Genomic DNA, 71,640 nt, shown 5'->3' with positions numbered 1-71,640 from the left:
AGGTCTTGCTCACATCGGCTACCAAGAGCGTGATCACACAATGCCCCCGTGCACAAAGCGAGGTCCATACAGAAATGGATCGTCAAGATCGGTGTTTGAAGAACTTGACTGGCCTGCATAGAGCCCTGACCTCAACCCCATCAAGCACCTTTGGGATGAATTGGAACCAGTGAAGGCTGGTGAGTTGAAAAATTGAGGAGGATGGCAGACTGATGGTATAGGCGCGGAACGCACAGAGATGACTAAGTGTATTTCAAAACTCGTCAAAGACTAATTATTTTAACCTAAAGCATTTAATAAATACATTTATAGTATAATATTATGAGGAATAGGAATGAGAGGGCTACTTACACAGTGTTGGAAAGGGATCACAGCAGTGATTGAATGAGAGTATGAGGTGTGAATTGAGGTGTTCAGAGACTTGACCACTGCAGGACAGGATTTGACTGGGAAGACAAAAAACTATAACACACCACACTACACAGTTAGACAAAAGAGCTAAGAATGAGTTAGTCCAAGCAAGAAGTAAAATCATTGATATGTAATAATGTGATTGTGTTTGTGTATGTGATTGACTCGACATACAGTAATGAGAAAAATTTGATAGGAGTACTCACAGTACTTGCAGGGGAAACATGCAATGTGCCAGTGGATGAGCGGGCACATGAGATGAGGCTTCAGTTCATGTCAGGAGAAAGTTGACAATGGTAGTGAAGTGGATTAGTCATCACCTCTTAATTAGGGAACAGGAGGAGACTTAGCTATAAAAAAATAAAAACAGATACATTTTTATTTGTATTTAAAAAAATGTATTTCACCTTTATTTAACCAGGTAGGCTAGTTGAGAACAAGTTCTCATTTACAACTGCGACCTGGCCAAAATAAAGCAAAGCAGTGCGACACAAACAACAACACAGAGTTACACATGGAATAAACAAACATACAGTCAATAATACAATAGAGAAAGTCTGAGGTAGTTGGATGGGCTATTTACAGATTGGCTATGTACAGGTGCAGTGATCTGTGAGCTGATCTGACAGCTGGTGCTTACAGATAGTGAGGGAGATATGAGTCTCCAGCTTCAGTGATTTTTGCAGTTCGTTCCAGTCATTGGCAGCAGAGAACTGGAAGGAAAGGCGGCCAAAGGAAGAATTGGCTTTGGGGGTGATCAGTGAAATATACATGCTGGAGCGCTTGCTGCGGGTGGGTGCTGCTATGGTGACCAGTGAGCTGAGATAAGGTGGGGCTTTACCTAGCAACGACTGATAGATGACCTGGAGCTAGTGGGTTTGGCGACGAATATGAAGCGAGGGCCAGCCAACGAGAGCATACAGGTCGCAGTGGTGGGTAGTATATGGGGCTTTGGTGACAAAACGGATGGCACTGTGATAGACTGCATCCAATTTACAGAGTAGAGTGTTGGAGGCTATTTTGTAAATGACATCACCGAAGTCAAGGATCGGTAGGATAGTCAGCTTTGCTAGGGTATGTTTGGCAGCATGAGTGAAGGATGCTTTGTTGCGAAATAGGAAGCCGATTCTAGATTTAATTTTGGATTGGAGATGCTTTATGAGAGCCTGGAAGGAGAGTTTACAGTCTAAACAGACACCTAGGTATTTGTAGTTGTCCACATATTCTAAGTCAGAACCGTCCAGAGTAGTGATGCTGGACAGGTGGGTAGGTGTGGGCAGCAATCGGTTGAAGAGCATGCATTTAGTTTTGCTTGCATTTAAGAGCAGTTGGAGGCCACGGAAGGAGAGTTGTATGGCATTGAAGCTCATCTGGAGGTTAGTTAACACAGTGTCCAAAGAAGGGCCAGGAGTATACAGAATGGTGTCGTCTGCGTAGAGGTGGATCAGAGAATCACCAGCAGCAAGAGCGACATCATTGATGAAAACAGAGAAGAGAGTCGGCCTGAGGATTGAACCCTGTGGCACCCCCATAGAGAATGCCAGAGGTCCGGACAACAGGTCCTCTGATTTGACACACTGAACTCTGTCTGAGAAGTAGTTGGTGAACCAGGCAAGGCAGTCATTTAACCAAGGCTGTTGACTCTGCCGATAAGAATGTGGTGATTGACAGAGTCGAAAGCCTTGGCCAGGTCAATGAATACAGCTGCACAGTATTGTCTCTTATCGATGTCGGTTATGATATTGTTTAGGACCTTGAGCATGGCTGAGGTGCACCCATGACCAGCTCGGAAACCAGATTGCATAGCAGAGAAGGTACGGTGGGATTCAAAATTTGTCGGTGATCTGTTTGTTAACTTGGCTTTCGAAGACCTTAGAAAGGCAGGGTAGGATAGAAATAGGTCTGTAGCAGTTTGGGTCTAGAGTGTCTCCCCCTTTGAAGAGGGGGATGACTGTGGCATCTTTCCAATCTTTGGGGATCTCAGACGATACGAAAGAGAGGTTGAACAAGCTAGTAATAGGGGTTGCAACAATTTCGGTGGATAATTTTAGAAAGAGAGGGTCCAGATTGTCTAGCCCTGCTGATTTGTAGGGGTCCAGATTTTGCAGCTCTTTCAGAACATCAGCTATCTGGATTTGGGTGAAGGAGAAATGGGGAGACTTGGGCAAGTTGCATTGAGGGGTGCAGGACTGTTGACCGGGGTAGGGGTAGCCAGGTGGAAAGCATGGCCAGCTGTAGAAAAATGCTTATTGAAAGTCTCAATTATCGCGGATTTATCAGTGGTGACAGTGTTTCCTAGCCTCAGTGCAGTGGGCAGTTGGGAGGAGGTGCTCTTATTCTCCATGGACTTTACAGTGTCCCAGAACTTTTGGGATTTAGTGCTACAGGATGCAAATTTCTGTTTGAAAAAGCTAACCTTTGCTTTCCTAACTGCCTGTGTATATTGGTTCCTAACTTCCCTGAAAAGTTGTATATCGTGGGGGCTATTCGATGCTAATGCAGTACACCACAGGATGTTTTTGTGCTGGTCAAGGGCAGTCAGGTCTGGAGTGAACCAAGGGCTATATCTGTTCCTGGTTCTACATTTTTTGAATGGGGCATGCTTATTTAAGATGGTCAGGAAAGCACTGTTAAATAATAACCAGGCATCCTCTACTGACGGAATGAGGTACCCTGGCCAGGTCGATTAGAAAGGCCTGCTCGCTGAAGTGTTTTAGGGACCGTTTGACAGTGATGAAGGGTGGTTGTTTGACTGCAGACCAATTACGGACGCAGGCAGTGATCGCTGAGATCCTGGTTGAAGACAGCAGAGGTGTATTTGGAGGGCAGGTTGGTCAGGATGATATCTATGAGGGTGCCCGAGTTTACGGATTTGGGGTTGTACCTGGTGGGTTCATTGATAATTTGTGTGAGATTGAGAGCATCAAGTTTAGATTGTAGAATGGCCGGGGTGTTAAGCATGTCCCAGTTTAGGTCACCTAACAGCACGAGCTCTGAAGATAGATGGGGGGCAATCAATTCACATTTGGTGTCCAGGGTACAGCTGGGGGCAGAAGGTGGTCTATAGCAAGTGGCAACGGTAAGAGACTTGTTTCTGGAGAGGTGGATTTTTAAAAGTAGAAGCTCAAATTGTTTGGGCACAGACCTGGATAGTAAGACAGAACTCTGCAGGCTCTCTCTGCAGTAGATTGCAACTCTGCCCCCTTTGGCAGTTCTATCTTGTCGGAAAATGTTATAGTTAGGGATGGAAATTTCAGGGTTTTTGGTGGTCTTCCTAAGCCAGGATTCAGACACGGCTAGGACATCCGGGTTGGCAGAGTGTGCTAGGGCAGTGAATAAAACAAACTTAGGGAGGAGGCTTTTAATGTTAACATACATGAAACCAAGGCTTTTACGCTTTCAGAAGTCATCAAATGAGAGCGCCTGGGGAATGGGAGTGGAGCTCTGCAGGGCCTGGATTAACCCCCACATCACCAGAGGAACAGAGGAGGAGTAGGATAAGGGTACGGAAAAAGGCTAAAAGAACTGGTCGTCTAATACGTTCAGAACAGAGAGTAAAATGAGCAGATTTCTGGGCACGGTAGAATAGATTCAAGGCATAATGTAGAGACAAATGTATGGTAGGATGTGAATACAGTGGTGGTAAACCTGTGCATAGAGTGACGATGAAAGAGATATTGTCTCTAAAAATATAATTTAAACCAGGTGATGTCACCGTAAGTGTGGGAGGTGGAAATAAAGTGTTAACTAAGGTGTATTGAGCAGGGCTAGAGGCTCTACAGTGAAATAAGGCAATAATTACTTACCAAAACAGCAATTGACAAGGCATATTGACGTTAGGGAGAGGCATGCGTAGCCGATTGATCATAGGAGTCCAGTGAGTGGCTTCAGACAGCTAGCGGGCCGGGGCTAGCAAGCTAGTAGAAGGGCCTTAGAGGGACATCGTGACGGAAGAAAGTCTGTTGTGGCTCCCTCGTGCTGTTACGTTGGCAGACGGATCAGCAGGGCTCCGTGTGGTAAACCAGGCCAATTGGAAAAATAGGTATAGTGGCCAAAGAATTTGTCCGATGGGCCTCTTAAGCTAACAGTCTGATGTGCTCTAGACAGCTAGCGGGCTGTGGCTAGCAGGCTAGCGGATGGGTATTCAGGGGACATCGTGACTGAGGAGCCAGTTGAAAAACCCCCTCGGGCGGATTACGTCGGTATTCCAGTCGTGATGGGTCGGCGGGTTCCAGGCCAATTGGCAAAATAGGTATTGTAGCCCAAGGAGTGGCTGATGGACCTCTTCGGCTAGCCGGGAGATGGGCCTAGCAAGGCTAGCTCCAGGCTAATTGGTTCTTGCTTCAGGACAGAGACTTTAGCCAGGAGCGGCCACTCAGATAGCAGCTAGCTAGCTGTGATGATCCAGGTGAAAAAGGTTCAGAACTTGCGGTAGGAATCCGGAGATATGGAGAAAAATAAGTTCGATTTGCTCTGGTTTGAGTCACGCTGTGCAGACTGGTGAGAGTTGTCCGGGCTAAAGGTAGCTGATGACCGCTAGCAGTGGCTAGCTGACTACTAGCTAGTAGCCAGTTAGCTGGCTAGCTTCTGTTGTGGGTTCCGGTTCAGAGGACGAATCAGCAGGGCTCCGTGTGGTAGACCAGGCCAAATGGCAAAATAGGTATAGTGGCCAAAGAATTTGTCCGATGGACCTCTTAAGCTAACAGCCCGATGTGCTCTAGACAGCTAGCAGGCCACATCTAGCAGGGTAGCGGGTGGGCATTCAGGGGACATCGCGACGGAGAAGCCAGTTGAAAAACCCCATCGGGCGGATTACGTCGGTAGTCCAGTCGTGATGGGTCGGCGGGGGTCCAGGCCAATTGGCAAAATAGGTATTGTAGCCCAAGGAGTGGCTGATGGACCTCTTCGGCTAGCCAGGAGATGGGCCTAGCAGATGGGCCTAGCAATGGCTAACTGACTACTAGCAAGTAGCTTTTGATAGGGGTTCCGGTTCTTAAGTATAAAAATAGCAGATCCGTACCACATTGGGTGAGGCGGGTTGCAGGAGAGTATATTCAGTCCGCAGATGGAAAGTGATATTAAAATATATACGAAATATATACAGAAAAAAAACCAAGTAAAAACGATATTTACACGGGACAGGACGGGACAAGACAAAACACACGTCCGACTGCTATGCCATCTTGGAATCGAATTCTATTATAGCTGCGCCATCGTAGGTTTGGACAACGAATTTCTCTATGAAATTAAACTCAGACATCTCAAAATTCATAAAGTCTAACAGACTACACATCTCACCCACTTGACACATCAAAGTAGCCCAAGAAACGTTCCTGAATAAAGTCCTGATCATCCACATACCTGACGATAACTGACAACTGCAAGCAGACTGGTGGCACCATAGGTCCCAGAGTGGTGGGGCAATTTTTACCCCCTGGGGCCTGGAGTTTTTCCTTATATGTTTACCTAACTAGGAAAACTCTGATCCATATAAGATATGACAATGATTAATCAGTTGTAAAAATGTTTTATATGGGCTTTGTGGGACCTGTTTTACCTAATCAGGTCACATGGTTTTAAAAACTCCTGAAAATAACTCCTGGCCCTGGGGGGGACCCTGTCAAACTGCAGCTACCTTATATTTGTTCATATATATTATATTTAGACTAGATTAGGAGGGGGATTTCCTCTACCCAGACACATAGACAACAACTGATAGACAATTGAACTCACAGGGTTGAGCTTGCTCTATGCATGTTCGCATTATACAGGCCTATGCAACTGTAGGCCTTACAATACATTTACTCACATCTGCCACCAGTATTATGTTGATTGATCAATTCCAGTTAATCATTTTGGATTAAACACATATAGGCAGCCTAGCCAGCCCAATGTTGAATATAAACCTAATTTGATCACATTCACATTTTCTCCTGACACCCACAAATGGACTATAAATACATAACGGTACCAATTAGTTTACCCTGACCAGATGGACAGGGCACATAGGCTGTATGCAGCTGCTCTTATTAGTAGCCTACAGTTGATCAGGCTGAAAAATAGTCTCGTTTTCATCCCAGCATGTCACACTTCTAATGTTTAGGTGTAGCCTATGCTGCTGCAATACTTACACTACCGGTCAAAAATTTTAGAGCACCTACTCATTCAAGGGTTTTTCTTTATTTTTTACTATTTTCTACATTGTAGAATAATAGTGAAGACATCAAAACTATGAAATAACACATATGGAATCATGTAGTAACCAAAAAAGTGTTAAACAAATCAAAATATATTTTATATTTGTCACGTCCTCACCAGCAGATGGAGCTAGTGTTTTAGTTTTGGGGTCAGGACGTGGCATGTTTGTGTTGGGAATGTCTGTGTTGTTGATTGGGACTTCCAATTGAAGGCAGGTGTGTTGAGTTGCCTTTGATTGGAAGTCCTATATAGGTGTGTGTGTTTTTCTTTGGGGTTGTGGGTGGTTGTTTTTGCACTGCGTTTCTAGCCTGCAGAACTGTAGCTGTTGTCACCTTTATTGTATTGTTAAGTGGATGCTTTACTCCTTATTTGTAATTAAAGATGAGTATTCACATACCTGCTGCGCCTTGGTCCATTTATGAAGACAGCCGTTACAGAACCACCCACCAAACCAGGACCAAGCAGCAGAAGAGGAGGAAGCCACAGGAGAAGAAAAGGGAGGAATGGACATGGGAGGACGTCCTGGACGGTAAGGGAGCCTACACCTGGGAAGAGATCCTGGCCGGAAGGGATCGCCTCCCATGGGAACAGGTGGAGGCACTCAGGAGAGTGGAGGCAGCTGGACAGAGGAACCAACGGGAAAGTTATGCTGGAACACGGTTGGCTAGGAAACCCGAGAGGCACCCCCAATACATTTTTTGGGGGGGGCACACGGGTAGCATGGCCAGGCCAGGGAAGAGCCGTAAGCCAGCTACCCGTGACTACAGGGAGGTGCGTATGAGGTGGAGGGCGCCATGTTATGCTGAGGTACTCAACATCTCGCCTATACGGACGCACAGCCCAGTTCGCCCAGTACCAGCGCCCCGCAGGTGCCAGGGCAAGGTGAGCATCGAGCCGGAAGGGGTGATGCCAACCCTGCACTCAAGACCGCCAGTGCGCCCTTTCGGTCCGGTGTTTCCCGCTAGACGCACTAGCATGGAGGTGCGTGTCTCCAGGCTGGCACGTCCAATACCAGCCCCACCCATCAGGAGTCTAGTGTGTCAGCCCAGCATCGCCAGTCAACAGTCACCAGAGCTGCCCGCCAGTCAACAGTCACCAGAGCTGCCCGCCAGTCAACAGTCACCAGAGCTGCCCGCCAGTCAACAGTCGCCAGAGCTGCCCGCCAGTCAACAGTCGCCAGAGCTGCCCGCCAGTCAACAGTCGCCAGAGCTGCCCGCCAGTCAACAGTCGCCAGAGCTGCCCGCCAGTCAACAGTCGCCAGAGCTGCCCGCCAGTCAACAGTCGCCAGAGCCGCCCGCCAGTCAGGAGCCGCCAGAGCCGCCCGCCAGTCAGAAGCCGCCAGAGCCGCCCGCTAGTCAGAAGCCGCCAGAGCCGCCCGCTATTCAGAAGCCGCCAGAGCCGCCCGCTAGTCAGAAGCCGCCAGAGCCGCCCGCTAGTCAGAAGCTGCCAGAGTGGCCCGACTGCCCGGAACTGCCAGAGTGGCCCGACTGCCCGGAACTGCCAGAGTGGCCCGACTGCCCGGAACTGCCAGAGTGGCCCGACTGCCCGGAACTGCCAGAGTGGCCCGACTGCCCGGTTCTGCCAGAGTGGCCCGACTGCCCTCCGGCCCAGCCCAAGTGGCCCTCCTGCCCTCCGGTCCAGCCCGAGTGGCCCTCCTGCCCTCCGGTCCAGCCCGAGTGGCCCTCCTGCCCTCCGGCCCAGCCCGAGTGGCCCTCCTGCCCTCCGGCCCAACCCGAGTGGCCCTCCTGCCCTCCGGCCCAGCCCGAGTGGCCCTCCTGCCCTCCGGCCCAGCCCGAGTGGCCCTCCTGCCCTCCTGCCCAGCCCGAGTGGCCCTCCTGCCCTCCGGTCCAGCCCGAGTGGCCCTCCTGCCCTCCGGCCCAGCCCGAGGGGCCCGTCTGCCCGGCGCAGCTATCGGCGCCATCAAAGTGGGCGACGCCGAAGGTGGAGCGAGGTCCACGGCCTGCACCTGAGCCACCTCCAGGATAGGTGGGTTGGGGAGGGAGGGTGTAGCACAGTGCCGTCGGTGACGGCAGCCACCCTCCCTTCCCTCCCTTATTGTTTAGGGGTTATTGTTTATGGGTTTTTTGTTGGTGTTTTTCTGTTGGTAGGTGCATTCCGGGGTCTGCACCTTGAGGGGGGGGGGGGTACTGTCACGTCCTGACCAGCAGATGGAGCTAGTGTTTTAGTTTTGGGGTCAGGACGTGGCATGTTTGTGTTGGGAATGTCTGTGTTGTTGATTGGGACTTCCAATTGAAGGCAGGTGTGTTGAGTTGCCTTTGATTGGAAGTCCTATATAGGTGTGTGTGTTTTTCTTTGGGGTTGTGGGTGGTTGTTTTTGCACTGCGTTTCTAGCCTGCAGAACTGTAGCTGTTGTCACCTTTATTGTATTGTTAAGTGGATGCTTTACTCCTTATTTGTAATTAAAGATGAGTATTCACATACCTGCTGCGCCTTGGTCCATTTATGAAGACAGCCGTTACAATATTTGAGATTCTTCAAATAGCCACCCTTTGCCTTGATGACAGCTTTGCACACTCTTGGCCCTTGGTCTTCAGGGCTGAGCCCCTGGTTATGACCTCCTCTAAGAATAATTAATGCTAAGGGTAGCAGTGCAAGGCCTTTTAAGCTGAATATTTGGATTATTAGCATATGAACAATTTGCAATTCGATTGCTGGACAATTGAAGCCATCCATCCAACCCATTTATTCATTCTGGCAGTTCAAAGAGGATAGTTTCAAGGTAATCGATTGGGCCAAGTTATAGCTCATTAGCAGCATACTTGCATTAATTCGCTTAAAATAGCCTATACAGTTCTTGTACAATTTATGCAAGCCTACTGTACTGTTTGTCTGTTTGGACTGTCTGCTTGTCTTGGTGAGAATCTTAAGTTAATAAAATACTAAAATAGTCTTATTTAGTTTGCCTGCCTAGTATTATACACAAGTGTCCTCCCCAGCCAGGGTAGGGCAGCACTTTTTTTCAATGTTATAGTCATGTAAATCTCTCAAGCATATATTTTTATTGAAAATGGGAACAATGGGAGAGATGGACAAACACTGATTACAAAACAAAATGGACTACATTCTCATTCATATTATCAAGACATGAGGTGAATATCAAAATAGTTTTAAAAGATGCCCTTGCTTTTAAGTTGAACCTATATTTACTATAACAGCCTATGGAGTCAACTCAAAATATAGTATTCTGTTCTTTTGAAATAGCCTACATTTTCCGTGTCATTATGAGACCAAATGAAACGACATGGCCAAATGGATTTGGGGATGTTTTCCTATATTGAATGGACTTATTAGGCTGTTAAAATGTAGGAGGAAAGGCAGACATTTTATATAAACATTGGATTCCTGTGGCTCGAATTTCATAATCATTTTCGTTTTCAGATGTTTTCCTTTGGTAAGCCTACCCGTGTGTCTATACTCACTAGGAAAGCCTGCCAATACCAAATCTGATAATTGTGACTTGAATCAATTGTAATGATGTGAATAATAATAATGATGATGATGGTGAGAACCCAGTATAGCCTAACCTAACCCTTTAATCATTGGCTATTGTTACCTTGTGTCTCTAAAATCACTATGTTTCCAATTCTATAGTCATGTGAGTCTTTATTTAATTGAAACGTCCAAATGTTGGACCTTTAAGTAATATTTTTGTTCTCGCATGGATTGTTCTATTTTCATGGCTGATCAAAAGTTGGTATGCTATAGCCTATAGACAATATTCTGCCCATATGAACACATTTATTTAGTCCATATAAAGAACAACTATTTATTATTTAATGAAAAGCAGCAAACAGACACAACATTGTTTCACATTCTTTAATAAAAGACGCAAACAGAAACAGGCAATAGGCTTTTCAGCTGGCTTCAGTTTCCCCACAAAATAGCCCATTGGCAAGGAAAATGGACTTCTCCTCGCGCACTCAACATCATGGAGGTCTATGCACGGTGTAGAAACCTCCACAAAAAGTTTTGGATCTACAAAATGACACATGGCTCCACCAGCTCTTTAAGGATTTGGGTCTGCTCTTCGTCCATTACTCATCCGTAATACAGTTTGTCTGTCTTGTCCTCAGACAGAAAACTGAAGCATGCCACCTTAGCATTCCCACTGTGAACTTTGCACCAGATAGAATGAGATTTATGAGGACGTTCTCTCTTTCAACCAGACAAGCACATTTCCATCAAATAACTAGACTTGGGATTTAAGCTGACGCTCCTTGCTATCTAAGTTTCTTGGGATGTCCAACTCTGACATTACCCCATTGAAGTTAACATTTAAAATGGTTAAGGTAAGGGTTATGGTTAGCTCTCAAACTCAAGGCGGCATTGTGCCTTCTCCCTACAATTTTCAGCAATTAGCTTTGCCCATGACTGGCTCATGTGAACTACAATACCGACGCTGTGTTTTAACATTTAGAAACGTCAATAACCATCGCTTGCGATACATCTTTTGAAACATATGGCTCATCATTCATCAGCAAGAAATAATCTTTTGAATAAAAAAATATACATTTCCTGTAGCAGTTTGCACGGATCCATACAGCTATGGATGCCTCCATCTGACAGAACTACACTTGTGATAGACTTCCCGAGTTACGCTTACACACAGGCGTTCTAAGCACCCAAGATAGCTAATTAGCACTGTTTTCCGTAAACAAGCGCTGCAACGTGGAGATATGGCCATGTGGGAACACTAACACTATCAAGATGTGTATCAATTTAACCATTTGTTTTTTGAAAATTATTTCTCGCTGAAATTAAAGACAAGGTCCTTAATGCTTCCAAAACCGTACCGCATCCGACGCGGGTTAATGTTCAGATTGTGCGTCGGGGCTCTTAACAAAACGTCCCCGTAGAGAAGACGCCTTCATCCAATGACTTATGTATAATGTAATGGAACTGTTCATGCAAGAAACAAGTCAACATAACTGACAACAATGCCACAGGAATATAGGCTACATACAGCTTTGCTCACCCAGATAAGGCAGGTGGGATGCACAGAACCGTGACAAACAGCACTTGTTTTGTTATCTCTTGTGTATATTGTTTATTTTGGGGCGCGGAAGTCTTTGTCTAAACTACAACTCAAAATTGCATGAAGTTAACATGCAGTAACGTTCTGAAGCTAGCTATCTGCTATAACGTTACAACTGGGAAAGTACTATCTAGAAAAAGTCAAGAACTTAAGGGTAGGTACTAGCTAGGTAGCTAGTTTGCTTTGGCTTGATTAGCTAGCGATGCATCCTTGGACGCAAACAGTCTGGGTAGCCATTTGATTAGATGTTCAGAAGTCTTATGGCTTGGGGGTAGAAGCTGTTTAGAAGCCTCTTGGACCTAGACTTGGCGCTCCGTTACTGCTTGCCGTACGGTAGCAGAGAGAGCCGTCTATGACTAGGGTGGCTGGAGTCTTTGATTATTTTTAGGGCCTTCCTCTGGTATAGAGGTCCTGGATGGCAGGAAGCTTGGCCCCGGTGATGTAATGTGCGGTACGCACTACCCTCTGTAGTGCCTTGCGGTCGAGGGCCCGAGCAGTTACCATACCAGCCAGTGATGCAACCCGTTAGGATGCTCTTGATGGTGCAGCTGTAAAACGAGGATCTGAGGACCCATGCCAAATCTTTTCAGTCTCCAGAGGGGGAATAGATTTTATCATGCCCTCTTCACGACTGTCTTCATTTAATATGATATGTTATGTTTCATATGGTTTGTATTCATTCGTGGTTGTCCATCACCAATTTCGTATGATACGTTACGAATTACAATTAGTATTATATGTTTCAAATGTTAAAAGGTACAACATGTTACGAAATTGGAAAACATGATATGTTACTAATTCTAGGTAGGTGGCTAACATTAACTAGCTTGCTAACGTTAGCTAGGCTAGGAGTTATGGTTAAGTTTAGGAGTTCATCTTTTTTTTAAAGGGTTAAGGTTAGGGTTGGCTAAAAGGGTTAAGGCTAGGGGAAGGGTTAGCTAAAGGGGTTAATGTTAGGGAATGGGTTAGCTAACATGCTAAGCAGTTGTAAAGTAGCTAAAAGCAGTAAGTAGTTGAAAAGTTGCTAATTAGCTAACATTGTCCATAGTGAGTCAAACTCGCAACCTTTGGGTTGCTAGATGTTCGCATTATACGCCCACCCCTCCACCCCGACCAACCACCCTACTTTCGCTTTTGCCTTAAGTAACCATCTGTCTTATGTAACCATACCAAACATAACATATCATACTGTTGGTACAGCTTTATGTAGGCCCTAACAGTTTGTGGGCACCGTTTGTCACCGTTATAGTGCAATTAATGTTTTGTTTAGTGTTGTGTTGTGCAGTGGCTTTGCTGGCATGCATCCCACTTTATTTCTTTTTTGTTGCCCCACCAACATTAACATGCTGAAATCGCCACTGGTGTCACAAATTTACATTTACTATGTTATGTCGAGTATATGAGATCAGGCTGCAATTTCACATCCTTTTCAGATAACTTCTTTCCCCCCCAATAGAAAAACGAGAGGTTTCACTCTCACCAAAATCTGTCCAAAATTATCCCAATGCATTTCTATGGGCTTATTTTGGACCCCAGCTTGTTGCCTTCCCACCTTTAGGACAACAACTCCCATTGTTAGAGCTGAGACATGAGCATCTCATCATTATATACATATCTCTGGGTGATCTTACAGTCTACTTCCTTTTGAGCTGGGATGTAGAGGTTTCACATAGCGCTCATCTCATTAGTGTTGTTGAACATATCATTGAGGATGTTGTCCTTGTCTATAGGCAGAATAAACACAGTCATTTCATACAAGTTATAAAAAAGGACCTACAATAATTCATCACTATGTGTAGTATCCCTTATTTAGTGTATGAATTAAAAGAACATATTTGATGTGCACTCACCTCCTCAGATGTGAACTCACATCCTTATACAAACACTAATCACGATGGCAAGTATAACCACCATGGCTGAAATGACGACGGCTGCAACATGCAGGGGCCAATCACGATTCCCCATACCGAAGCCTGATATATTGAAATATATTTAAAATACATATATGTAATATATGTACTAATATTTGAAAGAACTATATCATGTACTACTCATATACAGTCCCTTCCGAAAGTATTCACACCCCTTGACTTTTTACACATTTTGTTGTGTTACAGTGTGAGTTTAAAATTGATTAAATTGATCTACACACAATACCCCATAATGTAAAAGTGGAATTATGTTTTTAGAAAGGTTCCCTGTGGCTCAGTTGGTAGAGCATGGTGTGTGCAATGCCAGGGTTGTGGGTTCGATTCCCACGGGGGGCCAGTACAAAAAAAATGCATGAAATGTATGTATTCACTACTGTAAGTTGCTCTGGATAAGAGTGTCTGCTAAATGACTAAAATGTAAAATGTTTACAAGCTAATAAAAAAATGAAGAGCTGAAATGTCTAAGTATTCAACCCTTTTGTTATGGCAAGCATAAAATAAATCTGAAGTAAAAATGTGCTTAACAAGTCACAATAAGTTGCATGGATTCACTCTGTGTGTAATAATAGTGTTTAACATGATTTTTAAATGACTACCCCATCTCGGTACCGCACACATACAATTATCTGTAAGGTCCCTCTGTTATAGCAGTGAATTTCAAGCACAGATTCAATCACAAAACCCAGGGAGGTTTTCCAACTTAGTTGCCGACGAGGAAAGAAACCTCTTGATTTTCACCATGAGGCCAATTGTGATTTTAAAACAGTTACAGAGTTTAATGGCTGTGATAGGAGATAACTGAGGATGGATCAACAACATTGTAGTTACTCCACAATAACATAAATGACAGAGTGAAATAATAAAAAATATTCCAAAACATGCATCCTGTTTGCAATAAGGCACTAAAGTAATACTGAAAAACAAATGTGGCAAAGAAATGAACTTTTTGCCCTGAATAAAAAGCTAAGTACCACTCTTAATATTTTCAAGCATGGTTGTGATTAAATGTTATGTTATAGGTATGCTTGTCATCGGCAAGGACTAGGGAGTTTTTAAAGATGAATTACCTGAAACACAGAATACAGTGCATTCGGAAAGTATTCAGACCTCTTGACTTTTTCCACATTTTGTTACGTTCATCAATCTCCACACAATACCCCATAATGACAAAGCGAAAACAGGTTTTTAGAAATGTTTGCATATCTATTTAAAATAAAAAACAGATACCTTATTTGCATACAGTACCAGTCAAAAGTTTGGACACACCTACTCATTCAAGGGTTTTCTTTATTTGTACTATGAAATAACATATGGAATCATGTAGTAAGCAAAAAAGTGTTAAACAAATCAAAAAATATTTTAGATTCTTCAAAGTAGCCATCATTTGCCTTGATGACAGCTTTGCACACTCTTGGCATTCTCTCAACCAGCTTCACCTGGTATGCTTTTCCAACAGCCTTGAAGGAGTTCCCACATATGCTGAGCACTTGTTGGCTGCTTTTCCTTCACTCTGCGGTCCAACTCATCCCAAACGATCTCAATTGGTTTGAGGTTGGGTGATTGTGGAGGCCAGGTCATCTAATACAGTCCCATTAAGCGCAAACCAGATGGGATGGCTTATCACCTCAGAACGCTGTGGTAGCCATGCTGGTTAAGTGTGCCTTGAATTCTAAATAAATCACTGACAGTGTCACCAGCAAAGCACCATCACATCTCCTCCTCCATGTTTCACGTTGGGAACCACACATGCGAAGATCATCCGTTCACGTACTCTGCGTCTCACAAAGACACAGCGGTTGGAACCAAAAATCAGATATTTGGACTCATCAGACCAAAGGGCAGATTTCCACTGGTCTAAAGTCCATTGCTTGTGTTTCTTGGCCCAAGCAAGTCTCTTCTTATTATTGGTGTCCTTTAGTAGTGGTTTCGTTGCAGCAATTCGACCATGAAGGCCTGATTCATGCAGTCTCCTATGAACCGTTGATGTTGAGACGTCTGTTACTTGAACTCTGTGAAACATTTATTTGGGCTGCAATTTCTGAGTCTGGTAATTCTAATGAACTTATCCTCTGCAGCAGAGGTAACTGGAGCATTGTTAGAAATACCCATACTAACATACTGTGTACTACATACTTCATGAGTATATACTACATACTATTAGTGCTGCTGTGCTGCTTTAATTACTCTTTTTTTGCCAACGTTTACTGACACCGGCCATATTCAACGGGGGTTGAGTGCTCGGAAATGCATTATTCTGTGCTCTGGTACACTCAGACGAGAATTCTCTGAAATCCGAGTAGATAGCCAGAGCGAATTTACAAAAGCACCTGAATGTCCATTGAGAACGCACAACAACTATACCATTTAGCTAAGCTAAGAATGACGGGAATAATCAAGTCAATAAACGTTGGGTAGTTAGATAGCCTATAGTTAATATACTGGCAAGTTTGATGTATAAATAGCCGCCTAACGTTAGGTAGCTAGCTAACATAAGAGTACATACTGCTGTAATGATATGCTATGTGGTTCGTAAGGACAGCGTAGTTAACAAATTGTCAGCCAATATAACGTGTAAGGTAACTTATTTGAAAAGTCATTACTTTATTACATTGCTCAACATTTTCTTAATATTTGTCATAAATAGTTAAAGCAATTCATTTGTATCTGCTCTCGTTGTACTTCGGCTGCATATTTTCCGCCATTTTCTTAAATCTGAAAACGATGCGAAGCCACGCTCATTTCCTGAAGAATTGTATTATGGGCCCTAAAGTATGGAAATAGTGTCCTCTGCGTGTATACTTCATATTTTGGCAAATTTAGTATGACATCCAGGAACTTTTGGCATACTATACTATGACCATTAAGCATACTACAGTTGAAGTGGGAAGTTTACATACACTTAGGTTGGAGTCATTAAAACTTGTTTTTCAACCACTCCACAAATTTCTTGTTAACAAACTATGGTTTTGTCAAGTTTGATAGGACATCTACTTTGTGCATGACACAAGTCATTTTTCCAACAATTGTTTACAGACAGATTATTTCACTTATAATTCACTGTATCACAATTCCAGTGGGTCAGAAGTTTACATACACTAAGTTGACTGTGCCTTTAAACAGCTTGGGAAATTCCAGAAAATGGTGTCATGGATTTAGAAGCTTCTGATAGGCTAATTGACATCATTTGAGTCAATTGGAGGTGTGCCTGTGGATGTATTTCAAGGCCTACCTTCAAACTCAGTGCCTCTTTGCTTGACATCATGGGAAAATCAAAAGAAATCAGCCTAGACCTCCACAAGTCTGGTTCATCCTTGTGAGCAATTTCCAAACACCTGAAGGTACCACGTTCATCTGTACAAACAATAGTACGCAAGTATAAACACCATGGGACCACGCAGCCATCATACCACTCAGGAAGGAGACGCGTTCTGTCTCCTAGAGATGAACGTACTTTGGTGCGAAAAGTGCAAATCAATCCCAGAACAACAGCAAAGGACCTTGTGAAGATGCCGCAGGAAACAGGTACAAAGTATCAATTTCCACAGTAAAATGAGTCCTATATCGACATAACTTGAAAGGCCTCTCAGCAAGGAAGAGGCCACTGGTCCACAACCACCATAAAAAAGCCAGACTACGGTTTGCAACTGCACATGGGGACAAAGATCGTACTTTTTGGAGAAATGTCCTCTGGTCTGATGAAACAAAAATAGAACTGTTTGGCCATAATGACCATCGTTATGTTTGGAGGAAAAAGGGGGAGGCTTGCAAGCCGAAGAACACCATCCCAACCGTGAAGCACAGGGGTGGCAGCATCATGTTGTGGGGGTGCTTTGCTGCACTTCACAAAATAGATGGCATCATGAGGTAGAAAAATTATGTGGATATATTGAAACAACAAGATATCAGTCAGGAAGTTAAAGCTTGGTCGCAAATGGGTCTTCCAAATGGACAATGATCCCAAGCATACTTTCAAAGTTGTGGCAAAATGGCTTAAGACAACAAAGTCAAGGTATTGGAGTGGCCATCACAAAGCCCTGACCTCAATCATATATAACATTTCTGGGCAGAACTGAAAAAGTGTGTGCGAGCAAGGAGGCATACAAACCTGTCTCAGTTACACAAGCTCTGTCAGGAGGAATGGGCCAAAATTCACCCAACTTATTGTGGGAAGCTTGTGGAAGGCTACCCGAAACGTTTGACCCAAGTTAAACAACTTGAAGGCAATGCTTCCAAATACTAATTGAGTGTATGTAAACTTCTGACCCACTGGGAATGTGATGAAAGAAATAAAAGCTGAAATAAATCATTCTCTACTATTATTCTGACATTTCACATTCTTAAAATAAAGTGGTGATCCTAACTGACCTAAGACAGGTAATTTTTACTAGGATTAAATGGCAGGAATTGTGAACAACTGAGTTTAAATGTATTTGGCTAAGGTATATGTAAACTTCCGACTTCAACTGTACGTACTGTCACAAATCCACAAATGTTTTTTGACTCACTGAATAATGTTCACTCTATCAGTGATACAGAATCTAAACCGTGTGATGAACACATCAAAGTTGAAGAGTTTATAGAGTCTATCAAACTTTTAAAGGACAATAAATCACCAGATGTTGATGGAATTACTTCAGAATTTTACAAATTATTTTCTGAACAAGTAGCTCTCTTCCTATTTAAGTATTTTTTATAGAGTTTTAAAAACAATGTTCTCCCTCCTACAATGAGTCAGGGGTTAATAACACTGATACCTAAGCCTGAAAAATAAGTGCTCCTCATCGATAACTGGCCTCCAATTTGTCTTCTTAATAATGACTATAAGATAAGCTTTGGAGATTTTTTCTGTAAGGTTAATAAGACTCTCAATACAAATGGTAACAGCTCTATCAAACTGACATATGGCACCTCACCTAGATTTGAGTTAAAGAGAGGAATTAGGCAAGGCTGTTCTATCTCTCCATATCTGTTTTTATTAATCACCCAACTTCTTACAAATTCTTTAAATAATAGTCCTGTACAAGGTATTTCCATAGCTGGTAAAGAAATTATTATAAGCCAGATGGCTGACAATACTACGCTAACCAAATTCCCATATCAATCAATGTGATACAATCCTTTTCCAAAGTGTCTGGTCTATATCTTAACATTAATAAATGTGAACTCATGGCTGTCAAAGATTGTGTGACACCTTCATATTATGGTATTCCAGTGAAAGAAGAACTTACATATTTAGGCATAACCATTACTGAGGATCAGAAATCTAGAGGCTTACTAAATTTGAACCCTCTTATTAAAAAAACCCCAGAAGAAGCTAAATCAATGGCTACAGAGGGACTTATCTTTAAAATGAAGAGTCCTAATAACCAAGGCTGAAGGTATCTCTAGGCTAGCATATGGCATTCTATCTTTATATCTTGACGGTAAAATAAGCAAGGAGATAGACCAGATGCTTTTCAACTTTCTGTGGAGAAACCTTACACACTACATGAGGAAAACTGTTGCAATGAACACTTATGAGAATGGTGGGCTGAATTTTCTGGACTTTACTACCTTAAATAATACTTTTAAAATCAATTGGATAAAACAATTCCTAAGAAGACCCACTTCTATGTGGAATTTTATTCCTCATCATGTCTTCTCTACTTTTGGTGGCCTTAACTTCATGTTGGTTTGCAATTATAATATTGACTAAGTTCCAGTGAAACTTTGCTTTTCATCGGCAGGTATTCTTGTCGTGGTCCTTAATTTACAAGCATCATTTTTCTCCACACAGATACTATATATGGAATAATCGGGATATATTGTATAAAAATACTTCTTTGTTTTTAGAATATTGGTTCCGAAATAATATCCTATTGGTGAGCCAACTTGTAAATGCAGAGGGTTTTTAATTTAGTTATAAGGAATTCTTATCACTTTACAATGTCCCTGTAACACCTAAAGATTTTGCAATTGTTTTAGATGCCATTCCCTCAGGTGTTGCTTTGTTATTCAGGGACATGTCAAGACCTGACCCTCAGAGTCTACCTTCCATTGACCCTGTTGACTCATCAGTAGGAAAGATTTGTTTCTCTTTTGGTCCATTCAACAACAGAGCGATACGAACCTTGTTTCAGCAGGATGTTGTATCTATACCTTATGTAATGCGTTACTGGAATGGTTTGATTGATAATATCTGTTGGAAAAAAGTTTGGATGTTGCCACACACATACCTACTTATTAACAAAATTAAGGAATCTTCCTTTAAAATTGTTCATAAATATTATCCTGCCAACCACTATGTGAAGAAGTTTAAGGAAAACATAAACTCAAATTGTACCTTTTGTAATGACCACCCAGAAATAGTGTTGCATCGTATGGCATTGTATTCATGTAAGGATACTGTGGCAAGACATCAGTAGATTTAGAATGGAACATATTTATGAAGATTTTACACTATTGTGGAGAGATGTACTGCTTGGATTCTTTACCTACGATAGAAATAAGATGAAACAATTTTATGCAATTAATTGTATTATTCTTTTGGCCAAATGTCATATTCACAAATGTAAATTTACAAACAAACACCACATTTTCTTACCTTCCAAAAAGAAATTGAACTATATTTTAAGACAATTAAGTACTCTATTAACAAAAAAAGCTGAAAGCTGAATTATAAGTGTATGTATGTCCCTTAAGGTCCTTGTGTAATGTGATATTGTACCCCCTAGCCCAATTGTCCTTTGTATATTATTTATATATACTTGTGTTCCCAGCATCATCCCCCTCCATTGAATCTCTCAGCATCATCCCCTCCAGGAAAATGCCCTTCAAACTGGAAAGGAGATGTTTGGAAGAGAAGGAGGATGGAGGGTAAATCCTACCTTGGCAGGAAAAAGATGATTGAGTTGACTATGGCAATTGATATCTGCGAGTATGGCAATTGATATCTGTACTGGTTGATTATTTATTACTTATGTGGGTGAATCTCATGAAACCAACTGAAACCATGTCTGTTATGAATTCAGCTATATATGCTTGGTTTTTGGCTCTTTAACTTGTTTTGGGCTCCAATATTATTTTTGTGTTTACTCAATCTCATTACCGTAACACGTCCAGGTCAACTTTGCAGGACTTTACATGCATTTAATTTATAAAGTGTAAAGTGGTACATATTCAAAGACAATTATCATTTCTGGGTATTCACATGATAAACAAGTCTTATTTTAGACAAAAAAAAACCTGTGTCCGAGCACTTGTTTCTCATTACCGTAGTGTTTTTTTCCAGTTCCTGTAAAAAAATATATATATTTTAAAAAATGGACCCATAATACATTACTAAGAAGAGAAGATCAAAGATGGCTACAAGGTAAGCGAGTCTTTTCTCTTTCATTATGTTTTAATGTGATAAATGTCCTCTTACACACCATTTACCCATTTTAGATCACCATAACTGTGTAATATTTATGTTTGAGAATACTTATTGATGAAACTATTTACAGTATAATAGATTAGAAAGATCATGAATTGATGATGTAAGTTTTTTAGCTGAGTCATAATGGCTTCTGCCATGGTTAGCTAAATTTGCTATTGGCCTTCTCATTACCGTAATGCTCATTTATCAATACCATGCCATATAGTTGTCTGTTACAGTAATTCAAAGTTCAGTTACGGTAATGATAGAAACTGTTTCTGATGCATGTACAATGCAACTCCATCATACTATGTGCGCAACAGATACACTGCTAACCAAACAACAATTCAAGGTTCATGCACACTTGAATTAAAGGGCAACCACACTGCAATTATATATTTTTCTCAGGTTTTTCCCAGACCTAAAAAAATTGTCTCCTGATGGGGTTTAAGCATTGTTAGCACATCCAATTTTGTTGTTATTCTATTAGAAAAGTGTGATTTTGAGTGCAAAAACCTGAAGAAAAAAAATCTGAACAACCACAACCCCTGCATGACCCTTTCGCGTCCCACCACTGCTAAAAAAAAAAAGTAACCATTTTTATAATTTTTTTAAAGGCACATTACAAATAAAATCCAAAGTTTATCTGATGTTTTTAGAACTCAAAAGTGTTGTTCTGTCAACAGATGTCCCCATCCTAGACCATATGTTTTGTAAATCCGGCTCAGCTATAACAATGCAAACAATTCAAAAAATTTCCAGACTTGTGGTGTTTATCTTTTCCACTAAAGACTAAACTTATTGGTGTTCTATTAGATTGTAATCTGTCATGGTCAAAGCATATTGATTCTGTTGTTGTAAAGATGGAAGAGGTTTGTCTGTGATAAAGAGATGCTCTGCTTTTTTAACATCACATGCAACCAAACAAGTCCTGCAAGCTCTGGTTTTGTCGTATCTTGACCATTGCCCAGTTGTATGGTTAGGTGCGACAAAAAAGGCCCTAGAAAAGCTGCAGCTGGCCCACAACAGAGCAGCACGTCTGGCCCTCAAATGTCAATAACATGCAAGTCAGTCTCTCCTGGTTCAGAATGAAGAATGAGATTTCCTGCATCCCTGATGGTCTTTGTAAGATGTATTGATGTGCTGAAAGTACCAAATTGTCTGTTCGGCCAGTTAACACATAGCTAAAAACCTATACATACCCCACAATACATGTAACTAGGGGGTCTCGTCACTGTCCCCACGTCCAGAACAGAGGCTGGGAGACGCACAGCACTGTATAGAGCAATGACTGCATGGAATTATCTTCCACCTCAGGTAACCTTAGGCAATCAAAAACAGCTTTAAAAACAGATGAAACAACCCCTCAAGGAACAATGCGGACTGAGACACACACACATAAACCCAGACATTCTTATAATTATTAATTTCTTTATTTTCTCCTTTTCACAAGATGAATACAAACACCATGCCAGCTGTATGCCTCAACACCAACAGGAAAATATCAACACCATATAATTTCCAGATCTTATTTGGTGCTTATCTTTTTCATTCATTTTGGGGGTTTTGCATATATATGTATCTACACAATGAATGGCATGGGATGTGGTTTTAAATGGATAGTTAAATAAACCAATATGTAATTTGTGTTAGTTTAATTTAACCCTTATTTTACCAGTTAAATTGACTGAGAAGTCATTCTCATTTATATCAATGATCTGGGGAATAATTACAGGGGAGAGGAGGGGGGATGAATGAGCCAATTGGAAGCTGGGGATGATTAGGTGGCCAGATTGGGATTTTAGTCAGAACACCAGGGTTAACACCCTTACTCTTACAATAAGTGCCATGGGATCTTTAGTGATCACAGAGAGTCAGGACACCCGTTTAACATCCCATCTGAAAGACGGCACCCTACACAAGGCAATGTCCCCAATCACTGCCCCGGGGCATTTGGATATATCTTTTTTTTAGACAAGAGAAAAGAGTGCATCCTACTTGCCCTCCCGACACCACTTCCAACAGCATCTGGTCTCCAGAGACCGACCAGGACCAACCCTGCTTAGCTTCAGAGGCAAGCCAGCAGTGGGGTACAGGGTAGTATGCTGCTTGCTTCCTTACCCTGTAAGCAGTCTATGAACAAGAGAAGACAGCAATCCATGCTTGGGTTTTGTTTACCTGGTCACTGTCTCCATCTTTTTAACATTTATAGCACAAAACCAATTTAACTGAATATCTGTGATATTAGCATATTTCACATTTCATGTCCAAATCATCTTAAACTAACTTTATTGAGCTAGACAATCACATTTTGGCACTGGGATGATTTGGACATGGAATGTGAAAATGCTTATAAATCAGGGATATCAACTGGTTTTGTGCTATAAACCAAAGCATGGATTGCTGTCTTGCCTTGTCCATTGACTGCTTACAGGGTAAGGAATCCAATGTACTTTTGTAATTTGGGTGATCTATCCCTTTAAGTCTACTTTTGAGACATAAGACTACTTTTGAAGTGTGCAAACATGTGCCAAACTTTACATTTTTGAGTGTAATGCCCCTTTAGGGGATGTGCAATAATCTAGAACAATCTGATTAATCTAAACTTCTTGTTATCTTGGCAGATAAACGTCTTGGCAGATAAGAAAAGAAAGAAGGCTGCATCAAAAGCTAGGGTGGAGAAGCATAGAGAGCAGCTGCACAGAAATCCAGAGCTGCTTGAGCAGTACAGAGGAAAGGAAAGAGAGAGGTATAGAGAGAGGAAAAGTTGCAGTCATGAGTGGTTTCAGAGTTGGAGTGCTGATCTATGATCGATTGCAGAGCTCGCACTCCGGACACTCTTATTAAGCAGTGCAGTTAAGGTCCTTGGGGGAATCTTGGGGAAAAACGTATTTCTGCGCCTGAAAAAGAACAAAAAGAATAAGCCCAAAATGCACCACCAAAATGGCAATTACTTGAGTGAAATCACATTTCCTCTTTTTTCTCTTTTCCACTCAACTCAATCTAAACACATTTGCATTTGAATCATATAGCAGTCACTCCTATCCAGAGTGACTTACAGTTCGTGCATTCATCTTACGATAGCTACAGTAGGTGGGACAACCACATATCTCAGTCATAGTAAGTACATTTTTTCTCAATAAAGTAGCTATCAGCAGTCGGTGCTAGCACAGGAGAAAAAAGTCAAGTGCGAGTTCACAAAAGGCAAGTGTTACGTGAATTAAGTTATCAATGTTCTTAAACCGAATTTCAATTTAACTACTCAGTCTGCCCCCCAGAGGGTGTAAGATTCTGGTTGAATGAAGCAGACGGAGACCCAGCTTACAATGGTCAGAACGTTTATTTACGAGAGCTCTAAAATCCATACAATGCACACAGCCTTGTATATTACACATTTCGGCATACAAATGAACTTACATCAGTAGAGAACTCCACCCCGCTTTAGGCGGCTGTATTTTTCCACAGTACACAGACCACTTGTCTCCTTATCTTTTGCCAGCCTAGCTGTTTTCGGGCAGTTGTTTCCCTCCCTAACTTAGGGAGGCCCATTTTCCTGTTCCTTTCACAAGGTCGTCCTATCAACTATGCCCTGTTCATTTTGAAATGGTAACAGTGTCTTAGTCTTAAACAGTCTACTCACACACATTAGTACATTAACATTATAATCACTCGGTTATACATTTTCAGGGTGAAATCATTTAGTCAAACCTTTAATCATATAATTTCCATTACAGCAAGTGAGTTAGTATTAAAAATATATATTTTGGGGGGGGGGCGCTGTAAGATTATTTAAGATACTCTTTGAAGAGGTAGCGTTCCAGACATTTTTAGAAGATGGGCAGGGACTCTTTTAAAACGACATATACTATTATACAGACTATAGACTACTGGTATATTAGATATGTTTTATTCTATTTGTCTTCTATTTTTTTTGATAACGGAAGCATGGTGGTATGGTAACCCAATTGGTAACACAATTACAGGACATCACTATCTGTGTTCTGAAAGAGGGAGAGAATGTAGAGAAAGAAAGAGGAGAAAGTACCATAGATTTCCTCTTCGCTCCAGTCGCTGCCTCCCTCCCCACACCATCTCGTATAGACTGCTTTAAGCTTGACTCTGTACTGGCATCTCTTGTCATATGAAACCTTCACTGGTACATGTTCCAATTGTATTTCCTTACTCTGGAAGAAACGTACACAGAACCATGAGTGGAACTCAAATAGTGTACTATTTGACTGACAGACCCATGCACGCACACACACAAACACACAGCAGATGTCCAAAGCCCTTTATTCTAACACATTCAGTAGGTCTGTAAAAACTGTCCAGTGACTAAAGTTCTATTTTTATTGGTGTAATTCACATACATGGCCTGTCTCATGTTGACAATAGCAGAACGCCCAACCCTTCATCTGACCCATATTCTGTCTGCAGCCAGCTAAACTTAAGCCTCTTTATCAGTGTATTTGTTTATGGATCATTAAGTATTTCTACAAACACAGGTTCTGAAAAGTTCCCTGTTGCAAAATAGGGAAATATTATCTCCGTGAGACTAACCTGTATAACAATGGCGCAACTGAGTGACGTGCAGTGCTTTTGGAAAGTATTCAGACCCCTTGACTTTTTCCACATTTTGTTACGTTATAGCCTTATTCTAAAATTGATTAAATTATTTTTTCCCCCTCATCAGTCTACACACAATACCCTATAATGACAGAGAAAAAAATGTTTTTTAGAAATGTTCGCTAATTTATATTTAAAAAAAACTTCAATATTATATTCACATAAGTATTCAGACTCTTTACTCAGTACTTTGTTGAAGGACCTTTGACAGCGATTACAGCATCGAGTCAAATCAAAATCAAATCAAACTTTGTCACATGCGCTGAATACAACCGTGAAATGCTTACTTACAAGCCAAAAAACCAACAGTGCAGTTCAAGAAAGAGTTGAGAAAATATTTACCAAATAAACTAAAGTAAAAGATAATAAAAAGTAATACAATAAAATAACTAGGCTATATTCAGGGGGTACTGGTACCGAGTCAATGTGCGGTGGTACAGGTTAGTCGAGGTGATTTGTACATATAGGTATGGGTGAAGTTTATAGATAATAAACAACGAGTAGCTGCAGTGTAAAAAACAAATGGGGGGTGTCAATGTAAATAATCCGGTGGCCATTTGATTAATTGTTCAGCAGTCTTATGGCTTGGGGCTAGAAGCTGTTAAAAAGCCTTTTGGTCCTAGACCTGATGCTCCGGTATCGCTTGCCGTGCAGTAGCAGAGAAAACGGTCTATGACTTTGTTGACTGGATTTGACATTTTTTGGGGCTTTCCTCTGACACCGCCTAGTATATAGGTCCTGGATGGCAGGAAGCTTGGCCCCAGTGATGTACTGGGCCGTACGCACTACCTTCTTTAGCGCCTTGCGGTCAGATTCCGAGCAGATGCCATACCAGGTGGTGATGCAACCGGTCAGGATGCTCTCGATTGGTGCAGCTGTAGAACTTTTTGAGGATCTGGGGACCCATGCCAAATCTTTTCAGTCTCCTGAGGGGAAAAAGGTGTTGCCGTGCCCTTGGTCTTGGTGTGTTTGGACCATGATAGTTTGTTTGTGATGTGGACACCAAGGAACTTGAAACTCTTGACCCACTCCACTACAGCCCCATCGATGTTAATGGGGCCTGTTCGGTCTGCCTTTTCCTGTAGTCCACGATCAACTCCTTTGTCGAGGTCACAATGAGGGAGAGGTTGTTGTCCTGGCACCACACTACAAGGTCTCTGACCTCCTCCTTATAGACTGTCTCATCGTTGTTGGTGATCAGCCCTACCACTGTTGTGTCATCAGCAAACTTAATGATGGTGTTGGAGTCGTGTTTGGCCACACAGTCGTGGGTGAACAGGGAGTACAGGAGGGGACTAAGCACACACCCCTGAGGAGCCCCAGTGTTGAGAATCAGCGTAGCAGACGTGTTGTTGCCTACCCTTACCACCTGGGGGCGTCCCGTCAGGAAGTCCAGGATCCAATTGCAGAGGGAGGTGTTTAGTACCAGGGTCCTTAGCTTAGCAATGAGCTTTGTGGGCACTATGGTGTTAAACGCTGAGCTGTAGCCAATGAACAGCACTCACATAGGTGTTCCTTTTGTACAGGTGGGAAAGGGCAGTGTGGAGTACTATTGAGATTGCGTCATCTGCGGATCTGTTGGGGTGGTATGTGAATTGGAGTGGGTCTAGGGTATCTGGGAGGATGCTGTTGATGTGAACCATGATCAGCCTTTCAAAGCACTTCATGGCTACCGACGTGAGTGCTACGAGGGGGTAATCATTTAGGCAGGTTACCTTCGCTTCCTTGGGCACAGGGACTATGGTGGTCTGCTTGAAACATATAGGTATTACAGACTCGGTCAAGGAGAGGTTGAAAATGTCAGTGAAGACACTTGCCAGTTGGTCCGCGCATGCTTTGAGTAAATGTCCTGGTAATCCGTCTGGCCCCACAGCTTTGTGAATGTTAACCTGTTTAAAGGTCTTGCTCACATCGGTTACTGAGAGAGTTACCTCACAGTCGTCCAGAACAGCTGGTGCTCTCATGCATGCTTCAGTGTTGCTTGCCTCGAAGCAAGCATAAAAGACATTTAGCTCGTCTGGTACGCTCGCTGGGCAGCTCACGGCTGGGTTTCCCTTTGTAGTCCATAATAGTTTTCAAGCCCTGCCATATCCGATGAGCGTCAGAGCCAGTGTAGTAGGATTCAATCTTAATCCTGTATTGATGCTTTGCTTGTTTGATGGTTCGTCTGAAGGAATAGTGGGATTTCTGATAAACGTCCGGAATAGTGTCCTGCTCCTTGAAAGCGTTAGCTCTAGGCTTTAGCTCGATGCGGATGTTGCCTGTAATCCATGGCTTCTGGTTGGGATATGTACGTACGGTCACTGTGGGGACGATGTCGTCAATTCATTTATTGATGAAGCCGATGACTGAGGTGGTATACTCCTCAATGCCATTTGAGGAGTATACCATATGTAACATATTCCGGTCTGTGCTAGGAAAACAGTCCTGTAGCGTAACATCAGCCGACCATTGTCAGCCGACCACTTCCGTATTGAGCGAGTCACTGGTACTTCCTGCTTTAGTCTTCTTGGGTATGACACTAGAAGCTTGGCACACCTGTATTTGGGGAGTTTCTCATTTTCTTCTCTGCAGATCCTCTCAAGCTCTGTCAGGTTGGATGGGGAGCATTGCTGCACAGATATTTTCAGGTCTATCCAGAAATGTTAGATCGGGTTCAAGTCCGGACTCTGGCTGGGCCACTCAAGGACATTCAGAGACTTGTCTCAATTCCACTCCTGCATTGTGTTGGCTGTGTGCTTAGGATTGTTGTCCTGTTGGAAGGTGAAACTTCACCCCAGTCTGAGGTCCTGAGCGCTCTGGAGCAGGTTTTCATCAAGGTTCTCTCAGTATTTTGCTCCGTTCATCTTTGCCTCGATCCTAACTAGTCTCCCAGTCCCTGCCGCAGAAAAACATCCCCACAGCATGATGCTGCCACCACCATGCTTTACTGTAGGGATGGTGCCAGGTTTCCTCCAGATGTGACGCTTGGCATTCAGACCAAAGAGTTCAATCTTGGTTTCAACAGACCAGAGAATCTTGTTTCTCATGGTCTGAGAGTCTTTGGGTGTCTTTTGGTAAACTCCAAGCAGGCTGTCATGTGTCTTTTACTGAGGAGTGGCTTCCGTCTGGCCACTCTACCATAAAGGCCTGATTGGTGGAGTGCTGCAAAGATGGTTGTCCTTCTGGAAGGTTCTCTCATCTCCAGAGAGGAACTCTAGAGTTCTGTCAGTGACCATCAGGTTCTTGATCACCTCCCTGACCAAGGCCCTCCCCCGATTACTCAGTTTGGCTGGGCGGCCAGCTCTAGGAAGAGTCTTGGTGGTTCCAAACATCTTCCATTTAAGAATGAGGGAGGCCACTGTGTTCTTGCGGACCTTCAATGCTGCAGACATGTTTTGGTACTCTTCCCCAGAGCTGTGCCTGGACACAATCCTGTCTCGGAGCTCTACGCACAAATTCCTTCAACCTTATGGCTTAGTTTTTGCTCTTAACTGTGGGACGTTATATAGACAGGTGTGTGCATTTCCAAATCATGTCCAATTAATTGAATTTACAACAGGTGGAGTCCAATCAAGTTGTAGAAACATCTCAAGGATGATCAATGGAAACAGGATGCACCTTATCTCAACTGTGAGTCTCATAGCAAAGGGGCTGAATACTTATGTAAATAAGGTATCTGTTTTTATTTTTTGTAAATTTGCAAAAATGTCTTAACCTTTTTTCTCTTTGTCATTATGGTTATTGTGTGTAGATTTCTGAGGATTTAAAAAAATTCATTTCACAATGAGGCTGTAACGTAACAAAATGTTGAGTAAGTCAACGGGTCTGAATACTTTCCGAAGTATTTATGCAACCCATTAATAACCAAAGTTTAAATGAAACACTTTTCTGGGAAGCATAAAAGATAACTGCACTTGCCAGATTGTCAATGTAAATAAGAATTTGTTATGAACTAGTTTTCCTGGATAAATAAAGGGAGACATAAATAAATCTAAATATCCACACATCCAGGGCTTACCAGAGACTCTTGACACTTGTTGTAGTTTAAGATGAAATTCCAGCAGTGGACAGCGCCTATGTCCGGAGGGTCCCAGCTCAGGATGAGATTCTGACCTTCCTCTGTGATCTTCACCTTAGGGGCTGGGGGCTTGACTGAAGAGAATCAGACATACAGTATAACATTAGATAAATTAGAGTATTGGTAATAAACAGTACTGCATACTTGAGAGAATAGTCGTATCATATAATTACTCACTGGTTGGTCTATTTTCATAAAGATATAGCTTTTTTATATTAAAGATATTTTTACTGACTTCACTTCCTGAGGTAAATGTGTTTGAATGTTTTTCAGATTATACCATGAGGATATCGTAAACATTTGTTTTTAACTGTTAAAAAATGTGGTATGGAGATATTCTTACCATGATATCTAGGAAGCACCAGGAAGTTATTCTGTACAGTTAAGCCATCGAGAGTCCCATTGACCTTGAAGTAGACGTCATATTGAAGGAAGGATCCTTTCAGGTGACATCCTGTCCTCTGATCATCTCTGTTCTGGTACTCACTGCATGCTGCTATGTGGGAGGGATCAAGGTACCTGAAACATAAGGGATGAGAGGGATGACAATCTGTCACTGCTCAGCTAAACCGACACAGCTAAACTGGCACAGCTCAACCGACACAGCTAAACCGACACAGCTAAACTGGCACAGATCAACCGACACAGCTCAACTGACACAGCTAAACCGGCACAGATCAACTGGCACAGATCAACTGACAAGGCTCAATTGACACAAATATTCACAGTGTTCCAGGAGTTCTTTTACCAGTTCAGTTGTTATCTGCTGAATTGGGTAGGGATGGATTAGGGGATTTTGACAGGAGGTAGACTAGTTCTCACCCATAGTAGAGCTGGAGGTCTGAGGCCTGATTGGCTGGGAGCCAGCTGCAGTTCATTGCCTTAGAGGAGTAGAGGGAACACTGGAAATTCTTCACCAACTCTGTTATGAGAGAGAGAGAGCGAGAGAGAGAGAGAGAACACAGACTCATGGCAGACTACACAAATAGGATCAGACAAAGAGAGAGATGGAGATTTAAATGTTGACCTATTAAGGTTTTCCATCCTCTCTGGTAACACTTTACTAGGAGCATAGCCTTAAGCTGTGTGGCTGTTTGCTCAACCCTTTGTTCAATATTTTATTGGATGAACATTACCTACCGTAAACTATAATTAAATGCAAGGGAATTTCAAACATGTAAAACAATATTAATCGCAGCACATTGTTCATATTATAGTAGACACATTGGATATAGTTCAGAGGGGTTTCACCTGTCCCAATTCATATAGGGAAAAATCCTTCCACTTAAGTCAACTTTTCACTTAGTCATGCAATGATTTCAGTGGGAGACTGAGTGAATATTCAAAGTTAGGATTTGCCCCAGTGATTGTTACCTACCTGTGGGTTTAGTGATGGATTTGCTGACAGGTTTGCTTATGGTTCTGCCTGTACAGTGTTTGGGGTTTGTTTGCACTGTGTAATTCACTGCATCTTCCATAGCGAATCTATACTCTTTATACAACTTGAAAGTTGTCTCTACTTTGGGCCTCCTCTGCAAAGAAAAATGTTATCTGTAATTTCAAATTCAGTGTTATATCTTAAATTATTATGGTGTATATTAAAATGGCCAACAGGTTAACATCACTTCATATCAGATGTTTCTCATACTTTAAGACGTTGTAATTTATAAAGTAGCTATAAGAAAAGTTTTGAAATTGGTGAATAAATATTTTACTTGGCTTTTGATATATATTGAATTGTGATTCATATTTTGCAGGAATTGTTTTCTATTATATGCATGAATATGTGTTCCCATTCAGTCTATGCGTACAAACCAGTCTGTATTTAAATAAATTCCAAATTAATATTTGTATTAAAATAAATGTCGCTTTCATGGGCCCGAGTGAAACAGTCGACTCACCTCTCCGATCCTTGTAATGATCATGTAGTTCACCTTGCATGATGCATCTAAATCCTCTGGTGCGTTCCACGACAGCTTTATACGGAATTCAGACTCCCACGTCAATGACAGGTTGAGCGGCTCAGGGAGAGCTGAAGAGGTGACAAAAGACGAGCAGTGTAAACTACTCTGTATGGCTATGTGATGACCAACTGCTATATATGCTATAACTATATACATCATCCTTGGTATGCCTGATCCACAAATCTGTTTGGTGTAGACCCTAGTTACAATTTCTGAACAATATGACTCACGGGGGTAAAGCATCAAGGCCACACAACAAGAATAACCCATATGATTTATAGTTAGGCTACATCAAAAAGAATAGGCTAATAATCGTAGTCCTTGTCAAAATAACATGTTACAATGGATGCAGATTTGGCTCAGGAATCCAACATGTACTTTCATAAAAGGCTTTCCTACTGAAAATGATTAAACAACTTGTGCCACATACAGTATGACTTAAAGGTAATGTAAAGTCTACACAATTGCATTACCTTTCTCAGCTGCAGTCTCTGTTGCGACCAAATGAATAAAGTATTGTAGAACCAAGATACATTTCAAATGTTTCAAAATCATGTTGTCCTGTACGGAATTCCAAAGGTAAGGTTCTCAGAATTGTCAAGCAGTGGCCTCCCAAACTGAGAGAACAATGCAACTGCCTCTGATCTGATTGGTCACAGGATAGTGATTGATGTCTCGATCACAGGGGTTATAAAAAGATCCGGATTACTGCTGGTAATCTGTTCTTCCTGAAAAGTGATGAATACACATACTGCTGATGGGAATAGGGCAGGGCAGTGTGTGTGTGTGTGTGTGTGTGTGGGTGGGTGGGTGGGTGGGTGGGTCGGTGGGTATGCATGCAACCAGGCGTGTTGATTCTTGCCATAGCAGGATTCAGGAAGATTAATCTCAATTCATTAGCTTGTTTTCAGAAAACCAGCTGGTTGCCACACCGACACTAGCTAACCCTTCCAGCAACCCCTTCACAGCGAGGTGGCTTCTTACAGGCAGAAGGCAAGTTCTTAACTGGCTTGTAAAGATGGAATCCTTAATGCCCTTACAAAAAAAGATTGCCGTTTTGAAACTGCCATAAAAGTGCAGTAACTGCAGTCGACTATTGTATTTTGGACACCAAGGTAAACACAGTTTCAAGTTGGATATTCAACAGATATTCGCGCATTCAAATAACTTCAATAGCTTTCAAACCACTTGAGCCACAGACTCCAAATAAGTTTAATTATGTTGGAAAGATTGCGCACAACATTGCACAGGTCTATTTTCACGATTTGGACAATAATTCGCTTTCCAAAGCTATTAAACATGTGGAAATGTGAGCAGCATTTTGTATTCCTAGTTGAATTAGTTAGGGAGCGTAAACAAAGTACAAACTTTTTTACATTCAAATGTCAATAGCTCCTTGGTCATGTGACCTAGTTGACTCAAACAAGGTCCAGAATGTCCACTGACTACCCTTCTATATTGCACACCCTTTAGTTTGTCCATTTTCATCTCACAAGATTTTACAAAATGTAAAATTTAAATAGCTCCTTGGTCCTGTGACCTAGTGACTTCAAACAAGGTTCAGAATGTCCACTGACTAACCTTCTATATTGCACACCCTTTAGTTTGTTCATTTTCATCTCACATGATTTTACATACATTTTTCAAAATTTAGAATTTCAGAATATCCACTGACTATACCATCATATCGCACACTCGGATGTTTGTCTACTTTCATATCATGCTATTAGACTTATATCTGTAAGCTTTGCAGGCCTTCATTTCACATGGGTGTTAAACTTTTTTTTTTAAGTCAACAAATGTTCCACCCTCTCAATAACTATCTTTCACATGGACACTGAAAAGATCTGCAAATGGCTGTATGTGGTATGGATCAAGGACAAGAGAGGTGTTCGAACAGAGGTGCTTAAAGGAAGGCGCACAGGTAGGCCTCATGAAAAACAATGTTTCATATGCTCTTTTTAATCACAGTAATAGGCAGTGATTTGTTAGAGTGAGCTTGATAAGGTGAAAGAATCATTTTCATAGCATCCCTTTCATATACTGAACATTAAGACAAATCCTTCTACGTTGAGTATTAGAACGCAGTTTACATAACCTGATAATGACTTGATATTTGAGTGCATTCACAACAAGCCACCTGCAGACAACTTACAAAATGCAATAGTGCAAAATCATTTAAGGGATCAATACATTTCTATATTGCCTCCCCAGTATCTGCATGAACCATCAGTTCAAGTGTTTTTGGTTGACCCTGCTGGACAGAAAGAGAAGGAGGAATGGGAACACGCTGCATTCAAATTCAGGTTTTAGTTATTCCATTGTACTGGATCTAATACATATTAGCATTTTACCTACATTCATAAGTGTAATAATTTTTTATGCCATACTGTGAAAACTCTCTTGGCTGCTGGCTCTGTCACTTTCAGATATGCGCAGAGCAGACTGAAAGGGAAAAGGGTAGCTCTTGACTTGAACCACAGGGGTTCTCTGTAAAGAGAGAGAAATCCAAAAGGCACAGACACACCCCTTGACTTTCAATTGGCACCGTTGACCTGTATGTATTCTCTCCTGATTGGCTCTATGGTGCACAGTCTGGCAGTCTGACTAAAGTGACAGAGGTATGAGGAGAGACATCCTCCTTTGTATTTATGGGAACAAATATTTACTAACACTAATCCTATTCTTGGACAGTTAGAAGACACAATGCATCAATGCAACAATTTTTTTTAAAACGAATTACTGTCCATGAGTAACCTCTGTGACGACCCTCCCACTCTGTCTGCCGTATTCTCTCTCTCTGTTTTTGTTTCCTTATTAGGATGCCGGTGGGCGGAGTTGGGAGGGTCGTCAACTACATGGGAAACATCTGGGCTCGGGTGTGTTTCAGGATAAATAGACCTCTTCCACAGTCAACAGGGAGACTCTCTCAATGCAGACATGTTTGTTGATTTATGTTGTGGTAGTTGTGGCTTTTTGGTTATTTGCTTTGGCACCTTTCAACACCCTGCACTATTACATTCAGGCATGCAAAACGCTTACATTACTGATTACACACACTGTTGTTTTTAGTTACTTTATTTAATAAATATATATTTTGATATTCCTTGTCTCCACGTTGTCTCCCTTTTGTTGCGAACTCTGAGCCGGTTTGTAACAAGTGGGGGCTCGTCTGGGATCTTGAACTTGTGTTTGGGAGAAAATGTGGAGTTAATGTTAAATTCTGTAGGTGCTTTGTTTGTGTATTTTGTTTGAGTTTGGTGCTCGGTACTGGTTGCCTTTTGTTTGGTTTGGGTGCTGCGTTGGAGAGTGTACATTGGTTAGTTTCCAGGCCCTGCCTAGCCTGGAAAATGCTTGTTCTACTCGCTGTTGGGACATTGGTCTGAGGAGGTAAGTGCAATCAGCTGTGTACCTCAGTGGGAGATTTGAATAGGCTAGTGGACCTTACTACCCGGAGCTATAGCCCTTTTTCCCCTGATAGGCTTAGCGACGTGTTTCATTTTGGAATGTTGGGCATTGTTAATGTTTGTTATTTTTGTGTGGTGTCTGTGGATTGAGCAGTTGTCTCGGGCACATCCGTGGCTTGGTGGAATCTGCCAGCGTGCTGGGGGGTTTACTTCCTTGCCAGTGGGTTACAGTGCATAATTACCCACTGCTAATCTACACGAAGACTAGGGTTGAGTTATTGTAGGTTTTGGGGAAGCTCCATTTCTCATCTCTTTTCTGTGGTGCCTGGTGTGATTGTATTTTCTCTTGTGGTCTGGTGTGCTCAGCAGAGGGGTTGAGTGAGATTATATTTTACTAATTGTGACTATGAATTGTTGGGAAATGACTGAACTATTGAGAAGTGACTATGACCCGTTGGGAGATGTTCTTTTCATTTGCATTTGTAGCTGATGCGGTCTCTTGTGTGCCCTGTTCCTGAATGTTTACGTGACTGACCATTGTTTGGTAGTGTCAGGTTGTATCTCTCCTGTTCCCTCCTGGTCTCGTTTTCTTCTTTCCTCTTAAACATTGCTTCCTGTGTGCAAAGGTTGCTGAGGTCTGGGGAGGAGGTTGGCTAGGGCAAGTGGAAGATGACCATGTAACCCCTCGTCAATTTGGGACGCAGAGGCTGTGTCAATTTGGGACGCAGAGGCTGTGTCAATTTGGGACGCAGAGGCTGTGTCAATTTGGGACGCAGAGGCTGTGTCAATTTGGGACGCAGAGGCTGTGTCAATTTGGGACGCAGAGGCTGGTACGTTGTTCCGGGGCCATTGTTGGTCCCCGGTTTTATGGGGGGGGTGTATACGAGGGTGGAGTTGGGAGGGCCGTCAGCTACATGGGAAACACCTGGGCCCGGCTGTGTCCCAGGATAAATAGACCTTTTCCACAGTCATTGGGAAGACTCTGTCCATGCAGACGCCTTGTTGTTTTTGGTTGTGGTAGTTGTGGCTTTTTGGTTGTTTGCTTTGACACCCTGCATTATTACATTTATGCATGCAAGCCCTCACTTACACTACTGTTTACTGATTACATACACCATTGTTAATTGCTTTATTTAATAAATATATATTTTGATACTCCTTGTCTCCCTTTTGTTGCGAACTCTGAGCCGGTTCGTAACACCTCAACCTTGTGGGTGTTTGGGCCAATAAAGTGCCAACTCAACTCTACCAGTAACGAGTCTCTCATGCCCCTATGAATGGGGACACAGGGCAATAGTTTTTAATCTAAACCAGTCCTTTTTTACTGAAGTACACTAACCCCCTAATTGGGGCTCTTTTCTTGACACGTAGCAGTTTACCAGTCAAGAAGATCAAAAAGTAAATTGTTGTAAGGGTGTATTACGTCCTGTGCTGGCCACATTGTCATATCTATTCTGGATTCTGAGTGGTAAAATCATAGCTTAAAAATGCCTTTATGTATGTGTATACATTTTCCCCCAGACAGAACTGCCAAAGGGGTGGAGTTGCAATCTACTGCAGAGTTCTGTCATGCTATCCAGGTCTGTGCCCAAACAGTTTGAGCTACTACTTTAAAAATCCACCTTTCAAGAAATAAGTCTCTCACTGTTGCCGCTTGTTACAGACCCCCCCTTAGCCCCCAGCTGTGCCCTGGAAACCATATGTGAATTGATTGCCCGTCATTTTATCTTCAGAGTTTGTACTGTTAGGTGACCTTAACTGGGATATGCTTATCACCCCGGCCGTCTTACAATCTAAGCTAGATGCCCTCAATCTCACCCAAATTATCATGGAACCTACCAGGTACATCCCCAAATCTGTAAACTCAGGCACCCTCATAGATATCAACCTGTCCTCTAAATACACCTCTGCTGTCTTCAACCAGGATCTCAGCGATCATTGCCTGCGTCCGTAATGGGTCCGCGATCACACGACCACCCCTCATCACAGTCAAACACTCCCTAGCACACTTCAGCGAGTAGTCCTTTCTAATCGACCTGGCCCGGGTATCCTGGAAAGATATTGACCTCATTCCGTCAGCAGAGGATGCCTGGTTATTCTTTAAAAGTGCTTTTCTCACCATCTTAAATAAGCATGCCCCGATCAAAAAAATTAGAACCAGGAACGGATATAGCCCTTGGTTCACTCCAGACCTGACTGCCCTTGACCAGCACAAAAACATCCTGTGGCGTACTGCATTCGCATCGAATAGCCCAAGCGATATCCAACTTTTCAGGGAAGTTAGGAACTTATCGGCAGACTCAACAGCCTTGGTTTCTCAAATGACTGCCTTGCCTGGTTCACCAACTACTTCTGAGTTCTGTGTGTCAAATCGGAGGTCTGGTAGTCTCTATGGGGGTGCCACAGGGTTCAATTCTCGGGTCTACTCTTTTCTCTGTATACATCAATGATGTCGCTCTTGCGGCTGGTGATTCTCTGATCCACTTCTACGCAGACAACACCATTCTGCATACTTCTGGCCCTTCTTTGGACACTGTTAACTAACCATACAACACTCCTTCCGTGGCCTTCCAACTGCTCTTAAATGCAAGTAAAACTAAATTCATGCTCTTCAACCGATCACTGCACGCACCTGCCCGCCAGCCTAGCATCACTACTCTGGACGGTTCTGACTTAGAATATGTGGACAACTACAAATACCTAGGTGTCTGGCTAGACTGTAAACTCTCCTTCCAGACTCACATTAAGCATCTCCAATCCAAAATTAAATCTAGAATTGGCTTCTTATTTCGCAACATAGCATCCTTCACTCATGCTGCCAAACATATCCTCGTAAAACTGACCATCCTACCAGTCCTTGACTTCGGTGATGTCATTTACAAAATAGCCTCCAACACCCTACTCAGCAAATTGGATGCAGTCTATCACAGTGCCATCCGTTTTGTCTCCAAAGCCCCATATACTACCCACCACTGCGACCTGTATGCTCTTGTTGGCTGGCCCTTGCTTCATATTCGTCGCCAAACCCACTGGCTCCAGGTCATCTATAAGTGCTTGCTAGGTAAAGCCCCGCCTTATCTCAGCTCACTGGTCACCATAGCAGCACCCACCCGCAGCACGCGCTCCAGCAGGTATATTTCACTGGTCACCCCCAAAGCCAATTCCTACTTTGGCCGCCTTTCCTTCCAGTTCTCTGCTGCCAATAACTGGAACGAATTGCAAAAATCACTGAAGCTGGAGTCTCATATTACAGCTTACAGATCATTGCACCTGTACATAGCCCATCTGTAAATAGCCCATCCAACTACCTCATCCCCATATTGTTATTTATTTATATATTTTTTTTAATATAACCCAGAATCTCTACTTGCACATTCATCTTCTGCACATCTATCACTTCAGTGTTTATTTGCGAAATAGTATTTATTTATTATCATTCATTTGCACACACTGTATATATACTTTTCTAATGTGTTAGTGACTGTATGTTTGTTTATTCCATGTGTAACTCTGTGTTGTTTTGTGTCACACTGCTTTGCTTTATCTTGGCCAGGCCACAGTTGTAAATGAGAACTTGTTCTCAACTGGCTTACCTGGTTGAATAAAGGTGAAATATTTATATATATTTTTTAATTCTGTATGTGGGAATGTCTTATGTCTGTTCTACATGTAGTGTTGGTACATGGAATATTCCTCAACTGCATATATCATAAATTGCTATTGCAAATAGAAGTGTTATGTTCAACAACTGACATTTTCAGATATTATTTTTACAAACACACTTTGGTGCTTACAATTCATTCTCTATTGTCATAGATTTGGTGGGCACTGTCATCTGTGATCTTTGTGATATGACTTTCTTTAAGCACGTACTAATGTCACTTAACATTTTTTTCTTAGTCTACAAACGCTCTACATTTATTCACTCTGTGATAGAGTTGGATCCTGTATGCTACTTTTATTATTGTCCTGTAAATGGTTCAGTGCCTATAATTTAGGCTGTGTAGAATGGGGCATAAAGGAAATTACCTCTACTACTAAATTACTACTAGACTATAGTGATAAGGAAAACAGCATACAAATTTGGCTTGTGTATTCATTTGCCTATAACTAATCAGAATTCCATTATGTTTACATAAAAAAGAGAATACTTCAAAATGAGAAGATCCTTTCCATGGATCCTGCCATGACGACTGGGTGGACATAAAATGGAAAGGAGGGGAAATAACTCACACCATGCATCATGACACCTTCAGCTGCAGGGTCTTTGTAATGCAGGTTTGATAGTTATATTTTCAATAATGAATGGTTAGCTGTTATGTGACAATTAGGTCAAAAGCTCTATTTTATTTTTTTGGTGTAGATGGCCAAGGAAGTTGCACAGAACTTCCCCAACATCCCCTCCCAAATTGATATGGAACCTTCAAAAACACATGGAGCAACTGCAAAAAGAAATGGCTGAGGATACACTAAAAATGTCTGGTATGTAATGACATTTAATTCAAAGTAAATGTCAATTCTTTATTTTTATGTAGTTGTGTGGGACAGCCATATGTTCAGTTCATGCCTATGATTTCAGAGTTCAACAAAGCCAACAACTGCGGTCCCGTGTGGCTCAGTTGGTAGAGAATGGTCTTTGCAACGCCAGGGTTGTGGGTTCGATTCCCATGGGGGACCAGTACGGAGAAAGAAAATGTATGCATTCACTACTGTAAGTCGCTCTGGATAAGAGCATCTGCTAAATGACTAAAATGTAAATGCTTCATGTGTGCCACTGATAAAGAACCTGGATGTGGCCCAAAGACTGACTGGGTTAGTAACTTTATTTAACATGTTTATAATCTTTGACAACTGTGACGGCATGTAAGAGAATTTATGATATAACACAATGGATGGCTAATTCGTCATTCGTCGTACTGCATTGATATTTGCTATTATTTATAACGTGTTATGCTTTGTTTTGTTTTAGATTGAATGTTGTGCATGCCACCGGTGGTTCCATGTGCTGTAACTAGGAATGAAGACAAAAGAGGTCAACAGAGTAATGAACACAAACTGGAAGTGCGGTCTTTGTTGTTGAAAATGTATGCTATACCCCATCCACACTGAAGACGCTCTGAAATGTATATCAACCAGGGATAAAGAGAAAGTTAACACTGTGAAATGTTTCATACTTATTTGAAGTTAAGTGTCTGTTGACATGTTGAAAAAGATTAAAGGTCTACAATTTCTGTTTAATTTGTCAATATTACATTTTTATTCATTGATTTACTGGCCACCATTACTGTGGTTATATGTTCAGTATATGTATTGACCAGCAAACCCACTGCAGCCTGCCTCACCAGCTCACTCTCCATCCCTGCTTTGGACAATTAATTGCATGACTCTCGTACTTTGCCCTTTTCCTTTATGATTGATATTAACTGCGAAAGGAGATATCTGTCTCTCCTATTGTGTACCGCTGTTAAATACTGTGGGGAAAAAAACAGGGAAAATAAGTACTTAGAACTACCAATTATTATAGATAAATATTAAAGAAAAGGGTAAACACAACACTGGACTGAACCCCCTAATTGTCAAACTAATATTAATGTACAACAATATAGAAGAGACATAACTAGAGGTTATGCAATATGGGTGTATATCCACTGCACAGTGGTGTGTAATTGACATGACCAAGGAGCTATTCATATTTAAAACTATGAAAAATGTACGTTACACCGTGTGATTTTACAGTACACAAACAAGAGTGTGCAATATAGAAGGGTACATTCTGCACCATGTTTGAAGTCGGGTCACATGACCAAGCAGCTATTGAAATTTTACATTTTGAAAAATTCATGTAAAAACGTGCGAGATGAAAATGGACAAACTAAAGGGTGTGCAATATAGAAAGGTAGTCAGCGGACATTCTGAACCTTGTTTGAAGTCATTAGGTCGCATATTGAAATTCAAAAATGTAAATAAATCATTTAAAATAGTGCGAGATGTAAATCGACAAAAAAGAAATGTGTGCAATGTGTCTCTATGCCATCGGGTTAGCTAGAACCAGTTTTGAAAGTTTTAGGAGTAATGGTTAAATAGCTATTGGAATTTGAAAAATTTGATTTGTCACTAAGTTGACGGTCCCTAACTGCAGTTGGTGGACGTAAGGAAGACTACAGGCGAATATCCGTCGAATATCCAACCTGGAACTGTCTTTACATCGGTATTTTGGACACAGTATTTGCAGAATAACTGCAACGTACTACAGTTGAACTGCAACATTTCTGCAGTAAAAAAATAAACATTTTGGATGCAGTATTTGCAGCGTACTGCAGTTATACTGCACTCTAACTGCAATCTTTTTTCGTAAGGGTGGTGAAACTGAAACGTCCGTATGGAATATTACAAGGAAGTTACTGCAAACACTTAAAAAAACTCTGACATCATTGCACGCGTGATAGAACAGCAGCATTAATACTGCCATTTTTTTACTGCGACGCTCAGTTCTACAACAAAAACAATAACCAAGGCAGTGGGGGGAACAGTGGTGCCGATTCCCCTAAAGGCATGTCATGCTTCCCATCCGAAACAGTTCGTGCATATGACGATATTCTAAAATTCAGAATAGTCAAGCTAGTGAGTACTACTGTAAAGTCAGGGGTGGTTTGTTTGCACTAGTACTCAGTCAGGCCTCCATTGCTGTGAGGGACAGTAAAATAGGAAATATAAACCCGAGAACGGCCGGGATAAATTGTGAACGCACAGTGAACCACATGTGGATATAACAGATCTGGACTAGGGGATGTGTTTGTCAGGAAAGCTTCCTCATATGCGTGTGCACGCGTTCACCCAACTACCTGGTCCAGATCTGTTGAGGGTGAAGGTCGTAATAGAAGCATCATCAGAACCACTGTCCGGCTGAGTCAGACAGAACGCTTCTCTCTCTCTCAAGGGGAAAAAAAAAGGATTTGATCCACAGCGCGATACAAAGACTAAGCCAGTCTGAAGCACATTAGTCGAATGAGTTTGACTAAGCTTTCACACCATTCTTTCTATAAAAAAAAATATGATACTAGCTTCAGCTTTCTTGAAAGATAAATAAATACTCACGCACTGTTGAACGCTCAGTTTATTTAATGCCACGCTTCAACCTATAGGGTCTTTGTCTGGTTCTAACCTGTGCCTAGTTTGGGCAGGTACTTCTCTTTCTGGGCAGGGTTGCCATACAGCAGGATGCCCTTGAAGCCGATGAACACCCAGGGTGATGCCAACCCACAGGTCGTGCATGGGGAGGGACCTACTTGAATTTGTCCAATAGAAACTCACGTTTTTCGTTTGGAATTAACGGCTTCTGTTGCAAAACGTTTTGCAACAGAATCCGACTAATGAATACACCCCAGACTTCGGCAGCACGAGAAAGTCTGGTTTCCTTATTTCAAAGTGGGAAGAGTCAAGAAAATTAAACTTCTTCAAAGAAAATGCATGCCACATTAATATTTCTCTAAAATCTATTTACATTCACAAGATATTGTAAAAAAAACAAAATGTATTTCAATTTCAGTCTGTTACAAATGTATTCTAAAATACAGAAACAAAAAGTGACAATAATGAAATCAAACAAGAAAGAAAAACACCAAGGTGACACTGCCATACTTCATTTAGCACCTTTATGGTTCGGTTATACATCATCGTTGTCATCATCTATATATTCCTTCGTACAAAATGGATGCTTATGCGTGTCATTAACATACAAAATATGAGGCAAGAGGATGAAGGGGGAAAAATCACAGTTATTTGAAGAGAGAACTCATGATTCAATCCCAAAAGTAGTTTTTGGTGTGCCTTCGTCAGCCTGAAGTACCATTTTTGTTATACCACATAGTCCTAGACATGGTACCCATTCTTGTCATTTGAGGTCTTTATCCTCTGATTGCCAGACAGAAGTTTGTCTGTCATTGTTTGACCTCTAGCTTCACAAGTTCACTATTCTATTGCATTTACATGGGAGTTATTATAGATATATACAAAGGCAAAAATACAAATGCAAAAATAATACAATAGAAACTAGTTGGCACACAAATTCATGAAAAAAAAATGGTCTTGAGACATAACACATTTCATACATGTCTTTTAGGAGGCTAATGGCTGAAAATAAGGCACTCATGAGTCACGTGAAACAGCCCCAAATGCCACTATCAACACTCAGGTAAATTTGGAAACATGATCAATTTCACCTCCCCCAATATAAAAGAGCAAGTGGCGCCCTCTACTGTCCGAGTCCTCTCAGTACACTTGGCGACAGCTCATTTGGCCAGTTCGTTACTTCAGTCGTTTCAATGAACGACCACTACAGTTACTCACACCTACCCAGTCAGCCAAACGCTATTAACTACATGTTGGAGCTAGGAACACAAGCATTTCACTACAATCGCAATAACATCTGCTAAATATGTGTATGTGACCAATAAAATTTGATTTTGAAAAATCGGTGATTTCAGAAGCAGAACTAAACCAATACACACACACACACACACACACGTCTTAAATGAAACGAGAAGAGTTGCTTTTCTGACATGGAGAGTCCAGCAGCATGTTTTGGAGTTGCAAGTCAAGATACAGTATGCCAGTATATTCAGAAAAAGGGAAGCCAGACGTGATGCATCTCATGTCTTTTATGATACTGTGCCAAAATTCCTCTGACTCACTGTTGAACCCTGTTCTTACCAGACAAGAAATGAGTGACACCAATCTACTAGGTCCTAATCAGACCACAAGTTAATTACCAGCATAGACTAGAATATTCAGTCCCCAAAGAGTGAAACACTCCTAAACCTCACATCAAATGGTCACTCACATCGTCAGACTACATGACATCCACAAAGAACTCGCTGGGGTTGCCCATGGCTAGGTGGAAGGACTGGCGCGAGGCCGTCAGCTCGGGGGGAACAGAGCCCAGGTCACGGGTTGGGGGGGCCCCGGGTGGTCCTCCAGGGACAGAGGGGCCCATGCCCGGGTGCATGGGGACCGAGGGGTGCTGCTGGGGGTACTGGTGGGGGTGTCCCATGTTTGGGGGTCCCATGTGTGGGTGTGGGTGCTGTGGCACCATCATCACCATCATAGGGTTGTAGGGCATGGGCATCCCCGGGGGATAGGGCGACATGTGGGGGGGCGGTGGCATGCGGTGATGGTGATGATGCGAGCGCTGGGAGGAGTGGCTGTGCTCGCTAGGCGTGGCCGAGCCGTGGCCCCGCCTCAGGCTGCTGCGGACTGAGTATTCCGATTCGCTGCCGCTGCCCGAGCGAGAGTCCCCCCCTTCCCCTCCTCCAGAGGGGGACTTTTCTCCTCCTCCTCCCGCCGTACTGCCTTGACCCCCCTTACTGCCTCGTCGCCTCTCACCCCCCTCGCTCCGCGTTGACCCACTGCTCCGGCTCCCTAGGGGGATAAACACAGGGGTTAGAACTGATTAGAACTGCCAGCTCTCACACATTTATGTGTCCATAATGCAGTCACAATTTGGACATTGGCCACCAATGTGACACCCTCCCTGGCCCTCTTTCCCTACCTCCCCCTTGGTCTTACCTTCACTGTGCTGACTGGCTGTGCCCGTGCTGCCTGGAGCGAAGCTGTAGCTGGACAGCTCGTGGTAGGGTGGGGGCTGGCTGGAGTAGGGGTGGGGGTGGGGGTACTGGAAGGAGGGGAAGGAGTGTAGCAGGGGCCAAGGTGTGGCCCCCGGGAGGGGCAAGGGGGCCAGGGTGTCCTGGTCGGAGGCCCCGCTGGAGCCGTCGTTGTCAATCAGGGACAGGTTGGCCATGTCTGAGGGGGACGGGGAGGAGAGAAGTAAGGAGGGAGGGGGCGAGGAGAGCGAGTTAAACTTTAACTGGTTGAAGAACTAATTTGGCCAATGGGTTTGAATAAGCTCTTACAGCTATTAAGAAGACATAGGCATTAACCTTTCCACAAATAAATTAATTCAAATAAAAGAATCCAAGCAATCAAAGTGATTTTTCTCCAGCGTAAGTGGCCCCCTGGTACTCACAGTTCTCACAGTCGCTGAAGTCTCCGAAGATGTAGTAACATTGTTCTGAGAAGGTGATCTTGTTGACCGTGTGGCGGATGAAGCCGGCCTTCAGCAGGTTGCTGGCATACTTCCTGGCCTCGCGGCGGTCCTGGAAGCCCTCGATGTGGTGGTACAGCCACTCCACAACATCAGAACCTGGAGATAAGACACAAACACACGAGAGAGAGAAAGAGAGAAAGAGAGAAAGAGAGAAAGAGAGAAAGAGAGAAAGAGAGAAGAGAGAGAGAGAGAGAGAGAGAGAGAGAGAGAGCGCGAGAGAGAGAGAGAGAGAGAGAGAGAAAATGAGGAAAGAGTTTATCATTAGTTTGATCCCTTTAAATGTCCCCTTTTTTATTTTGATACAGAGGCCTGACTATGGCCCTCTTAAACCCCCCCCCCCATGCTCTAACTCACCCAGGAAGGCATTGGGGATGGTGATCTTGAGCCACATCCTGTCTCTGACCTCCAGGCCAGACTCTGGGGAGGCCATGGCCTTAGCCACCGATGCCATGTCAGAGTGGAGGGACAGGTTGAAGTCATCAAAACCTGGAGCGATAGAGAAGGAGTAAGAGATATTAAAAAGGAGGGAGAAAAAGAGAGGGGGAGAGAGAAATAAAGAAAAGGAAGAAGATAGAGGGAGAAATAAAAGGAGAGAAAGGGGGGTAGGATTGAGGAGAGAGAGATATAAACTCAGCAAAAAAAGAAAATGTCCCTTTTTCAGGACCCCGTTTTTCACAGATAATTTGTAAAAATCAAAATATCTTCACAGATCTTCATTGTAAAGGGTTTAATCACTGTTTACCATGCTTGTTCAATCAACCATAAACAATTAATGAACATACACCTGTGGAACGGTCGTTAAGACACTAACAGCTCGGTAGGCAATTAAGGTCACAGTTATGAAAACTTAGGACACTAAAGAGGCCTTTCTACTGACTCTGAAAAACACAAAAAGAAAGATGCCCAGGGTCCCTGCTCATCTGTGTGAACATGCCTTAGGCATGCTGCAAGGAGGCATGAGGACTGCAGATGTGGCCAGGGAAATACATTCCAATGTCCATACTGTGAGACGTAGCTGATCGTCCTCACAGTGGCAGACCACGTGTAACACCTGCACAGGATCGGTACATCCGAACATCACACCTGCGGGACAGGTACAGGATGGCAACAACTTCCCGAGTTACACCAGGAACGCACAATCCCTCCATCAGTGCTCAGACTGTCCGCAATAGGCTGAGAGAGGCTGGATTGAGGGTTTGTAGGCCTGTTGTAAGGCAGGTCCCCACCAGACATCACCGGCAACAACGTCGCCTATGGGCATAAAACCCATCATCGCTGGACCAGACAGGACTGGCAAAAAGTGCTCTCACTGACCAGTCACGATTTTGTCTCAGGGGTGACGGTAGGATTCGTGTTTATTGTCGAAGGAATGAGTGTTACACCAAGGCCTGTACTCTGGAGCGGGATCAATTTGGAGGTGGAGGGTCCGTCATGGTCTGGGGCGGTGTGTCACAGCATCATCGGACTGAGCTTGTTGTCATTGCAGGCAATGTCAACGCTGTGCGTTACAGGGAAGACATCCTCCTCCCTCATGTTGGACCCTTCCTGCAGGCTCATCCTGACATTACCCTCCAGCATGACAATGCCACCAGCCATACTGCTCGTTCTGTGTGTGATTTCCTGCAAGACAGGAGTGTCAGTGTTCTGCCATGGCCAGCAAAGAGCCCGGATCTCAATTCCATTGAGCACGTCTGGAACCTGTTGGATCGGAGGGTGAGGGCTTGGGCCATTCCCCCCAGAAATGTCTGGGAACTTGCAGGTGCCTTGGTGGAAGAGTGGGGTAACATCTCACAGCAAGAACTGGCAAATCTGGTGCAGTCCATGAGGAGGAAATGCACTGCCGTACTTAATGCAGCTGGTGGCCACACCAGATATTGACTGTTACATTTGATTTTTACCCCCCCTTTGTTCAGGGGCACATTTTTCCATTTCTATTAGTCATGTCTGTGGAGCTTGTTCAGTTTATGTCTCAGTTGTTGAATCTTATGTTCATACAAATATTTACACATGTTAAGTTTGCTGAAAATAAACGCAGTTGACAGTGAGGACGTTTCTTTTTCTGCCGAGTTTAGAAAGGGATGGGTAAAAACGGAGGGAGGCAGACAGCCATCATTGACCACATAAAAAACTGTAGACTCGAAGAGAAAGACAGATGTGGCCGGTGCTTCCTGTGCCAAGGCCGGGTATAAAACGCCTGACACGCGACAAAGGAATGGATGGACCACAATAAAATAAGATACCAGAGAGAGGGAGGAGGGCAGAAATGAGAGAAACAGAGAGGGAGACAAGAGAGAGTAGACTGGGGTCAGTCAAGTGGAGAGAGAAAGAGCGAGAAGGTAAATGGAGGAGTTTAAAAGAGTGAGAAAGTTGAAAAGAGAGTGGTAATATGGAGAGAGTAGCTAAAGAGAGAGAGTAGATAAAAAAAGAAAAAAAAGAAAGAGCATGCGGTACTCACGTTCTGTCTCAGTGACAGAGGTGGTGGTGATGGTGCTGAGAGCAGAGCTGCCGGTGTAGGGAGGATAGGCCCCCGCCAGGGCTACCGAATGGCTCACCCAAGCTGCTGGGTCTATGGGCCGGATCGGCTCATCTACAGCGAAGGGGGAGACGAGATCTCAAAAACGTAATTCCTTTGGCATTTCATAGCATAAAGTATTGATGGCTCCACTATACAAAACATTAGGGACAGCTGCTCTTTCCATGACATAGACTGACCAGGTGAATTCAGGTGAAAGCTATGATCCTTTATTGATGTCACTTGTTAAATCCACTTCAAAATCAGTGTAGATGAAGAGGAGAAGACAGGTTAAAGAAGGATTTTTAAGCCTGGAGACAATTGAGACATGGATTGTGTATGTGTACCATTCAGAGGGTGAAGGGACAAGAAAAGATTTAAGTGCCAGGGGCACCAGTTTGAGTGTGTCAGAACTGCAACGCTGCTGGGTTTTTCACGCTCAACAGTTTCCCGTGTGTATCAAGAATGGTCCACCACCCAAAGGACATCCAACCAACTTGACACAACTGTGGGAAGCATTGGAGTCTACATGGGCCAGCATCCCTGTGGAACACTTTGACACCTTGTAGAGTCCATGCCCTGACACATTTAGGCTGTTCTGAGGGGAAAAAAGGAGTGCAACTCAATATTAGGAAGCTGTTCCTAATGTTATGTACACCCAGTGTAAAAGACCATAGAGACAGAGTAGCTGTACAACTCTATGGTAGAGACGAGGCGTGCAGGCTGCCACTCACTGCGGGGGAGGGTGAAGTAGCCCTGAGGTGACGGGTCCCAGCACTTAGCCACCGTCAGGATGATCGGCCTGAGGGAGAGACGGAAGGACAGGTCATCATCGCATGTCAACTGGCATTTCCCATTGAGCGTAGACAAAAGGGCTCGACTGTGTAAATGTACTCATGTCCCTAGGTCTGAAACGCACCCTGGTTTGTGTACGATCTCCCTCAGCACGCGCACCGCGTCGTCGTTGCTCATGTTCTCAAAGTTGATGTCGTTCACCTTGAGGGAGAAAGAGAGTCCGTCGATATGAACGGTCCAATCCTAACTCGATGTAATCAATCACATATATGGCTATCTTGTTACCCGTCAGTCACACACACACCTGAAGCAGCATGTCCCCGGGTTCGATGCGTCCGTCGGCGGCCACGGCCCCTCCCTTCATGATGGAACCGATATAGATGCCCCCGTCCCCTCTCTCGTTACTCTGGCCCACGATGCTGATGCCTAGGAAGTTATACTTCTCTGTGGGAGGGAAGAGGATATCGGTTATTTCATCTTAAAACTTTTAGGAAGAAAGTTCCCCGAGATAAAGAACCTCAGAGGTGGTGGTAAGAGTTGGTGTGACAGCAAGTGACGACAGAAGGACAGAGACGTGACAGGGGGAGAGAGGGGAGGAAGCGGTGCGGAGACATGGAGTTCAGGTCACAGGGCAGAAATGTGTTGGGAGGGGCGGATGTCTATAGCCCGGTAAAGCACACTGAGCGCTTACGTTTTGTTTCACCTCACAGAATGTGAGCTACTGCAAAGATCAGGCAGGTCTCACCCGGCTATTTCCAGAACGACTGGAGGTTTTTCCAAAATGGACGCGCAGAGTACTGGTCAGGTGGTCTAAAATAACGAGCTCGACAGTCAGAGAGGGTCAGAGAGATGGGTGGACGATATAAAAACGCATGACGTGAGAAGGGGAGTGGTGTCGAGGAACAGACGGAGAAACGGTACTGACCCATGTTGAGCGTGACGGTGATGATGTTTAGAGACATGGTGGAGTCCGTCACACTGCTGAACGACGACGCCTGGGACAAGAAAAAGGGAAAACACAATAAATTCCAACGCAGAATGGGATATTTCTGACTTAAAACGGTTTATGTCGCAAACTTAAGTCAAAAATGAAGAGAGGGAAGAAGGACTAGTGCATTCATTACCCTTTCTAGCCTGGGCGGGCGCTGTTTCTTGCGCCTGCGGTGGCGTTTGAGCAGCCTGGACGCCGTGCTCTGCTCTGTGGAGCTGCTGAACCGGCTCATGGTGTCGTCGTCCTCAGAGTCACAGAAACTGGTCGTGTCCAGCTCGCTGCTCATCACCGTGGTAGCGCTCTCATAGCCCGCTAGGTGGCGCTCCATGCGGCTCTGGCCGTTCATCCTAGGCCCTGACGCACCAGAGATTGAGAGAGAGAGATAGGAGAGCGGGGGGAGAAGAGGAAGAGAGATAGAGGGTTAACTATGGATTTCATGTTTATTCATGTTATTCATGTTGTTTATTCATGCTATTACCACTAGAACAAGGGTTGCGTTCAGTAGACACAAAATATTTTGAAACGGGAAGCCTGACATTGCCCAATAAGAAACGCTCATTGTCATTTTCCATTGCAAAATGTTCCATTACAGTGCCCTACTGAACATGACCCAGTGCTGTTCCATCATGGCTTCCACCACAGCCACAAAGTCCTAAACCCTGCATATTTAAAAAACTTATATTTTTAAAATGAGATTTTAAACCTTAACCACACTGCTAACCTTATGCCTAACCTTAAATTAGGACCAAAAATAACAACCTTGTTTTCATTCATTTTTACAATTTAGCCATTTTGACTTTGTGGCTGGTCTATTAGCCATTTTGACTTTGTCGCTGTTCAATCGAGTGGAAGCCATCATGTGACACTAGAGCGGGCGGTGCAGAGTGCTCACCATGTTGCTCCATGGCCTCCCTGTGTCTGGGTCTCTCTCTCCTGAAGGACACCACAGACTCTGTTTCTGTCTGGTCGTCCAGGTTCTCCACACTGCCTGCTGCATTGGGACTGCATAGGGGAGAGGGTTAAAGTAGGGAAAACATAGAATTGACTGAACGAGAACGTCCATTCTACTCATTCTAATTCTATGGGTGAATGAAAGACAGTATTGTGTGTTGGCTCTGTGACATACATTACTAATAAAACACAAATAGCAGCGCACACCTAACGTCTAATAATATAGGCTACAACACAGATCGTATTACGACCTATGAGGACAATGTGTATGAATAGGAAGCAATGGATCAAGCCTAGTAAAGGTACTGTATATCACAACTGGGTTCAAATAGTACTTGAAATCTTAATTTTCAAAAACTTTGAGTGATTACTTTAGTCTGCCTTGAGTGCTAGATGGGCGGGTTTGTACTTTTGGGGCCATTCCACTGGTCCCATTGCACCAGGAAAACTGAATACAGTGCAGCTAATGATTTTAAATACTACCTGAACCCTGGTGTGCGGTGTATTATAACCTAGACAGACAGTAACTAGAACCTGTTCCCAGACCAGGTGCTTACTGTCAATGGGCAGCACAAGCTAAAGATCATGTTCAAATGGGCCGTTGTATTTAACAGTAGGTAACATGATAGCTGGAGTGACTGAGGTATTCTGTCTTGGAATACGTTAGATACAGTACGAGACACATTAGAGTAGAACACTGATTATTTGGGACTGTGGGAGAGGGTGTGCGCACGTACTGGAACGATGGGGGTCTGGAGTCACCGATGCCCCCTGTCCTCTCGACAGGTGGGGGTGGGAGAGGAGGAGGGGGTGAGGGCGGGGGCCGGACTTCTGCTGGGGGTGGAGGAAGGACTGGTGATACAGGCTCTGCTGCTCCTGGCGTGTCTGATGAAACCAACTGAGGAGAGCAGGAGAGACAGAGATTTGGAGGGGGTGGACAGAGAAGGGAAAGAGGGGAAAAGGAGTTGAAAGGCGATGATAGTGAGGATGGAGGATAAAAAAATTAAAATACATTTTTTTTAATTAAAATGTAAATCAGGAGGAAGAAGAGGAATTATTATTTCCGTTCTTTGTTATGTCAGTAAATTTTTTGGGGGGTTGTTAACTTATGTTTTTTTTACTCAAAGGGCCGCCAGTTGCCCATCCCTAACCTTGCGCAAGGCGTCCAATTACCTACTCCCTACAGACCCAACATACTCCTGCACAGACCAGTCTGCCTGGAGAGGGGCTAAAAAGCTAACAACCTATCTTTCAACAAAGATTCTGGGTTTCTATACATTTTAATTTCTCTATGACAAAGGAGACTGAACAAAGAATCCATTCAAATGTGTTCAAGTTTCATGGATACAGTTCTGTCCTGAACCTTCCCCTGAAAACCAGTTTGCCGTTTTGATTGAATATCCCCTCTAAGGTGTCAGAGACACAGAACACTTTTCCCCCTTTCTTTTCTTTAAGCTCTCTTCCTTCCCTCGTTCTTCTAAATGGCTGTTCGACTATAGAGCAGTCATCCCTCTGGGACCCTCCATCCTATCATGTGTCAGTCCCTATGGCCTCCTCTCTTTGTCCAACCCTTTTAATCCCTCTCTCCCGTTTCTTCTCCTTCATATGCACTTAGCAGATGTTTTCCTCCCAACCGGGACAAGTCACAATGTTTTGTCTCCAGGACTCATTTCCTGCATGTTCTTTAGGGTAGGTAATATAATCATAAGTTAGGACATTTGAGGATGCAGGAAATACCTTGGGTCTGTCGGTGTTACATTCACAGACCAAGGTGTTCATGGTAGTGGGTTTTTGTCAGTGTTCTATTAGTAGTTAAAGCAGGGTCATAGCCACAGAGGTCGGTAAAGGAATGGCCGCCATGTTAGAACCAAACGTTCCATGACAATAACGTTCTAATTGGCATTCTTAGAAGATCATGTAATGGTCTTGGAACTTGACGCCAATATGGAGATCGTTTTAAACTCTGAAACTCAGACAGAGTTTTCCAGAGTCTGTAGCCTACATCTCTGGCTCAGGTTCAAAGCTCACTTTGAGCAGTTTATGATACATTTGAACTGCAAGGTCCAATTCAGCAGTATTGTTCCGACTTGGGAACTTGACTTTTACAATTCAGTCCTGGAAAAAGAGTTTGGAGGAATTCCCCCTCTGTCTCCCTTCTACTGCTGGCCTTTCACTGGTCCAAGACAGCTGTGGACTGTCTACCTCTACCAGTTTGCCCTTACCCATGACACCACTCGTCCGTTGAAGCAGGGGAGCTTGGCACTGTCGTCTGAGATCTCTTCCTTCACCACCCTAAAACAAAACAAGAAAGAAAGAGAGATGAGGCTAAGTGAAAACACAGAGACAAACACTTACTGTAAACCCATATGCAGAGACCGACGTAAAGAGCAACACGAGGTCACCGCTGTGTTTGTTTCCCAATGACTCAGCGTCCTTACCAAACCACAACGGAGATAGATACACACTCCCTACAACTACATCTGAAACCTTCACGGACCAGCCATTGGTTCTTGAGATCCACTTATACAATGTTAGTGAGACAGAGTCTGCTGTGTAATATTTGTCTGTCTGAGCCACTATGTTATTACTGCAGTACTTAGGACCTGAGCTGGACATGAGTTCTGTGTAGAGGAAACATTTAACTGACTGACTAAAGAGTATGGTCGGCTCTGCCCCACTCTGGGGTTTTGTAAGCAGCTGTTGAGGGTTGGTTTTGCGGGTGAGTGTAAGCAGCTGTTGAGGGTTGGTTTTGCGGGTGAGTGTAAGCAGCTGTTGAGGGTTGGTTTTGCGGGTGAGTGTAAGCAGCTGTTGAGGGTTGGTTTTGCGGGTGAGTGTAAGCAGCTGTTGAGGGTTGGTTTTGCGGGTGAGTGTAAGCAGCTGTTGAGGGTTGGTTTTGCGGGTGAGTGTAAGCAGCTGTTGAGGGTTGGTTTTGCAGGTGAGTGTAAGCAGCTGTTGAGGGTTGGTTTTGCAGGTGAGTGTAAGCAGCTGTTGAGGGTTGGTTTTGCGGGTGAGTGTGAGCAGCTGTTGAGGGTTGGTTATGTGGGTGAGTGTGAGCAGCTGTTGTTTTGAGTGTAAGCAGCACAGGGCCAGATTGTTGTGGGCACCAGTGAGGCGGGCCTTGTGTGACAGTGCTGGAGTGGGTGAATGTGAGAACCCGTCTTTACCCCCTATTGTCCCCTGTTTCTCATCTCTCGCTCTCTTTCAAGCCTTCGGTTGCCCTCTTTCTCTTGCCCTCGGTCTATCCTGTTCTTTCTTGCTAAGACTCAGATTGCATCCAGAAAGGGACAGATGCAACATTCTATCCCTAACAGGGTAATAGTCTGCATACCTCACCATTCCTAACAAAATGACCTCACCTCAAAACTATTTCACCAACTCACTCAAAAATGTCTCAAACAACACAAACACATCTTGGAAATTCAGAATCCCTTTGGAATCCTAAAACCTGAAATTCTTGCCCAGCACCTCCCTCCTAGAAGTTACTTCTTTGCCTCGCACATCCCAAACAAACACGTTTTTTTCTCCCATCTACTAATCTCTCGCACAGCACACCCAAAACCACCATTCACTTCCACTACCCCAACCCCTCTCCCCCTGCTCACCACCCCTCTCTCTTCCTGTTGATTCTGCCACGGCCAGACACCAAGCAAATGGCCTCTGTCCAACCCCAGGTCCCCGATCTGGTCTACTCTGTTCCACACTGCTCAGCTCTGCTCTGACTGCCACACACAGCCTGTCTGACAGTTGGCTCACACTCCAGGAAACAAAACACACACAGAACAGGCAAACACAGGCTGACTAGCTCTGTTTTGATTGGGCAGCTGACTCCTTTGAGCTGGGTTTAAATGTAGCCTACTTGTAACTGACTCTCTTGAGATGTTTCAAAATGTTGCGGTTGTGGTAGAAGTAGGCTTAGGTCTAACGAACCCAGGAGTCAGACACTTCCAACTGTTTGACTACAACTCACATTTAAAAAAATGGATTTAACCTTTATTTAACTAGGCAAGTCAGTTAATAAATTCTTATTTACAATGAGGGCCAACCCTGGCCAAACCCTAACGACGCTGGACCAATTGTGCGCCCCCCTAAGGGACTCCCAATCACGGCCGGTTCTGATACAGCCTGGAATCGAACCAGGGTCTGTAGTGACGTCTCTAGCACTGAGATGCAGTGTCTTATACCGCTGTGCCACCTGGGATCCCCACTAATGATGCAGGAGCATTTGATTGTTTTGGTGCCTGTTTTAATAACATAACATGGTGTTTTGGTTTCGCGTTCAGTAACATCCGAGAGAGACATCAAAGTACGTTTTACTAACTTTACAAAACTTAAGCAGTTTAACTGCAAGTAATGAGTTTAACAGAAGCCCTAGGTCTCATCAATCAAACGCCACCACAAACATGCATTCCATTCAACCTAAGGAAGTGCACAACTGATGGGCAGCCACCAAAGAAAGATTAATTGCGAGAGGAGACAGCTCTTTCAGTCTGGAGGATTTAAATGGGAGAAAAGAAGGAGCGAGAGAGAGAGAGAGAGAGGAATACAGGGGTTGCAGCCAGCCAAGCTAGGGTGTTAGGGGAGACAAAAACTTGGTCCAGTTCCCAAAAGGGAAGAAAAGCTGAGGATTTCACAAGCTCACGGAGAGAGAGAGCGAGATGGGAATTAGTGATGAGAACAGCCAGGGTAACAGCCAGGGTGAGAAGGGTTTTTCTTCATTGTGGTGTCCAATGTAAAGACAGTATTTATGCCGGAAGTTATGCTTTGACCCATATTTCTATACTAGTATTTTCGCCTGGTCTTAGCTATGAGAGATCAGGAGGGGTGTGATGGATAGAGAGATGGTTTGGCTTTCTTTGTGCAGTCATTGACCCCCCACATCGCCTCCCTCTTTGATAGGCAACAGTCATACACAAAATTGGGTAACGTTATGGGACATTGTGCTTATTGAATTCACTTAAAAACTATTAAAAACAGCCTAACAGGCCAACTAAATTTACATTTTACATTTTAGTCATTTAGCAGACGCTCTTATCCAGAGCGACTTACAGTAGTGAATGCATACATTTCATACATGGCCCCCCGTGGGAATCGAACCACAACCCTGGCGTTGCAAACACCATGCGTTGCAAACACCATGCTCTACCAACTGAGCTACAGTGTCACCTTGTTGCATTAACTGTCTAAAGATAAAATCACATACCCTTATTCCAAACATTAGATCAACTCAAGCGTTTCCCCCTTCTCATGACACTTATTTTCTCCCACTAGCCAATTTTGTAACTAATTGGCGACAGATTTTCACGCGAATATTCTAAAATCTACATAAATAAAAAATGCACATTTTCCCACCAGAGATGTGTTTCCATTAAATGTACTTGTTGCGGACAAGTCTGTGCGTGCTGACGTAGTACACATAAAATTTGTTTTCCCATGTACCGAATAAAAAATAATAAGTAAAACGGCTTTTCATAGCATTTTCAACTCTACTGATGGTTTTGGCACAAAAAGATGTTGCGTTAAGTAGCAAATTTGCCAACTCTGAGTTCAAGCCAACAGCTCGCAGATAGTGCAGGTATAGCCTGCATGAGAATATTATGAACAGAATAAGAGGTCGGCCGATTAACCTTATATCTAGACGTTCCGCTAGCGGAACACCTGCTCCAATATCCAATGATGGGCGTGGCGCGAAATACAAACTCCTCTAAAATCCGAAAACTTCCATTTCTCAAACATATGACTATTTTACAGCATTTTAAAGACAAGACTCTCATTAATCTAACCACACTGTCCGATTTCAAAAAGGCTTTACAGCGAAAGCAAAACATTAGATTATGTCAGCAGAGTACCCAGCCAGAAATAATCAGACACCCATTTTTCAAGCTAGCATATAATGTCACAAAAAACAAAACCACAGCTAAATGCAGCACTAACCTTTGATGATCTTCATCAGATGACAACCCTAGGACATTATGTTATACAATGCATGCATGTTTTGTTCAATCAAGTTCATATTTATATCAAAAAAACAGCTTTTTTACATTAGCATGTGACGTTCAGAACTAGCATACCCCCCACAAACCTCCGGTGAATTTACTAAATTACTCACGATAAACGTTCACAAAAAGCATAACAATTATTTTAAGAATTATAGATACACAACTCCTCTATGCACTCGATATGTCCGATTTTAAAATAGCTTTTCGGTGAAAGCACATTTTACAATATTCTAAGTAGATAGCCCGGCATCACAGGGCTAGCTATTTAGACACAGCAAGTTTAGCCTTCACCAAACTCCGATTTACTATTAGAAAAGTTTGATTACCTTTGGTGTTCTTCGTCAGAATGCACTCCCAGGACTTCTACTTCAATAACAAATGTTGGTTTGGTCCAAAATAATCCATAGTTATGTTCCAACAGCGGCGTTTTGTTCGTGCGTTCAAGACACTATCCGAATGGTAAATAAGGGTCATGCGCATGGCGCATTTCGTGACAAAAGATTTCTAAATATTTCATTACCGTACTTCGAAGCATGTCAACCGCTGTTTAAAATTTTCTCGTAAAAAAGCGATAATATTCTGACCGGGAGTCGTTGAATCCGTTCAGAGACGATAGAATAAAAACATGGTGTGGTATCGTGCACGAGCATGAATCCCTTTGTCCGCTGATAGACCACTTAGCAAAAGCGCTCGTGTGTTTCAGCCAGGGCTTTGAATTACGTCATTCAGCTTTTTCCCGGGCTCTGAGAGCCCATGGGAGCCGTAGGAAGTGTCACGTAACAGCAGAGATCCTTTGTAATGGATAGAGATAATAAAGAAGGGCAAGAAATGGTCAGACAGGGTACTTCCTGAACAGAATCTTCTCATGTTTTGGCCTGCCAAATGAGTTCTGTTATACTGACAGACACCATTCAAACAGTTTTAGAAACTTGAGTGTTTTCTATCCAAAGCTAATAATTATATGCATATTTTAGTTTCTGGGCAGGAGTAATAATCAGATTAAATCGGGTACGTTTTTTATCCAGCCGTGAAAATACTGCCCCCTATCCATAACAGGTTAATCGGAATGGCCGATTAATTAGGGCCGATTTCAAGTTTTCATAACAATCGGTAAATCGGTATTTTTGGCCACCGATTTGACTTTTTTTTAAGACCTTTATTTAACTAGGCAAGTCAGTTAAGAACACATTCTTATTTTCAATGACGGCCTAGGAACGGTGGGTTAACTGCCTTGTTCAGGGGCAGAACGACAGATTTTTACCTTGTCAGCTTGGGGATGCAACCTTATGGTTAACTAGTCCAACGCTCTAACCACCTGCTTTACGTTGCACTCCACGAGGAGCCTGCCTGTTACGCGAATGCAGTAAGAAGCCAAGGTAAGTTGCTAGCTAGCATGAAACTTATCTTATAAAATACAATCAATCAATCATAATCACTAGTTAACTACACATGGCTGATGATATTACTAGTTTATCTAGCCTGTCCTGCGTTGCATATAATCGATGTGGTGCGCATTCGCGAAAAAGGACTGTCTTTGCTCCGACGTGTACCTAACAATAAACATCAATGCCTTTCTTAAAATCAATACACACAAGTATATTTTAATACACACAAGTATATGTTTTTAAACCTGCATATTTAACTAAAAGAAATCCAGGTTAGCAGGCAAAATTAAACAGGTGAAATTGTGTCAGTTCTCTTGCGTTCCTTGCACGCAGAATCAGGGTATATGCAACAGTTTGGGTCGCCTGGCTCGTTGCAAACTAATTTTCCAGAATTTTACGTAATTATGACATAACATTGGAGGTTGTGCAATGTAACAGGAACATTTAGACTTATGGATGCCACCCGTTTGGTAAAATACGGAACGGACCATATTAATGACCTAAAGCTCGTGTTTCTGTGTGTTATTATGTTATAATTAAGTCTATGATTTGATAGAGCAGTCTGACTGAGCGATGGTAGGCACCAGCAGGCTCGTAAGCATTCATTCAAAATAGCACTTTCGTGCATTTTGCCAGCAGCCCTTCGCAATGCATTGCGCTGTTTATGACTTCAAGCCTATCAACTCCCAAGATGAGGCTGGTGTAACCGATGCGAAATGGCTAGCTAGTTAGCCGGGTGCGCGTTAATAGCGTTTCAAACGTCACTCACTCTGAGACTTGGAGTGGTTGTTCCCCTTGCTCTGCATGGGTAACGCTGCTTCGAGGGTGGCTGTTGTCGATGTGTTCCTGGTTTGAGCCCAGGTAGGAGCAAGGAGAGGGACGGAAGCTATACTGTTACACTGGCAATAATAAAGTGCCTATAAGAACATCCAATAGTCAAAGGTATATGAAATACAAATCGTAGAGAGAGAAATAGTCCTATAATTCCTATAATAACTACAACCTAAAACTTCTTACCTGGGAATATTGAAGACTCGTGTTAAAAGGAACCACCAGCTTTCATATGTTCTCATGTTCTGAGCAAGGAACTTAAACGTTAGCTTTCTTACATGGCACATAATGCACTTTTACTTTCTTTTCCAACACTTTGTTTTTGCATTATTTAAACCAAATTGAACATGTTTCATTATTTATTTGAGGCTAAATTGATTTTATTGATGTATTATATTAACCTGTTAGGGCTAGGGGGCAGTATTTACACGGCCGGATAAAAAACGTACCCGATTTAATCTGGTTACTACTCCTGCCCAGTAACTAGAATATGCATATAATTATTGGCTTTGGATAGAAAACACCCTAAAGTTTCTAAAACTGTTTGAATGGTGTCTGTGAGTATAACAGAACTCATATGGCAGGCAAAAACCTGAGAAGATTCCATGCAGGAAGTGGCCTGTCTGACAAGTTGTTGTTCTTCTTGCCTCTGTTTATTGAAGACTGAGGATCTTTGCTGTAACGTGACACTTCCTACGGCTCCCATAGGCTCTCAGAGCCCGGGAAAAAGCTGAACGATGTCGAGGCAGCCCCAGGTTGAAACACATTATCGCTTTTGACAAGTGGCCGATTAGAGGACAATGGGCTTAGGCGCGTGCCCGAGTCGACCCCATGCTTTATTTTCTTTCCTCTGCTTACCTATTTGCAGATTCCCGGTCGGAATATTATCGCTTTTTTATGAGAACAATGGCATAAAAATTGATTTTAAACAGCGGTTGACATGCTTCGAAGTACGGTAATGAAATATTTAGAAATCTTTTGTCACGAAATGCGCCATGCTCGTAACCCTTATTTACCATTCGGATAGTGTCTTGAACGCACGAACAAAACGCCGCTGTTTGAACATAACTATGCATTATTTGGGACCAAACCAACATTTTTTATTGAAGTAGAAGTCCTGGGAGTGCATTCTGACGAAGAACACCAAAGGTAATCAAACTTTTCTAATAGTAAATCGGAGTTTGGTGAAGGCTAAACTTGCTGGGTGTCTAAATAGCTAGCCCTGTGATGCCGGGCTATCTACTTAGAATCTTGCAAAATGTGCTTTCACCAAAAAGCTATTTTAAAATCGGACATATCGAGTGCATAGAGGAGTTGTGTATCTATAATTCTTAAAATAATTGTTATGCTTTTTGTGAACGTTTATCGTGAGTAATTTAGTAAATTGTTAGTAAATTCGCCGGAAGTTTGCGGGGGGTATGCTAGTTCTGAACGTCACATGCTAATGTAAAAAGCTGGTTTTTGATATAAATATGAACTTGATTGAACAAAACATGCATGTATTGTATAACATAATGTCCTAGGTGTGTCATCTGATGAAGATCATCAAAGGTTAGTGCTGCATTTAGCTGTCTTCTGGGTTTTTGTGACATTATATGCTAGCTTGAAAAATGGGTGTCTGATTATTTCTGGCTGGGTACTCTGCTGACATAATCTAATGTTTTGCTTTCGTTGTAAAGCCTTTTTGAAATCGGACAGTGTGGTTAGATTAACTTGAGTCTTGTCTTTAAAATGCTGTAAAATAGTCATATGTTTGAGAAATTGAAGTAATAGCATTTCTAAGGTATTTGAATAATGTGCCACAGGATTCCACTGGCTGTTACGTAGGTGGGACGATTTGGTGCCACCTACCCTAGAGAGGTTAAGTTAAAATAAGTGTATTGTTGTAATTGTCATTAAACGGCCGATTAATCGGTATCGGCTTTTTTGGCCCTCCAATAATCGGTATGGGCGTTAAAATCATAATCGGTCGACCTCTAGACAGAATAGCAACAATATTTGCCAAACATCAATAATAACATGCCGCCAGAATAAGCCCCTTGATAATTATTGGAAAGGAACACCCTGTGAAGTTAACGGCATGCTTTCCCGAGTCGTAGTGGGAGGACTACACAACAGGTCATCGCGTTACTCCCATTTTACTTCGATATGATGGTTATTAAATCCATATATGCATATAAAAGCGTTTCCAGCTACATTTCTCACATAATTAAATTTTACAGACACAAAAAGATCCCACCTTGTCTAGCGTATAGATAGTTTACAGAGAAATTTGCTGTTTCCATCAGGCCGGTCGCGACATTTTTTTTTATCAGACGTACTTTACTCGCATAAAAAGGTTGGACGGAAACCTGGTTACAAACCACTAACCAGGTTTCCATCCACTTTTTTGTGTGAGTAAAGTACATGTCGGATAAAAAAAATACCACAACAGACCTGACGGAAACGGAACATTTTTAAGTAAACTTTCCAAATGTCGACAAAACAAAATACGCTAGACAAGGCGGAATCTTTTTGGGTCTGGAAAATGAATTATGCGAGAAATGTTGCTGGAAACACTTATGCACATGTAATGATAATAACCATTATATCGAAGTAAATTTGGGAGTCACGCAATTACGTGTGGTCCACCCACTAAGACTTGTAGGGAAAGCACGCAGTTTATTAGGCTACAGATGAAATAAGATGATGAACTTCACAGGGTGTTGAAAGTGCAAGGTGATGAACTTGATGCTCCTTTCTAATAAATATCAAATGCCATTTGACAAATCAAAATATTCTCGCCCTTTTGTCCATAATAATCTCATGTAGGCTATACCTGCACTGTATATCTGCGAGCTGTTGGCTAGAGCGCATGTGCCAATACTAGTGGGGACACTCGCTATATAACGCAAACATTTTATAAAGGAAGCGGATGCTTTGTTCGGACCACCAACCAGGACATTGGATCTAATCAAAAAGGCCGACCCAAAACAACGTTGCTGCAGAAGAGTTAGACGGAGCGGCATCCCGGTCAGACTTCGAAGGCATGCACACCACCCACCGTTTCCGAGTATATTACGCGCCAATGTCCAGTCTCTAGACAACAAGGTAGACAATTAGGGCATGTGTTGCCTTACAGAGAGATCAGAGATTGTAACGTTCTCTGTTTCACAGAAACATGGCTCTCTCGGGATATGCTGTCAGAGTCGGTACAGCTACCGGGTTTCTTCACGCATCGCGCCGACAGAAATAAACATCTCCCTGGGAAGAAGAAGGGCAGGGGCGAAGGCTACATGATTAATGGCTCGTGTTGTAATCATAACAACATACTGGAACTCAAGTCCTTTTGTTCACCTGACCTAGAATTCCTTACAACCAAATGCAGACCATATTATCTCCCAAGAGAATTCTCATCGGTTATCGTCACAGCCGTGTATATCCCCCTTCAAGCGTATACCACAACGGCCCTCAAGGAATTTCACTGGACTTTATATAAACTGGAAACCATATATCTTGAGGCTGCATTTATTGTAGCTGGGGATTTTAACAAAGCAAATTTGAGAACAAGGCTACCTAAATTCTATCAGCACATTGTTTGTAGCACTCGCGTGGGAAATGCACTTGATCACTGCTACTCTAACTTCCTTGATGCATACAAGGCCCTCCCCTGCTCTCCCTTGGGACAATTCGACAACGACTTAATTTTGCTCCTACAGTCCCATAGGCAGAAACTCAAATAGGATGCACCCGTAACAAGAACCATTCAATGCTGGTGACCAATCGGAATCTACGCTTCAAGATTGTTTGGATCACTCAGATTGGGAAATGTTCCGGGCAGCCTCAGAGAATAACATTGATTTATAAGCTGATTCGGTGAGTGAGTTTATAAGGAAGTGCATTGGAGATGTTGTACCCTCTGTTACTATTAACACCTACCCTAACCAAAAATCGTGGATAGATGGCGGCATTCGCACAAAACTTAAAGCGCGAATCACCGCATTTAACCATGGAAAGATGACTGGGAATATGGCCCGAACATAAACAGTGTACTTATTCCCTCCGTAAGGCAATCAAACATGCGAAATGTCATTATAGGGACAAAGTGAAGTCGCAATTCAATGGCTCAGACACGAGACATATGTGGCAGGGTCCACATTCAATTACGGACTACAAAAAGAAAACCAGCCAAGTCACGGACACCGACGTCTTGCTTCCGGACAAACTAAACACCTTCTTTGCCTGCTTTGAGGATAATACAATGACACCGACATGGCCCGCTACCAACGACTGCAGGCCCCCCCCTCTCCTTCTCCGTGGCCGACGTGAGTAAGACATTTAAATGTGTCAACCCTCGCAGGGGTGATGGCCCAGACGGCATCCCTAGCCGCATCCTCAGAGCATGCGCAGAACAGCTGGCTGGTGTGTTTATGGACATAATCGCTCCCAATCCCAGTCTGCTGTCCCTACATGCTTCAAGATGGCCACAATTGTTCCTGTACCCAAGAAGGCAAAGGTAACTGAACTAAATGACTACCGCCCTGTAGCACTCACTTCTGTCATCATGAAGTGCTTTGAGAGACTAGTCAAGGACATATAACCTCCAGCTTACCTTCCACCCTAGACCCACTCCAATTTGCATACCGCCCCAACAGGTCCACAGACGATGCAATCGCCATCACACTGCCCTATCCCATCTGGATAAGAGGAATACCCATGTAAGAATGCTGTTCATTGACTACAGTTCAGCATTCAACACCATAGTACCCTCCAAGCTCATCATTAAGCTTGAGGCCCTGTGCAATTTGGTCCTGGACTATCTGACGGGCCACCCCCAGGTGGTGAGGGTAGGAAACAACATCTCCACTTCGTTGATCCTCAACACTGGGGCCCCATAAGGGTGCGTGCTAAGCCCCCTCCTGTACTCCCTGTTCACCCATAACTGTGTGGCCATGCACGCCTCCAACTCAATCATCAAGATTGCAGATGACAACAGTAGTGGACTTGATTACCAACAACGACGAGACAGCCTACAGGGAGGAGGTGAGGGCACTCGGAGTGTGGTGTCAGGAAAACAACCTCTCACTCAACAACAAAACAAAGGAGATTATTGTTGACTTCAGGAAACAGCAGAGGGAGAACCCCCTATCGACGGGACATCAGTGGAGAAAGTGGAAAGTTTTAAGTTCCTTGGCATACACATCACGGACAAACTGAAATGGTCCACGCACACAGACAGTGTGGTGAAGAAGGCGCAACAATGCCTCTTCAACCTCAGGAGGCTGAAGAAATATGGCTTGTCACCTAAAACCCTCACACACTTTTACAGATGCACAATTGAGAGCATCTTGTCGGGCTGTATCAACACCTGGTACGGCAACTGCACCGCCCTCAACCGCAGGGCTCTCCGGAGGTTGGTGTGGTCCCCAAAACGCATCACCGGGGGCAAACTACCTGCCCTCCAGGACACCTACAGCACCCGATGTCACAGGAAGGCCAAAAAGATCATCAATGACAACAACCACCCAAGCCACTACCTGTTCACCCCGCTACCATCCAGAAGGCGAGGTCAGTACAGGTGCATCAAAGCTGGGACCGAGAGATTTTAAAACAGCTTCTATCTCAAGGCCATCAGACTGTTAAACAGCCATCACTAACACAGAGAGGTTGCTGCCTATATACAGACTTGAATCATTGGCCACTTTAAATAAATGGATTACTAGTCACTTTAAATAATGCAACTTTAATAATGTTTACATATCTTAAACTACTCATATCATATCTATATACTGTATTTTATACCATCCTTTGCATTTTGCTTATGCCGCTTGGTCATCGCTCATTCATATATTTATATGTACATATTCTTATTCCATCCCTTTAGATTTGTGTGTATTAGGTAGTTGTTGTGGATTTGTTAGATTACTTGTTAGATATTGCTGCACTGTCGGAACTAGAAGCACAAGCATTTCACTACACTCGCATTAACATCTGCTAGCCATGTGTAATTTGAGATATCAGCTGATGTACGAAGGGCTATATAAATTTGATTTGAAATGTTTGAGAAAACCATCAGTAGAGTTGAAAATGCAATGGAAACCCATTTAACATGTATTTTTTTATTTGTTACATGGGACATTAACGAGAAAAGTGCAAATGCGACCTGCAATTCAGGGCGTTCCTGCATGTGGGCATTTCAGCATCTGCAGGAACAGCTATTTATACTTTTATTGGTCCATTTTTAAGATGCGGGGGAGTTCCAGTATAGTAGGTGGTGTTAATGCACAATAACGTTGGATGCCTGCCACCAATAAACCCCACAGAAGGGGTGGGGCCGACAACAGCAGCTGGCTAGCCGTACACCGGTAAACAGTGTCCTTCGTCCCTACCTAACGGCAACGTTTTCCTGCATTTCTGTCAACGATGCCGAGGGCAGATGTTCGGCAGGCGGGAGCGAAGGACATTGTGTGCTAGCTTACCCAGCTAGTCCAGTACACAACAGGCGGGAGGCGACACTGTGTGCTAGTTAGGGACACCGTGTGTTAATTAGCACACAGTGTCCCTAACTAGCAAGCTAGCTAGTTAGCTAACAGTGTCGCCACTGCCCTCTGCCTCTCGGGCACGGTTTTCTCCAGTACACAGCAGGCGAGAGTGACACTGCGTGCTAGCTAACCAGCAGACGGTGACGCTAATTAACAAGATAGCTAGCACACGGTGTATCCCCCATCCTCCCACCAGCTGTGCTAGCGGAAGGCGGGGGGTGACAACGTGTCCTTAGCCCCCAGTGGCAGGCACGGTTTTCCCGCAGCTCTGTTAACAACAGTAAGGGCACGGGTTCGGCAGGCGGTAGCGACCAGCTGGCTAGCAAGGCATACTCCGGGGGGCGGGCACAAAAAAACCCTGATAGTTTTATTTCCCTTAGACCAATGGGGTACTTGGGGGGTTCATGATGGAACCATTGGGATGCTCGAAGGGGTGGGGCAGGAACGCCCCGAATTGCACACCATTGAATTTTTATGTGCACAATGTCATCACGCAAAGCCTTTTATCTGCTGCAACAGGTCAATTTGATAGAAACATCTCTGGTGGGAAAATGCGCATGTTATTTTTATGCAGTTTTATTAATATTTGCATGAAAATCTGTAAACCTTGTTACTGAATGACACCTTTCATTTGCAACATTGGATCATGCAAGTTGATAGTTAAATGGTTACTAGTTAACGTTGTTATTGTAACTAACGTTAACAAAGTGTAGCAACAGTTCACCCTTTGTGTCTTTGGGAGTATAGTAAAAAATAAATAGACTTTGCAATAACGTATCTAATCAACTACTGGACTCGGTTGGTTTTCTTCTTTATTGTCATAATTTGCCTGAAACCCACAACGCGACCCCGCACAATCATGCATCACTGGCTCTCACTTACCCGAAGTCCTGGTCCATAGACTTAAAGAAGAATTTGTAGTTGGGCTTGTTCAAGACCTGTTTAAAATCCAACAAAGTGATATTTTCGGCAGGAATCTGAATCTTCACCAAATACGGCGTCTCCTCCTCGTCGATGTGGTATATTATTTTGGTTTCCGCCATTTCACCAGCAACTTTTTTTCAACTATGGAAGAGAAAGGTAGCTAGTTAGCTAACACTAGCTATGCTAACGGGAGAAGGGGGGTGAGGAGAAGTGCTCTTACAACACTAGCCAGCAGTGAGTTTGCCCTGGCCAGAACTAATGAAAAAGTTTAACATTTACTTATATCACGAACATATCGCCTTAGTTTATATCCCCCAAAGAAAAAAATATAATTCCCTAACGGCGAAGGTGTTAAAAACCACGCACACGCTACATTCACAGGATCCGCTACCCACAACTTCTCCCCCAACAAAAACATAAGGGGGGTCTAAAACTTTTCTCTCGACTATTACAAGCCAACGCGGCGTATGACGTCAGGTATGCTCCCTTTACGTTTTTGCTCAACGTGCCACCGTCTGTCTGTATCCAATAGTCTGTAGAAATATTCCAGGAATTTTATTCCACAACATAATTCATCTTCATGATCATAACCGTTTTGCTAAACACACACACACACACACACACACACACACACACACACACACACACGGAAGTCAAAACATGAAACAGATATGAAATGCTTTTAATAAATAGCCAAGGACTGTAGTACAATGTAATAATAAAAACTCCATAATGCCCATCTTCACAGTTGAGAACGGCCTATATTACACCACTAGAGGGAACTCTAAATCAGTGCATAGCAGAAAAACAGAGCTGTATACAGAATTTTCTGAACAACATTAGCGCTACTTACATCAACTAAAACTGATTATGAGGCTGTATACATCAACTTTGATCTTGTAAGCATATTTGTAATTTACAGTTTCAAGGCTGTTTGAGGTAGGCCTATAGTTCATTCTGGATCGAGGCCATATTCAAATATTTTGACAATACACATTTCCTTACTTTAGAAAGTAATCAAGGAAAGAAGAAAGGATGCATGTAAAAGTGTTCATCCTCCCCTCAGTTGCAGAAGAAGCTTGGCCCGAACACTACCACCACTACGCAGGTCACCCCAAACAACACCCAGAAGACCACGGCTAGCAGCTGCACACATACCAGGTTCCTCCTGTGGTGCTGCAGCACCTCCACCTCATCAACCAGGCCTCCACCTCCGATGTGGGGCCTATCGCTGGGGTGCATTTGCTCCACCCGGAGGCTCACTGTGGGCAGGATGATGAAGCGAGAATCTCTGCTGGCCTCCAGGGAGAGGACCACCCTCTGGGTGACGGTGGCCAGTCGGGCGGCCACAGATGTGGGCATGCGGAAGGCCATGGGCGACAGCTGGGCCAGGATGCGGGAGTTGCAGGGCAAGGTGAGGGGGTCACCTGTCTCCAGCGTGGTGGGGTGGCGGCAAAGGGGGCAGGAGATGGCAGGACTGGGAGGGTTTTGGGGGTCCGAGGGGTCAGTTGGATACGGAGACAGGTGGATCCTCTGGAGGCACTCGGTGCAAAAGACATGGAGGCACTCCAGCATGCGAGGACACTTGCTGCTCTGGTTGTACTCCTGGTAGCAGATGGGACACTCCACATCTGTGGACTCCACCAGGCTGGGGGTGGCTGCTGAGACTGGGTGCCCCTGGAAGAGCACTGGTTCCGGGGGCTCAGCCATGGTGAGTGAGAGGTTGAGATGGAGGTGGGAATGGGGGTTCAGGGTTAGACTGCTGTTGGGACTGTCAGATGTTCTCTTCTATGTCTGCAGAACCTGGAGGGAGATATATGATCAAATATTGATTATATTCTTATATGTACAGTATACGTGTTCCTATGGTATAGGCCATTTCATCCTGTTTCAGTATGTGTGAAACATCGAGAAAATAAAATTGTCTGAGGAAATAGAGTGCCTGACTGCAGGATACACACTCAGACTAAGTAAAGGTGGAAAAGTGAAAGTAGAGAAACAAAGGAGGACAGGAGCTGTGGATGGAAGTGATATTATATTAACTCTCTCTCTCTCTCTCTCTCTCTCTCTCTGCTGTTGCGCTAACAACACCAACGCAAAGTTCATACAATGCAGAAGAACAGCCTCAGGCCTACTGACTTTGAATTCCACTGATAGTTGACTAGTGAAATATAGATTAGTTTCAAGTAAACTGCCAATGATCTAATCTCTGAGCGTTGTTCCACTGCTGCATAATAGGGCCAATGAACCAAAATATGCAATTCAAGTGTAGCATACATTATGGCAAAGGGGAATACCCACTGTATTGTACTCATCTGATATTTCCTCAGGCGTTTATGTGTTTACCTCATTAAGATCACAGTGTACTTTCATAAACAGTGCTATTCTAGTCCCAACCCTCCACTCACATGGGATAGAGCAATGCAAGCCTGACTCAAGAGAGCAGTTGCCTAGCTGTAGGGATCTATTTTGAATTGGGCCACAGGAGCAGAGATTGTAAGAAACACGTTTACAACTGGAATTGACCTAGCTGTACATGTAATAAATTAAAGTAAGGAAGTTATAGCTTTGATTTTGTTCAATAACCTCAATAGATATTACACACAAATTTGGTCAACATTTACCCTGTGTAATTTGGTTGACAATAATTCTAATGACTTGCTCCAACTCCTAGACATGCACAGACACAAATGACACAGAATGACAAAACATTAGGGCTGTCAGAGTTAATCAGTTAACTCAAGTTAAGTTTTTGTAATTTTAGTACATGCATTTTTTTAAATCATGATTACCGGTAATCGCATTGTCTGAAAGCATTCAAAATACATTGAAAACATCCCAAATACATAATCTTTGCCAGTGTTTCCCAACCGGGAGTACACATCCCCTTAGGGGTAGGTGGGCAGTCCCCAGGGTGTATTTGGAAGAAGAAGAAAAAAGATTGGGAAAAATATTACCAAAAAATATATATTCAATTTATTAAAATGTTATTAGGCAGGAAAACATTTACTGCGGTCACTGGTGTGAAATATGTTGTTATTTTATATTTTTAGGCCTACTTTTTGACTTTACTGGCCTCTGCCCGCCTGCCCGTTGGCTCAACATTTGATCCTCTGCTCGCGCCAAGTGCACGTGATCCTTTGCTCCAAGGGCAATACTGCCTGCTGCTGTTATCCTGACAGAATCTACGAATGGTAAGACAGAAGTAGATGCACTGAAAACGTTACAATTGTCAAATAACACAGTGTGCCGTAGAATCGATGACATGGGCGTTAATATTGTTGGTCAATTGGTAAAAATAAGTTGCTTTTTTTCTGCAGTTGGACGAATCGACTGATGTCAATGGGGAAGCCCAGTTGATTGCGTTTGTGTGATACAGAGACATTTCGGTAATGAATGAGCACATTCTGTTCTGCAAGAAGCTTACGGGGAGAAGTACAGGTTGTGTTTAACGTCATTGACAGCTTTTTCACAGAGCACAATCTGGATTTGAAATCCTGTGTTCATGTGGGCACGGGATCGTGCTGCATCAATGCCTGGGGGAGGGAAATGATGAACGTTAATTGGCCACATAAAGAAGGTAAATCCCACTGTATCGTTCACAGAGAGGCACTGGCCTGCAAGATAATGAGTCCTGAGATACATGATGTTTTGAATGACGCAGTGAAAGTGATTCACTTTATAATGTCCAGGCCTCTGAATCACCGAATGTTTGAAAGGCTCTGTGATGACAGTGGGACTGTGCACCAGCAGCTACTGCTTCATAGCGACGACCTCCGTTGGCTCTACAGAAGGAAAACGTGACAGAGGCTTTTTGAGCTGTGTGCTGAAGTAAGTGATTTTCTGTCTGAGCACTCACAGCCCTTGTGGAACACAGACTGGGGAGCCCTCCTTGCCTATCTTGCTGATGTGTTAAGCAAACTGAACAACCTGAATCTAACTCTGCAAGGTAAAGACCAGGGGCGCAACTTTGGATTTCGAAGTGAGGGGGACATAATATATATAAAAAAAATTTATCCAGTCAGATAAACACTCCAAACAGGCTATCCGACCGCTCGGAGGCGTCCGCATGGTCCTAAAGCAAACCGTGGCCTCGTTTTGTATCACATTCCAATGATAAAACTGGGGAGGACAAAAATGCAATTTCATAATGTCCCCCCCGGGTCCCCCGTCCCCAGTGAAAGTTGCGCCTCTGGTAAAGACACACATTCTAAACATGTATGACAAAGTGTGTGGATTCATGAAGATCAAACTCTGGGAGAGGAAATGTGAAGATGGGGTTAATAAGTTGTTTCCAGGAGCATGACACCAAACCTTTTACGGTGCTCCTATGGTGCAAATAGTACGCTCACATTTATCCAAACTCAACAGTGAGTTCAACTCCTACTTCCCTGACATTGAAAACAAGTCTGCCAAACTTCACCGGGTGCATAAACCCACATTTTGTCAAATTTACACCTATGAATCTATGACTCACTCCGGTCGCACAAGCATGAGGGGGTACTACAGGCAGGTCAAAGTGTTTTAGGGTACAGTACCCAAAAAGGTTGGGAACCACTGATCTATGCAACTAAACATAACAATAGAATGTAAAAATAAGATGAGATTGAGGTTAAAGTGTGCTTTCTCAATTTACCTAATTTAGCTAACCGTTACTTTAGACAAAAATCAAGACAACAATATTCTTGTAATGTTTTTTGTATGAAAAATCTTAAACGACAGCTTAATTTGAGTATGCCGGGGCGGCAGGTAGCCTAGTGGTTAGAGCGTTGGGCCAGTAACCGAAAGATCGAATCCCCAAGCTGACAAGGTAAAAATCTGCACTTCTGCCCCTGAACAAGGCAGTTAACCCACTGTTCCTAGGCCGTCATTGTAATTAAGAATTTGTTCTTAACTGACTTGCCTAGTTAAATAAAAAAGTTCCGAATTTGTGATTAACCGCGATTAATCACAGCAAATCCTGCGATTAACTTAATAAAATGTTGCTATAGTTTGAAAGCCCAACAAATAATATATAGGCCTACTTCATGGTGTCATATAACGGTTATGATAGCCTGTGTATTAATACATTGCTACTTTATCCATGTACATCAGTTGATATCAAAACACCATAGGAGTGAAACTCACTGTCAATTCATCACGATGTAGTGTGGGCGGAAGATAAGAAAGACTTACCTCCTCATACACACAGTCACACCCCTCGGATCACCGCTCGGTACCAAAGTTCCTACTAAGCCATAAAACACATCTTCCTCCTTTTCTGTCCACCACATATAGTAAACATCAAATCTCCCTCTCGCTCACTCTCCCTTTCTTTTCTTCACCCTGTATCTCCTCTCCTCCCTTGCTTTACCCATCCCTTGACGTCTTCTCATCTCTCCTCCCGGACCCAGGGGTGTCTCCTGGTTGCCCTGACATTAATTAATTCATCTCCAGGTGATGTGGTGGTAACTAGTAACCAGGGACACGTAATAGGTCGTAGCCACCTCCTCTAACCCTGACACTTCTAACTGTCCTGACAGTACAGTATTTGTATTTACATTGTCTTTGTCAATGTACAGGTTATTCAGAATGACAGCATAA

General features: G+C 43.2%; 3 protein-coding genes and 2 long non-coding RNA genes across 7 annotated transcripts; 2 read left to right on the top strand and 3 right to left on the bottom strand.

Annotated features, from left to right (window-relative positions):
- Positions 1–22,956: 22,956 nt before the first annotated feature.
- LOC115198279 (interleukin-13 receptor subunit alpha-2-like) lies at positions 22,957–32,361 on the bottom strand. Of its 2 annotated transcripts, XM_029760146.1 has the most exons (8): positions 32,116–32,360; positions 31,580–31,710; positions 31,057–31,210; positions 30,501–30,600; positions 30,022–30,197; positions 29,619–29,752; positions 25,038–25,176; positions 22,957–23,892 (listed from the first exon to the last, which is right to left on the bottom strand). In XM_029760146.1, exons 1-8 carry the CDS (start codon positions 32,195–32,197, stop codon positions 23,849–23,851), a joined length of 960 nt encoding a protein of 319 aa, XP_029616006.1. In that variant the 5' UTR covers positions 32,198–32,360; the 3' UTR covers positions 22,957–23,848. The 2 variants fall into 2 exon arrangements, with proteins under 2 accessions (XP_029616006.1, XP_029616005.1); XM_029760145.1 differs by lacking the exon at positions 22,957–23,892 and having other exon boundaries at positions 24,918–25,176; positions 32,116–32,361.
- A 6,256-nt stretch (positions 32,362–38,617) lies between these two features.
- On the top strand, positions 38,618–39,659 carry LOC115198280 (uncharacterized). Of its 2 annotated transcripts, XR_003879199.1 has the most exons (4): positions 38,618–38,656; positions 39,194–39,327; positions 39,413–39,531; positions 39,629–39,659. It is a non-coding gene; the product is annotated as an uncharacterized LOC115198280 (long non-coding RNA). The 2 variants fall into 2 exon arrangements; XR_003879198.1 differs by lacking the exon at positions 38,618–38,656 and having other exon boundaries at positions 38,744–39,327.
- A 61-nt stretch (positions 39,660–39,720) lies between these two features.
- On the top strand, positions 39,721–40,287 carry LOC115198281 (uncharacterized). Its single transcript, XR_003879200.1, has 2 exons — positions 39,721–39,760; positions 40,019–40,287. It is a non-coding gene; the product is annotated as an uncharacterized LOC115198281 (long non-coding RNA).
- A 1,196-nt stretch (positions 40,288–41,483) lies between these two features.
- Positions 41,484–66,495, bottom strand: LOC115198278 (segment polarity protein dishevelled homolog DVL-2). The gene is made up of 14 exons (XM_029760144.1): positions 66,016–66,495; positions 52,623–52,692; positions 51,138–51,298; positions 50,342–50,451; positions 49,583–49,803; positions 49,384–49,453; positions 48,763–48,902; positions 48,583–48,659; positions 48,398–48,465; positions 47,607–47,738; positions 45,506–45,637; positions 45,071–45,247; positions 44,614–44,847; positions 41,484–44,466 (listed from the first exon to the last, which is right to left on the bottom strand). Exons 1-14 carry the CDS (start codon positions 66,174–66,176, stop codon positions 43,898–43,900), a joined length of 2,322 nt encoding a protein of 773 aa, XP_029616004.1. The 5' UTR covers positions 66,177–66,495; the 3' UTR covers positions 41,484–43,897.
- Positions 66,496–67,119: 624 nt separating this feature from the next.
- Positions 67,120–67,767, bottom strand: LOC115199233 (E3 ubiquitin-protein ligase rnf152-B). The gene has a single exon (XM_029761857.1). It carries the CDS (start codon positions 67,765–67,767, stop codon positions 67,120–67,122), a length of 648 nt encoding a protein of 215 aa, XP_029617717.1.
- Positions 67,768–71,640: the final 3,873 nt, after the last annotated feature.

This window comes from Salmo trutta, chromosome 8 (genome assembly GCF_901001165.1).
Source record: "Salmo trutta chromosome 8, fSalTru1.1, whole genome shotgun sequence".
NCBI classification, from domain to species: domain Eukaryota; kingdom Metazoa; phylum Chordata; class Actinopteri; order Salmoniformes; family Salmonidae; genus Salmo; species Salmo trutta.
Note: the sequence above shows the minus strand (reverse complement) of the source record. Positions and strands in the feature narration are given on the sequence as shown.

What these genes read in the sequence shown, in the direction of transcription:
- LOC115198279 (XM_029760145.1), bottom strand. Translation starts at nt 32,197, where the DNA reads ATGATTTTGAAACATTTGAAATGTATCTTGGTTCTACAATACTTTATT. An exon ending in TCATTACAAGGATCGGAGAG is followed by an intron (nt 31,211 to 31,579) that starts GTGAGTCGACTG and finishes TTTTCTTTGCAG; the next exon opens with AGGAGGCCCAAAGTAGAGAC. An exon ending in GGTGCTTCCTAGATATCATG is followed by an intron (nt 29,753 to 30,021) that starts GTAAGAATATCT and finishes GATTCTCTTCAG; the next exon opens with TCAAGCCCCCAGCCCCTAAG.
- LOC115198278 (XM_029760144.1), bottom strand. Translation starts at nt 66,176, where the DNA reads ATGGCGGAAACCAAAATAATATACCACATCGACGAGGAGGAGACGCCG. An exon ending in CTTCAGCGACTGTGAGAACT is followed by an intron (nt 44,848 to 45,070) that starts GTGAGTACCAGG and finishes CGTCCCCCTCAG; the next exon opens with ACATGGCCAACCTGTCCCTG. An exon ending in AGCCAGTCAGCACAGTGAAG is followed by an intron (nt 44,467 to 44,613) that starts GTAAGACCAAGG and finishes TTATCCCCCTAG; the next exon opens with GGAGCCGGAGCAGTGGGTCA.
- LOC115199233 (XM_029761857.1), bottom strand. Translation starts at nt 67,767, where the DNA reads ATGGCTGAGCCCCCGGAACCAGTGCTCTTCCAGGGGCACCCAGTCTCA.